Source organism: Trichosurus vulpecula, chromosome 1, assembly GCF_011100635.1.
Source record: "Trichosurus vulpecula isolate mTriVul1 chromosome 1, mTriVul1.pri, whole genome shotgun sequence".
NCBI classification, from domain to species: Eukaryota; Metazoa; Chordata; class Mammalia; order Diprotodontia; family Phalangeridae; genus Trichosurus; species Trichosurus vulpecula.
In genome coordinates this window covers 33,556,896-33,628,267 of record NC_050573.1, presented here as the reverse complement: position 1 = coordinate 33,628,267, position 71,372 = coordinate 33,556,896, and the positions used below count along the sequence as shown (strand labels likewise).

The 71,372-nt window shown below is 43.9% G+C and overlaps 1 protein-coding gene across 5 annotated transcripts; it reads left to right on the top strand.

The window, feature by feature from the left end:
• Nucleotides 1–12,697: 12,697 nt before the first annotated feature.
• MAPKAPK5 (MAPK activated protein kinase 5) lies at nt 12,698–63,933 on the top strand. 5 transcript variants are annotated; one of them, XR_005010493.1, is made up of 16 exons: nt 12,698–12,796; nt 29,752–29,825; nt 30,550–30,625; nt 31,774–31,871; nt 33,192–33,300; nt 35,051–35,140; nt 35,918–36,013; nt 42,662–42,742; nt 47,877–48,064; nt 53,298–53,418; nt 55,413–55,543; nt 55,862–55,983; nt 57,148–57,252; nt 59,869–62,677; nt 62,935–62,992; nt 63,330–63,899. XR_005010493.1 is itself a non-coding variant. In XM_036760666.1 (14 exons), the coding sequence occupies exons 1-14, from the start codon at nt 12,761–12,763 to the stop codon at nt 59,961–59,963; spliced, it is 1,416 nt and encodes a 471-aa protein (XP_036616561.1). In that variant the 5' UTR covers nt 12,698–12,760; the 3' UTR covers nt 59,964–63,933. The 5 variants fall into 5 exon arrangements, 2 of the variants coding, with proteins under 2 accessions (XP_036616561.1, XP_036616552.1); XR_005010491.1 differs by having other exon boundaries at nt 62,935–63,933; XR_005010492.1 differs by having other exon boundaries at nt 59,869–62,992.
• Nucleotides 63,934–71,372: the final 7,439 nt, after the last annotated feature.

The window sequence follows — 71,372 nt, the reverse complement described above, 5'->3', positions numbered from 1 at the left end:
GTAAAAAGAAGATTAAAAGATCACCTTTGTCCCAGGGTGGTTGTGAGAGTCAAATGAGATAAAATTGGTAAAGCACCTAGCATGATACTTGGCACATAGTAGGCACTGAATAAATGCTTGTTCCCTCCCTCCTTCCCTTCTCCTGGAGAGCAGGAGCTGCCTCATCCTTTGTATTTATGTGCCCATGCTTAGCACAGGGCCTGGCATATAGGAAGTGCCTAACGGTTGCTTATTCATTTCATTTCATTCATTCATTCATATACCTTGGTGGTTTAGTGTTCCTTGCAACAGTACACGTCACGGCCCTTTAGATACCTGCTCAGGAGTGTAACCCAGAGGTGATCCTGGGATCCTGAAGGCTACCTCACTGGGGTACAAGGTCTGACAAATCTTTCCAAGCTAGGAAGGCTTCAAATCCCACCTAGAAACAGACCAAGTCTCCTCTCCAAGGACTAGCCAAGCCAGGGATGGAGAGGATCGTTACCAGTATGCTGGTCACTTGGTGACAGATTCCTTGGCCATGGCAAGTCATGAATCCAAGATGAATACAAAATGGCCCCCAATCAATCAAAAAGTATTTATCTTTTAAAAAAGCATATTACTTTAATATTTTATTTTTTGCCTCAATTACATGTAAAAATAATTTTTACCCTTTGTTTTTTTTAGATTTTGAATTCTAAATTCTCTCCCTCCCTCTTTCTGTATCTCCCTCATTGAGAATGCAATTTAATATAGCTTGTCCATGTGCAGTCATGCAAAACACATTTTCACATGAGTCGTGTAATCACCTGCTATGTTCTTGGCACCAGGCTAGGTACAGGAGATAACAAAATGAAGTGGACCCTGCCCAGAAAGAGCTTACATTTTATCAGAGGACACAGTATGTATGTAAGAAGGAAGATGATCATGGATGCCAGGAAAACCTGGGTTCAAGTATTAACTCTGATATATACTGGCTATCTGACTCTGGGTTAGGCAGCAGGCAACATAGAAGGTGGCCAGTATTCACTGGAGAGGGAATTTCCTCATCTGGGAGTTTTCTGTTCCAAAGAAGCCATAGGTCACCTCCAAGTTCCCCGTATTTAAAAAAAGAAAAAAAAAACAAACAGAAGGTAATTTGGTAGGGAAGCGTTAGTTAGTGCTGAGGGCATCAGAAAAAGGCTTCACATAGAAGGTGACCATCCAGAGAAGCCCTGAAAAGTAGAGATTTCCTTCAAGATAAGGGTGAGGAGGGGGTGCATTTCAGGCTTGGGGAACTGCCAATGAAAAGGCATGAAGATGGGACATAGTGTCCTATATAAGGAGCAGCAAGAAAGCCAGTTCTATTTGTATAGGGACCAACCAATCAACAAACATTTATTACAAACACCCATTATGTGCCAGTCACTGTGCTGGGCATACGAGTACAAGGAATGAAATGATCCTTACTTGTAATGACCTTGTATTCTAAATATTGTGATGGCTGGACAATTGTTGGGTGTTGAGGGAGGCAGGTAGGCAAGGCAACAAGCATTTATTAAGCATCTACTATGCGTTAGACATACTCGGTATTGGGCATGTAAATACAAGGAAAAAGAAAGATAGCCCTTGCCCTCAGGGAGCTTATATTCTAATGGAGAGACAATACTGAAAAAGGAGTTAAAAAGCCTGAGGAGGAGGGGAAAGGTAGCCATGTTGGGGTTGGAGGTGAAGAGCCAGGAGGGGAGTGAAGCATGATCAGCTTGAACCCCTACTTCAAAATGGAGGTCCCCAGGAAAGAACTTACCAATGGGAGAAGAAGGCTGGCATAGAGGAGGGATGTTCTAGGGTGAGGACAGAGGGCACAAAGAATCATGGGGACATTTTAATTTAAAAAAAAAAACCTTTCTTAGTCAGTCAGTCTGATACATACACACCCCACAAAAGTCAATGCACTGTGCAATGTGCAAATGCAGGTAATGCCAAAAATATTCCTCCCCATAAAATTTGTACCAGCCTACCCTTTCCCAAAGGACCAACATTCTTTACCTACTCTCCTGGCATAAAATCCTTGCTCACACTAAAGAATCCCAGGGATCTTAGGATCTATTTTTAAGACTCCTTTCCCCATTCCTGGTTGCCTTTGCCTTTACTTGCAGAAAAGGTCAGGGTTTATTTGATTCCAATCCCTTTTGTGAAGGGGAAAAAAAATGCATGTTTGATTTGAAGAAGGCTGTAGGGAAATTTTAAAAGCTGCTCTTTGGAACATATTTAGAGATATTGATGCAAGATACAAACCAGAGATAGATCATTTTAGAAGTGGAAGGGACTGAGAGGCCATCCGCTCCCAGCATGATACAGGTGAGGAAGTCAGTCAACAAGCTTGTATGAAGTGCTTACTATGTGCTAACCAGGAGATGCTGTGCTCCTATTGTGTGCTCTTGAGGAGCTCAAAGTCTAATGGGGGAGATGGCATGCAAACAATTATGTATAAACAGGCTATAGAGAGAAGGATAAATTGGGAATGATCCACAGAGAGAAGGGACTGAAATTAAGAGGAATTTGGAAAGGTTTCTTGGGGAATTTGAGAACTGAGCTGAGACAGGAAGGCAGGGAAGCCAAGAGGCAGAGATGAAGAGGGTAGGCTAATTTAGTTCAGTCATTTTTCAGTTCTGTGTCCCTCTCTTTGTAACCCCATTTGGGGTTTTCTTGGCAAAGATACTGGAGTGGCTTAGCCATTTCCTTTGCCATCTCCTTTTACAGATGAGGAAACTGAGGCAAACGGGGAGAAGTGACTTGCCCAGGGTCACATAACTAGTGTCTGAGGTTGGATTTGAACTCAGGTCCTTCTCACTCCAGAGCCACTGCTCTGTTCCCTGTGCTACAGCTGCTCCACAAATATAAAAACCTCTCTAGGGCTGAGTTTCTTTCTCTGTGAAATGGGGGATGATAATGATAAGCAGCTGCTCTCTACATGGGGCCCAATGATTATATGCTACAGGAATCATCTTCATTTCCTATGCTTCAGTTAGTGCCACAGCTTTCTTGTTACCGAATAATTACTGTGCTTTCCAGGTGGTCAGCTCATCATTGAGGATATTTTCTTTTTTTCCCTCCCTCTTTTAAAAAAATAAATTGGTATTGACATCTTTTGTTTTTATGTGAACTAATTATCTTTCCTTTCCTCTCTCTTATGACAAAGGAGGGAAAAGGGTAAAAGAAAGTTCAACAAAACCAACCACAATATGGAAAAAGCTTGAAACACAAAATGGGAAATATTCACTGTCCCACACCCAAGCTCTCTACCTCTTCGAAGAAGTGGGGAGGGGTGCATTCTCATCTCTCTTCTTTGGAACCAAGCTTGGTCATCATAATTTCCCATCATTCAACTTGGATTATTTTCTCTTTCTTCCCATTTACATGGCTGTACTCATTTAATTGTTTTCCTGGTTCTGTCATTAGTGATGTTTTCCTTTATTATTTGGTGGTAAAAGTGTTTTTAAGAGTGAAGGGTATGAGATTTCATTAGCACCAGGAACTTCAAGAGAGCAACTGTCTGATTTAGTACAAAGATTTTTGAACTTTTTGGTCTAAAGAACCCTTCATATTCTTAAAAATTGTAGAGGACTTCCACCACTCTCGAAGCTTGTTTATATGGATTATATCTATTGATAAGGTATTAGAAGAATACATCTTAGTATTATTATGAGACTAGTTTTGCCCTTGTGGACTCCCTGAAAGGGGGTATCCCAGGATCATAGTTGGATGAGTTGCTTGAGGCACACTGAGGTTAAGTGATTTGGTCAAGGTGATATTATAATAGCGGACAAACATATAATTAACTTGATAAACCCAGTCTTCCTGTCTCCATTTTCCATTATTGCATGCTGCTTCAGTGAAAATATTCTTAAATCCACAGATTTAATATGGGGCTCAGGTATAATGAGATGCAGTTCAGGCTCAGGCAAGTTAGGGGAATCTCTCAGGGACATGAGACTCTCTGGTGGGCTGATGAACCATTATTCAAATGTGAGGATGTGTGTGCAGTTTCATGGAAGAAATTGGCATGCCATATCCTGCCAATTCGTCCTCAGTATCAGAGGAAGGTTCTCCTGGTTAGATGAAAGCAAAAACAACACCCAGTCATCCATCCATCCATCTATTTATCTATCTATCTATCCATCTCTCTCTCTCTCTCTCTCTCTCTCTCTCTCTCCATCTATCTACCAGCATAAATGGGAGAACAGATGAAAAAAATCATACATATACAAACTGGCCCAAAAGTCTTAGTATAGTTTTAAGCTATTAAAGCTTAATTATACATGTATATATAATGTATATACACCCACAAGCACAGCAGTAGCAGAATACATGTTGAACACCTGGTTAATTTACCTAGCCAGTGCAGTGATGGAAAGAAAAAGAAAGGAAGAGGAATAGGGGAGGAGGGAAAGGGACACCACAGAGAAGAAAAGACACATACCTATAAGTGGAAGTAGATGAGAGGCTGAGGAAGAGATTCTATGATCTCTGAGGAGAGAGAATTATGGGATTCAGAAGGATCAGTGCATTTTTGTGTAAACTAGTTCTAACTAGGATTTTGAGCCACAAAGTGTTATCAGCTCTTATCACTGCCCTTTAAAATGCTAATTACCTGATTAGCCAATAGTTTACAACTCTTTAACTACTTTTTATTCCTTAAAAATCCTCCAAATGAGATAGTCCTGTATCCCATCAGGGAAAACATTTTTACGTGAGAAATAAGAACAGCTATATTATCTTGTGATAAGTCCAATAACTTGAGTTAGGTACACTGTCTTGGGGCAAGGTGGGTTCAGTTCCAACTGTAATAATATGAGAGATAAGAGAATCCCAGATGAAAGAGGAAAGTGAATAATTTGGATGTATTATTTATTAACTCGTTTGCCTTAGCCTTTGTTAGAGTTTTCAAATGGGCTGCTGGATAAAGGCTGGATAACACGTGGTAAGTGTGTTATCTCCTGGGCTGGCTGCAAGTTAACATTCACCTTAGTTCATTCACTGATCTGCCTTAGCAGTCCCTGTTCTGCCACCTCCAGCCTCTTTTCTCCAGTTCTTGAGACCCAGTGGTGGTTCGTAATGCTCGCCAAGGGTGGATTCTGGGATAGTCAGCTATAGAGACTCAGACTTTAGCTACTTCTGGGAAAGGGAACTAGGAAGCATAGGGAGGTTAGTAGTGTTGGGAAGGACAGAGCACAGGAAACAGGGGTCTTTCCTGGAAGTCCGAGGAAGAACTTGGCATCGTGGTAAACAGGGAAGATGCTTTATACAACATGGAAGAAGCAAATGACTTTGGAGACTCAAGGAGAACCAAGTACCCCGGCACCAATGGCACCAGAAGATGCAAAAAGCATATCAGTGTCTTTTGGAGCCAGAATCCTGGGTTTGAATCCTGGCTTGGTCATTTCCTACTCATGTGACTTTGGGTAAGTCACTCAACTTTTCTGGGCCTTGATTCCTCCATCTGTAAAATTAGGGGATTAGATTAAATGACCTCGAAGGTCCATTCCAGCCATGAATTTATGATCCTATGTTCATGTAGAGATAGACAGGGAGGGACAACAAGGAGAAGAAGAAAGGGGTTAGACCATCTGAAGGAGGAGTTATGCTTTGATTGCCTGATCTTGGTTCAGTTGCTTAACTTCCTTTTATAAAATTAAATTTCTTTCAACAAACAAAATATATTTTCTCTCCCTCTCACCTTCCTTCACCCCCCAATGAATAAAAACAAATATAAAACCTTTGTAATAAATACGCATGCTTAAGCAAAACAAATTCCACATTGGCCTTGTCCCCAAAAATGTATAACTCAGTCTACAACCTGAGTCCATCACATCTCTGTTGGGAGGTAAGTAGCTTGTTTTATCATGAATCTTCTGGAATGATGGTTGGCATTTTGGCATTACCAGGTTTCTCTGAAACCTTATAGCACGGTAGTATTCCATTACACTGCTACGTCATAAACCCTTCCCCAGTTGATAGGCATCCCTTTGGTTTTCAGTCCTGTGCCACAAAGGACCTTTCCCTTTATTTGATCTTTTTTGGGTGTAGAAATGGTAGTGGTATTGCAGTGTCAATGGGTGTGCGCTATTTAGTAACTTTTTGGGTTTAGTTCTGAATTGCTTTCTAGAATGGATGGACAAATTCACAGTTTTACCAACAGTATGTTAGTGTGCCTGGTTTCTCCCAGTTCCTCCAGCATTTGCCATTTTCCTTTCTTGACTTTATTTCTTTATATTTTCATTTAAAAGTAATAGAGTCAAAAGATGCTAGAAATAATATATATCTATGCATAGAGAGATATATTTATATATACATATGTACACACATATATGTATGTATAATGAGTATTGATTGATTGATATGTCTATTTTTATATTTATATATAATCTATATATTTATATATCTCTACATATTTATATATAATCTCTATATATTTATATAATCTATATGTATTTATGTATAATCTCTACATATTTATGTACGATCTCTATATATTTATGTATGATCTCTATACATTTATATATAATCTCTACATATTTATATATAATCTCTATATTTATATATAATCTATACATTTATATATAATCTATATATGTCTATTATAGTATATTGACAGCTACCAGCCACTTGTATGAATTTGGGCAAGACACATCACTTTTCTAGGCCTCAGTTTCTCAATCTGTAAGATGAATGGATTGCACTAGTGAAGCCAGTTCCCTCCTAACTCTGACATTCTCTGATCTTAGATAATGTCTATATTTATATCTATATATAGTCTAACTATGATTTCATGTTCTCTTAGAGAGGAACTCTGTTTTACAATGTAGATCAGCAGATCCGTATCTGCTCTCCATCTCACTAGCGACAGAGACAGCAGAAGTGATTTGCCATGGTTCACCTATTACACCTAAGCCAGTATTTTTGTTAGAAGGAGTACTTGAATCCAAGTCTTTCTAATATCTAGCCTAGTTCCTATCTAATGTGAAAAATATTATACTATTTTATATCATTTTCTAATTTCAACCAGACCCAGAGCCTGAATTAATGAGTAACTGGATAAAGATCCAGGACCTGGGCTTCTTTGTTCTCTCTAAAAGTTTGCTCAGGCAATACCCTTACCTCTGTCAACAAGGCCGGATCATTAAGGACATTACCCTAACCCCAAGAGAGATTACCTTGCTTCATATTCTACAGGTATATACTATGTTATGGAATGTAATGAGACACAGAGATGCTGGGCTGTAGTTTCAACTGACTTTTGTCAACATCCTTTACAACTCTATTCCATTAAGGAAAATCCTCTTCTCGTATCATGGTTAAACATATATGGGGGTCATAAAAAATGAGGTAATACAGGCTTGCTAGCTCTGCTAAAATAACGTATATAAGTTTTCTCATTGCTTTGTTCAGACAGCCAGAGTTTATGCTCTGACTCCTTGTACGTATAAGTAAGCTAGCTTAGCTATGCTTTGAGGGAAAATAATAAACAACATGGATTTTTCTATCACCTAGCTCTGTTGTTTCCTTCAACCAAATTTTCAGGTTAACACTAGTTACATAATCTTAAAATCATAGCACAAAGAACATCAGAACTGGGAGGGGCCTTAGAACCCAGAAAGTCAGAGCTGAAAGAGACTTTAGAACACGGAATGTCAGAGCTGGGAGGGTTCTTAGAACCCAGAATGTCAAAGCTAGGAGAGACCTTATAAAAAGGAATATCAAAGCCAGAAGGGGCCTGAGAACACAGGAAGTCAGAGCTGGGATGGAAGATCCTAAGATCAGAGAATGTCAGAGTTAGGAGGGAATCTGCTTCACTAGTGCAATCCATTTATTTTACAGATTGAGGAACTGAGGCCTAGAAAAGTGATGTGTCTTGCCCAGATTCACACAAGTGGCTAGTGGCTGAGCTAGGCCCAACATGGACCCAGCATGAATGTCATAGAAGGCAGGCACATTAGCCAGTCAGAGACCCTTAGAGGGCTTCCAGCTCAGGCCTCTCGTTTTTCTCTGTGACCAAAACTCATTAGTGACTCTCTCCCAGGTACTTGCCTTATCTCTAGCTCTGGGAAGAACCTCCTTGAGTAGAAGAGTTTTTATTTTTTATTTACATCTTTTTTCTTTAATTGTACCCTTGTGATGTTGTTGACTAACATCCTTGCCTAGAAAGGGGTGAAGCTGCCGTGGTTATAAAGAGATGCTTTGTTGTTATGCAAGGCATCAGGTCTCCCAGCTCTGCTCAAGGCAATTAACAGGATTTTGATTTGGGGATTGTATCCCTAAAGGCAGCATTACTGGCTGGCTCTGAAAATGTGCACCACAGGCAGACTTTTAAAGGAATTATAAATGAGCCTGGCTAAGACGTGTCTCTTTGGCTCTAGGGAGGGAAGGAACCTGCTTTTGCTTTGGAGGAGAAGTAAATCATTCCTGCCAGGCTCATCCACCCCTCATGAGCAAAACCTCAGGGTTGTTTCATTTCTCAGTATGTGTGGAAGGGGGGGAGGGGGCTTGGGAAAGACTTGATTTTTTTTTTTAATCAGTATGGGCCTGAGTTCAAATTTTGGCTCTGCCACTTAACCACTTGTGTGACCTTGGACAGTTATTTAATCTCTGGGTGTCAGGTTCCTTATCTATAAATTGAGGGGGTTGAATTAGTCCCTTTCCACTTCCGAACCTCTGATGAAATGAATTTAGTAAAAGAACTGCCCCCCCCCCCAACTCCCTTGACATTAGGAAGACAAACAGCCTCACATAATGGAAGAAAAAACAAAGTCTAAGTTTGGAAACTAAGGAATTGGGTCAAAATTGTGACTCTTACTAACCTTGTTTGGCCTTTGTCAAGTCACTTAGCTACTCTGGCCTCAATTTTCCCATCTGAAAAAGGAGAGAGCCTTCTAGCTGTCTGTACACTTTGTCAGCTGCCTTTCTTCTCTCTCTAGACATCTCAATGTGTCCAAAACAGAATTCATTATCTTCCCCCCCACCCCCAGACTCTCCCCACTTCCCACCTTCACTATTACTGTCAAGGGCATCTCCATTCAACTGGTCACCCAGGTTCACAGCCTTGGTGTCTTGCTGGACTCCTCACCTCACACAGATAATGCATTGCCAAATCTCAATATTCTTCACAATATCTCTCCAGTGTCCCCTTCTCTCCAATCGCATCAGTTTAGTTAGCCATCACTGTACCCTTAGGCTATTACCAAGGGATTTTAATTGATTTCTTAGTCTCAAGTCTCTCCCCACACCAATTCATCCTATGTCCAACTGCTAGGGTGACTTTTTCTAAGGCACAGGTCTGATCCTGTGCACTAAACCGTAATGAGTCCTCATTGACTCAAGGACTATTACTGTGGTTCCCCTTCCACAAATGCCCTCCCACCTTTACCTTCCCTGTCATTGTTGGCAGAGAGAGTACCCAGCAAGCTGGGGGTAGTGCTAAGTCAGACCCAGGTTGGCAATACCCTTTGTGTTTATTCTGCTTACTGCTGTCTTCCTAATGGGCTGGGGAGGGACCCACATTTTTTTTTCCCTGTATGAAAGGGATGGAGTAGGGAGTCGGAAAAACAGGTCTCGCTCCTCCTCCATGGGGTTGTTTCTTTCTTTGTAAAATGAGGAGACTAGAATGGATGGTCTCCAAGGCCTCTTCTTGCTCTGACATTTTGTGTTCAAAGAGTTCTTCCAGCAGGGTTCGGACTGGATGCTTGGAACAGGTCAGTAAAGACCTTGGAAATTCTACTTCTTCCCAGAGTGCAGAAAGACAGGAGGCTAACTGGAGGTCAGGACTGGAAGGGCTAGGGTGCAGGGAAGTGGATTTTTTCCTACAACAGGGACATTAAGGATCTTTTGAGAAGTTATTCAGTCTCTCTTAGCACTGATATTCTCAGTTCTTCAGTACTGTCCCTCATCCATGAACCATGTGGTTTGGCACCCAGCTTTGCCACTTAAACCTTGATATGGAGTTTGGGGGGGGTCTTCTTTTTCTACCTAATACCACCTCCACAATGAATACACATAGTGACTTGTGAAGAAACCCATTTATCCAAATCATGGCCAAACCAAAATCAGAGATGATATACAGCAGAAGCTATGTACCAGACAGTAGAGGGCAAGAGATCTCCCATTGGGAGCAAGATAACTCAGATCAACCAAGAGAGAGTGTGCCTTAATTCTCATCCAAGGGGAAATTCCCCAAAAGCTCGGAATTGGGACATAATGGAGACTGACTGCTCTTCTCATGTCCTCCCAGAATCTGTTCCTTTAGTAACCTAAAGCAGTGTTGGCTTCTTCTAACTTTTCTCTCAAAACTGGAAGCCAACTCCAATTCCACCTTCCACTCAAAGAAGACTGTGGCTCTCAGAGTCCCAAAGGACACTGGCTTAAAACTGAAGCTCCTGCCTCTGGCCAACTCCACCTCATCCCTCACACTGGGGCAGATCCTTCATCTCTACCAACAAGGAGAGTCCCATACCAATGCGCTTTGGGACAGGGTTTACACCACTAACTTGCCAAATTACCTTGAATAAATTCCTCCCATTCTCTCAGTTTCCATCTCTGTAAAAAAACAAAACAAAACAAAACAAAACAACTGAGGACAGATGACTTCTAAGCTCTTATGTCTGACAATTTTAAAATAGATGATATATATGTATGTATATGTATATATTTTATACATATATATGTATGTATGTATGTATAATAAAGTTGGTTTGGACCCCTACTTCTGCCATTTAGTAAATCATTTAACTTTTTTTTTGGAGGCAATTGGGGTGAAATGACTTGCCTAGGGTCACCCAGCTAGTAAGTGTCTGAGGTCGGATTTGAACTCAGGTCCCCCTGACTCCATGGCTGGTACTCTATCAAACATGCCACCTAACTGCCCCTTAATTTTCCTCATCTTTGTTGTCTTCATCTGCAAAATGAGGAGGTTGGTCTAGAATAATCTGATTTTTCTCTTTCTTCCCTAGAGCTACATTTTGAATCTTGTTTCTGCTGCCGTCTGACCTGAGCCAAGTCACTTAGCCCCCCTCAAATCTGAGTTACCTCTTTTGAAAAATGAGGAGGGTTGGTCTCTTACCTCTGGGATTAAATATAAAACCCTCTGTTTGGCTTGTAAAGCCCTTTATAACCTTCCTCACTCCTGCCTTTCCAGTCTTCTTTCTCCATATTCTCTATGTTGAAGGTACCCTGGACTCCCACATCCAGGCATTTTCACTTGGCTGCTTCTCATGCCTGGAACACTCTCCTTCCTTCTTTCTGGTTTCCTTCAAGTCTCAGCTAAAACCCCAACTTTTGAACAAAACCATTCCTTGTCCCTCTAAGTGCTAATGCCTTCCCTCTGTCTATTATCCACTTATCCTGTACATATCTCGTTTGTACCTAGCTGTCTATATGGTCTGTCCTCCATTAGAATGTGAATTCCTCAGGGAGGGACCAATCTTGTCTTTCTCTGTAACCCCAGGATTTAGCAAAGAGCCTAGAACACAGTAGGTGTTTAATAAATGCTTGTTGACTCTCGATATGATCTTTTGAATCTTGTCTTTGGTACTGTGTGAGCTTTGACAAATCAGAGGCCTCCCAAGGACTTCCTGTTTCCCCCTTTTCTTCTTTTCTTTCTTTTTTTTGTTTGGTAAAATGAAGGGGTTGGTCTGGATGGTTTTTGAGGTCCCTTCCATAATCCCTTAATTTCCCTTGGCTTCAATCTCCTCCTTTGTAAAATGACTGGTGATTGGGTCAGATGGTTTCTGAGGTTCCTTCTGGATCCTCTCTCTGTTATTGTGTGACCTTGGGCTGGTCACTCCTTGGGCCTCAGTTTCCTCTTCTGTAAAATGAGGGATAGCCTGTCCTTTTTAGCTCTGGTCTGTCTCCACTACCTTAGGAACAGCGGCCCACGTGGCTCACACGTGCGCATTCCAGGCTCTCAGAACATTCTCTGCCAAGTTCAGGGTTGCCCCGCCCCCTGCCCCGCCTCTCTCCCCGCCCACTCCGGGTTTCTAGTGACGTCATCATCGCGGAGACCGCAGCTGCCGAAGGACCCCAGGCAGCCCGCCGGGAGGGCGGAGGCTGAAGCGAGGCGGGGGCCTCTCGTGCCGGTGTCGCGCAGCCGGGCGGGTCCCGGGGGCGCCTGCTCGGAGTCTCCCCGGCTCGGGGCGGGCTCGCAAAATTCCGGCGCCGGGGCGGCGGGCGTCGGCGGGCTCGAGGCGTCGGCGGGCGGTCGCCCGGCGCGGGCTGGGGGCGGCGGGCCGGGGGCGGCGGTCGGGCAGGTGGCGGGGCGGCCCAGCGCGGGTGTCCCGGCGATGTCTGGCGCTGAGGCGACGGCGGCGGCGGCGGCGGGATCGGGAGCAGGAGCGGGAGCCCGAGCCGGAGCGGGATCGCGGCGGCGGCGGTGGCGGCGGCGTCCCCGGCGGCGGCGGCGGCTCCGCGGCGGGAGCTGGCGGCTGCGGCGGGTCTGAGCGGCGGCGGCGGCGGCGGCGGCGGCGGCGCGGGCGGTGGCGGCGGGGCGGGCGGCGGCGGGGCCTCGGCCCCTCTCCTCGCTCCGCCCCCGGAGCCCGGGGATGAGGCGGGGAGGCCGCGGCGCCGGCGGCAGCAGCAGCAGCAGCAGCAGCCGCAGCAGCAGCCTCGAGGGGGCCCCTCGCCCGCCGCCGGCCTAGCGCCCCCGGGACCCCCGGCTCCCCCGGCCCCGCGGCCCCCGAGCCCTCCGTCGCCTCCCGGGGGCCGGGGCCGCCCGCGCCGCGTCCGAGCTGCGGGGACCGCGCCGAGGAGCATGTCCGCGGACACGGAGATGGAGAAGAGCATCAAGGTAGGCGGGGGGAGTGCCCCCCACCCCGGGAAGGGAGGAGGGGGCGCCTCCTCACCCCCTCCAGAGCCTCCGCGCCCGCCTCGGGCTCTCGCCAACTTCCACGGGCGAGGCCGGTGCCAGCCCCCGAGGAGAAGGAGCTGGGGAGAGATGCAAGGGTCTGGCTTGGCATAGTGTAGGCGCCTAATAAGTTCTCATTTACCGACCGACGTTGTCCTTCCGACATTCGGCTAGTTTGGGGCGCCACGGTGAGTCACTAATAGTACTAGTACCTGTCTCGTTGTGAAGTTCAAATGAGATGTTGGGAACAGGTCAGTGTCCGCAGCTGCGACGATGATGATGGTGAAGAGGATGATGAAGATAGCTGTCGTTTAGATATCCCAGTGAGCCTTTACAAATATTATCCCATTGGATCCTCGCAAACCATCCTAGGGATTAGGTGTTATAATTTCCATTTTACAGATTGGGAGACTGAGGCAGGCAGACTTGGTCCATGGTCTCACGGCCAATGTCTGAGGTCGGATTTGAACTTGGGTTTTCCTGGCCCCAGGTCCGGCTGTTAGAGTCAGCTGTTAATATTAACTGGCTGTGGGGCCTCAGTTTCCTCTTTTTGTGAAATGGAGATGCAGCTGCTGCTGCTAACTGGAGTATCCTCCAGAGACTGACCAGTGGCTCAAAGGAAGTGATTGAGGAGAAGAGCTTTGATGGGATTCCTCAGGCCCAAGGCTTAAGAAGGGTTTTAATTGGCTAGGTGGGGGGGTGACCCCCAGATCACACAGCCCCTTAATCTCCCTGAGCCTCAGTTTACCCCTCTGAAATTCGAGGGGCTTGGGAGGCATGTAGGACGGGTGACAGGCTGGTGAGACACATGTGAACTGAGGGATGCATGTCACTTGTAGCAAAGAGGGAGCCAGGGTTAGCACCAGAGGACCTGGTGTCATCTTCCCCCTGACATTGACTAGCTGTGTAACCTCGAGGGAGTCGCTGTATCCTCCCTGAGACTCAGTTTCCTCCTCTGTGAAATGGGGATAATGTTAGTACCTACATCATAGGGTTGTTGTGAGGCTCCCATGAGATTGTGTTCCTTTAGGAAACTAATGTGTAAGGGCCCTCACAGCTCCATAACTCCAGAGCTGGAAAGAAAGGACCTCCCTTAGCATCATCCCCACCTCCCCCCCAAGAAACCTAGGCCCAGGGGTTATGCACATAGTAGGCACCAAGTGTTTTCAAACTTGCAAGTAAATGTCAGCTAACATTACTTTTTACCATCTCTGTGGAAGGAGAAGGAGGCCTAGAAAGATAACCTCAGTTTCTTCCAGCTTCCCTAGAAGAAGACTGTTGGTCAGGTTGACCATCCAGAAGGCTCACTAGGACTTGAGCATCAGGGCCAGGGTGCTGACCTTGGATTAGAAAGGTTTGGGTCCAGATCCCTTTTTTTTCCCCTTCCTGAGATGGTCCTGGTGTGTGTTTTATCTAACTATGTAAGGCTTTGGTGTTAGTGGGTGTAGCACTGGACTTGGTATCAGGAAGACAGCTTCTAATAACACCTGTGGGAGTTTCCTTATCTGTCAAATGGGGATAGCACTTGGAAGGCCTTCCTTATCACACGGGGTTGGGTTTAAGTGGGAATAGATTTCGGTGGCACTTAGAGATCTTCTAGTCTTCTTTTGACACCTGAGGAAATTAAGGCCCTTACCCAGGAACGAATTTATCTGAGGAAACAAAGGTAGTAAGCAAGAGAACCAAGACTTACGAGGGCTTAAGTCTTCTACTCCACATTTAGTGCCATTTCCCCTGTATCCCCTTGACTCCCATTCATCTCTCTGGCCTCCTACTCAACACCACACCTCAGCCCTTGCCTCCTTTCTCCTGCTTATGGCTGAGCATGGGCGTATAACTCTCCTGTGTAGACTGTTATATTTCTGGTTTACAAATCTGCCTTCCCCACCACCGCTCTGGGAGGTTGCAGCATCATAGAATTTAAAACTGGAAAGGGTCTTAGAGACCATCTAGTTCAAGGCTCTGATTTTGTAGATGGATAAACTGAGGCATCAAGTAGGCAAGATGTTTGCCCAAAGTTTATTTGGAGTGGAAGGGCTTAGAAGGATTCAGGCTTCAGGGGGTTAAGTAATTCCCCCAAAGTCCCAGCAGGTAGCAAGGAGCAGAGCTGAGCTTGGAATCTCAGGACTTTCCACTCCAACACACTTAGGGTAGTTGTTAGTAATCCATCTTCATCGATGTGGAAGCTGAAGGCCATCCTGGCTGTGGTCCCAGACTAATTCAGGGCAGAGATGGGATTTAGACCTAGGATTTCTGAGGCTTAGTTCAGAGGCCTCTGTCCTCTACCCACAACTTCTGCCCCTAGCAAACCTCCCCCCCATCCCTTCATCTTCCACAAGGTCCCCCTTCTTTTTCCCTCTTCACCCCAGCATCTGGTACTGTCTGGAGGGAGTAACATTCTCTAGGTCTCCTGCCTCCCGTTCCTACTTTGGCTCTTCTTTTTCCCCCTTCTGCTAGTGTAATGACAACAAACCCTTTCCTTGAAAAAGATGTGATGGATGAATCTATGAATGATGGGCTAAAATTTCAGGTTCTTACACGACTAGTGATTAGACCAGGTAGGGATGTGTCCTGAATGACTGTGGCTTATTTCTCTTGAAACCATATGCATGTGTCTGGTAGTGGGTCCCAGGGAGGGCATTTACTTTGGGGATTTTAGGGAGCATTTTGGCTGTGTTTTGATGGTTTGGGATACTTTGGAGCATTGCTCTCCAAAGGGAATCCTGCTCTGCAGAGCAGAAGCAGTGGGAGGGGTGAATTTGAGCACCCACCTTGGAGTCCAGAATCGGGACTTCAGTTCTTGCTTATGCTGATGTCCTAGCAGTGTGAGCTAGGCCATTCCCTGCACAGCTCTGAGCTTCATCTGGAAAATGAATGGCCATAGTAATAGGATTTCCCTTGTGACATAGGAAATGTGCTTCTGAAAACTGCTTCCCAAAGTTCCTGGTCTGACCTCCAAACCTCTGCCGGTTCCCCTGGTGAGCTTCAATTTGTTTAAAAAGAACTAAGAGTGCTTGCTGACTTACTGCTTCCTTTACTAGGGGAGAGACAAATAAATGGGATTTTCAAAGAGTCTATAATAAATTGAGTTTTCTAAAGCCTATTTTTTTCTTCCTGTTTTGACTTCTTTTTCCTTGACTCTTCAGTGCTTAGCATGGTGCCTGGCACTCAGGAAGTACTTAAATGCTTGGGAATGGATTTTTTTCCTTTTAAAATGAAACAAGCCAAATTGTTCTTGACATGTCTGAAAGTTACTTTGATGGACATGTGTCTAGGAAATATGAAGGCTTAATTGTGCAAAGCAGAGGCAAGCTAGAAGCTGTCGTGCCACTTTGGGTGCAAAGTCTGACGTGCAGCATTATTTCCTGACATCTTGGAAACCGAAGTTTTTGATACTTATTTCATTCCTCTTTAGGTGTTTCCCTGGCACAGGCTTCCTTTGGTAGGTTAGATTTCCTTCTGTGTGTGAACCCTGGAAGGGCAGCTTCCAGTGACCAGTTCAGTACTTGTGTCAGTTCAGTTTTAATGTATTTTATAGGTAATGACATAAGGTTCAGGCCAAGGACTTCATTGTTACAGGCAGCCCAGGGGTGAGGAGACTCCCATTACGAGTGTAGGTCAACACCTCTGCACCTTGGAGTCTTAGACTCCCAGCCTGGGGTGGGGAGAAGGTTCAGTGGTTGGCCAGGGTTACTTACATTACCAATATGGGTAAAAGGCAGAACTTGAACTCAGGTTTTCAGGCTGGCTTTTTATCTACTAGGCCATGTCACCTCTTTTAAATGATATGTACTGGAGTTTACTCAGTGTAGTAGGAGTGCCAGCTTTTCAAGGAAGCTAAGGAAGACCTATGCCTTTAAAAAACATTAAGGTTTAAAATTTATTTTCTGCTTTGTTGTATCTGACTCTCCTTCTTTGGGGATTGGAAAATTTTTTTAGATGGATGACTGAATTATATGCTATTGTGAAGATGACCCAAGGGGAAAAATTGCATGTACACTTAAAAGCCTCATAGCCTATATTTTTTAGGTATGGAAATAGGACATGTAGTTTAGAAAGTCAGTATTTTCACCTCGGGAAAATTGACCTTTTTTTTGAGCACAGCCCAAATTAATTTTCTAATCTCCATGTTTTGTAGCTTTTCTTGATTAACAACTTATTAATAGTTACATACAATTTGTTGATGCAAAATAGAGTTGTTTGTTAGGCATTGCCTTGCATGTGTTCAGCCCCTTCTCAGAGGCAGCACGGCACAAGCTAGCACAGGCCTTGAAGCCTGAAGACCCACGTTTGACCCTGACTGGCTCTGTGAAGCAGTCAGGTCACATCTTTGTGAGCCTCTGTTTTTCTCATTAGTGAAATAGGAATGAGGCTGCCTGCATTACTTAGCTCACTTTTTTGTGTAAACTTTAAAACTCTATAGAAATGTGTTAAGAGTATCTGATGGAAATCTCTTGCAATAACCATCAATTCCCAGTTTTCGGCTCTTTGGGAAAAGAGTTAGCATCATTCCTATAAAACTTTGGTTTGTGACGTCTTGGTGTATTCATTTGTTTGTGGTGTTGGCAGCATCGGTGCTGTTTAGGCTGAGGGGCCACAGTTTAGAAAGTATGGAGATGAACTGGAGACCCTCAAGAAAAGGACAAGTAGTAGCGGGAAAGGCCTTGAGATTATGCCACATGATGAGTAGGGCTGTTTGCCCTGGAGTGAAAGGACTGGAAGACCCAGCAACTGTCTTCTAGGGAAAAGGACTTGTTCTGCTTAGTGCCAGAGAGCAGAAGTAGGAGCAGTAGGTATAACAGGCCAAGGCGTACTTAGTCTTGACATCAGCTGAAATTACCCAAACAATTAGAACTGCCCAGTAGTAGCCTGGGCTGCCATGGGAGGTACTGGGTGTCCTCGAGCAGGGCTGGATGACCACTTTTTGGCTCTTTCCAAATGAGAGTTTGTGCACGGAGATGATTTGGAGTCGATCATCTTTGAGGGGCCTCTCAAAGCTGATACCATGAGACCTTAAGAGAGGTTATACAGGTAATAGATAAATGTGTAGCAGAGGTGGACTTTGAACTCAGGGCATAGGAGTCCAAATCCGGAACTTTGTTCACTGGACCATGTTGGCCTTTGCAGTGATAACATGATAGAAGGGCCTTGGGCGTGCTGTCTGAGTACTCTTGGAGGGCTGAAGGAGCTTGAAAGGACTGGGTGAGGCTAGCCTGGAGAAAAGAAGATGAGAAGGCGGTAGCACAGTACTTGGCACGTAGTAGGTACTTAATAATAAGTGCCTGTTCACTTGCACTCTGGTGGAGAGAATCTTGTATTTCTCATCTGTCTTTCCTCTGAATTCTTTTAGTTCTTCACATTATCCACGTAACCTTTGTCCTGTTCTGCCTTAATAATACTTGATTCCATACCAGTGCCTTTACTAGATGGTAAACTTTTATAGTACTCAGGTTTACACATTTATTCTTCCACATTTCCTAGCATTCTGTTTTATACCTAGTAGGTGCTCAATAAATATTTTAAAATTAGAACATTATGTGTTTGAATTGATCAGCTTTGAAATCAGCTCAGGAGGCTTGACCTAGTCTATTTGAGATCGTTGCACCTTGACCCCTCCTTAAACGACTTGGTTGTCCTCACCATTGTTGGAGCTGGAGTGTGGGGTTTTCCATATTGGTGTTGAATTTAGTGTAGAAATTGTGGTAACAGCGTACAACGGCCCAGAACTGAGCTCATGTGATTGTCCCACTGTCAGTTTATGGAGTGAATGCTGTAGGGGGAGGAGTGGAGAAGGAGGATTCCCCTGGGGAGCCTTTATAGACATAATTGAGAGCTAAATGACTTAGGCAGGTTTTGATGGGTTGGAAGAGTATTATTGTGTCAGTGAGAGCAAAGACCCATCAGAGTATTTGTTTTAAGAAGCATCTAGGTAGATCGTATGCCATAGTAAACTCAAAATTGGTATACAACAGATATGTTAATGATCATAAAGTGAGAAGAAAACCAGAGCCAGAATCATTCACAACTGTGGGCTAGGGGGAGAATTATTAACCAATAAAGGTATGAGAGAGTTGATTACAGAAGTAAAATGATAATTTCTAATACATGAAATTGAAATGAATGCAGCTGAGATAAGAAAGGAAGTGTCAGCTGGGAAACGAGCTTTATATTAAACAGTGCTGGTAAGGATCTGACATCTAAGATAGATAGGTGACTAACCAGGCTATATGGCCCAAAGCCTTTCTCTGATAGAGTAGTCATAGGATATGAAGCAATAATCCTTACCAGAAGAATTTTAAATTCTGAACAACTATATGAAATGATGCCCCAAGTCACTAACAAGAGAAATGTAATTAAAAACAACCAAGAGGTTTACTTTATACTGAGCAAGTTGGCAAAGAGGACAAAAAAAAGGGAGAGAGGTGTTGTGGAAAGGTGGACACACTACTGCATTTTTGGTGGGGTTGTGAGTTGGAACTAACCATTCTGGAAAGCAATTTGGAATTATGTGAAGAAAGTGATTTAAAATGTTCATGCCCTTTTCCCCAGAAATTCCACTGCTAGGCATATACCTTGGGGAGGTCACTGATTAAAAAGAAAGACCCCATATACACCAAAATATTTAGAGCAACTTTTTGTAATATTGAAGAATTAGAAACAAAGTAGATGTCAGTGAATGGGGGAAAGCCTAAGCAGATTGTGGGACAAATGATGAATCCAACTCTAGAGAAGCCTGGGAAGCCATATGAACTGATGCAAAGTGAAATAATTAGAATCTAGAGAATAATATACACGGTGATTGTAACAATGCAAAACTAGCTACAGCCCAGTAATTGAGATGGAGTGTGGCCAGAGTGTAATGACTAAGTGAGGTCACAGAGAAGAGATACGGTGTTCAGAGGCCAAGGATTGTGGGTGTGGAACACTGCATGTAATGTCAGGCTTTTTCAGTACGTTGGTTAGTTTGGCTAAATTGTTTTTCTTTTTAAAAAATTCTTTGTTACTATGGCCCTCTGGGAAGGGGAGGGGCAGGAGGAGAGGGAGGATATATTGGGAGATGCAGGTGATTTAAAAACAAAATATATGATAAAATTTGAGAAAAGAAGAAAAAACTGAAGTACCTGGCACATGGGAGTCGATTAAATAAATGCTTAAGAAATAGTCGCTCAGGGCCACCAAAGGCAGAGATGCTAGGAACTGTATGGTAAAGATCTCCAGGGAAATGATCTACTTCGTATTTTAGTCAGGTGCTCTCATCTTCTCCCCCCAACTTTCACTCCTTTGGAATGTTCTTATTTTTGTCTAGGGCACGGCCATCCTTCCATCACCTAAGGTGACCTGGAGCCATTCTCAGCTTCCTTGCCCTTGTGGGCGCCCCCCCCCCCCAATCCAGTAAACTGCCAAATTGTTGCCATGTGTTTTGCCATACAGAGATAGACTTTCCTTTCACTTCTGTATGGGAGGAGTGTCCCTCCCTCATGTTTGTCCCCATCTCTCTCCCCAAATGGCCATTGCTTGTATTCAGGCCCTTATCACCTCCCACCTGGATGGGTGCAGTTGCCTCCTACTTAGGGTTCTTGCTTCAAATCTCTCCCCACCCCAATCAGTCCTGCACAAAGCTGAAAAAATGACATTCCTGAAACACTTCTGATCATGTCCCTCCCTCAAGCCACGCACTCCTTCGACTGCCTGCCTATTATCTCTATGGCTAGTCAGTCAAGTAGTTATTAAATGACTGCTATGTGCTAGGCACTGTGTTAGATGCTGGGGATACAAAAGCTGGAATGAAATAGCCCCTACTCAGGGAGCTCACACATGGAGCTAGAATGTGACAGTATGCACATACCTACAAACATATATGTTGATATACCCATTGAGGTAAACTGGAGGGGAGGGACGGCATAGCATCTGAGGGGACCAGGAAAAATGTCATCCAAGAGGCAGAGGGGATAGAGTGGAGAGTCAAGAATACCCAGTTCAAATCTAGCTCAGACATCTACCAACTGGGTGACCATTAACCTGGCTGCCTTAGTCTCCCCATCTCTTAAATGAGGATGTTGACACCTGCTTTCCAGACTTGTGAGGATGTAATGAGATGATGTTTGCAAAGAGCTTTGCAGACCTTAAATTGTCGTGTTAATGCTAACTATTTTTGTTAGCTGTTATTATTGAGGGAATATGAGAGACAGAGGTGAGGAAGGACTGTGTTGCAGGTGAGAAGGACAGCCAGTGCAGAGGCATACGTATGGGAGATAGTGCGATGTGTTGGGAATGGTGACAAAGGCAGCGTGGTGGAAATGTTCAGACTTCTGCTTTAGGAAAATCCGTGTTGGCAGTGTAGGAAAGACTTGAGGCAGGGATGTCAGTCAGGAAGTATGGAGAGTCTGGATGAAAGATCGAGGCTTAAAATAGGGTATTGGCTGTGAGTGGCAAGAAGGACACAAGTGAGAGATGTCATGGAGATAGAAGTGACAAGATTTGGCAGTAGCTTGAATACAAGAAGTCAAGGACAGCCTGGAGGGGTCAAATGCAATTCCTCTGTTTGGCACTGGAATCCTCTTCCCAAGCTGACCCCAACCTTCTCAAGATTTATGTTAATGTCACTTCCCTTCACAGATCTCCAGCCCAGTCACACTGGTCATCTTGTTCCTCACACAGGATGCGCTGGCTCTCATTTTCATGCTTTGGGTACATGCTGTCCCCTGTGCCTAGAATGTAATCCCTTCAGACTTCTGCCTCTCAGTCCTTCATTTCCTTCAAAATTAAACTAGAGTGCCCCTTTTTTTCTTCATCAGAACTTTCTTGATCTCTTCAGCTCATTCTTCCCTAACAAATCAACTTATGTTCATTTTGTATGTACTGAGTTTTGCCCGTTTTCTCCCTCAGCAAAAAGTAAGCTCCTTGAGCTCAGGGAATGCCATTTCGCTTTCTATTTCACAGATACAGAAATCAAATTGAAATAAAATAGGGCCTTGTTGATTGATCAGTGTTGCTCCTGTAGGCAAGAAGATCTAGTGGCTCCATACTACCTGCTGGACCAAATGCAGATTTCTTTTTGGCGTCTAAGGACTTTCACAGCAGGTTCAACCATTTATGTTTTCCTTGGTAAACTTAGTACTACTGTTTACAGTCTTTTTTTCCACCCTAACTTTGGTCCTTGTCCCCTTGAAGAGGATTTCAACTATGTGTTCATGTTCCCTCAAAGACCCCAACATCCAAGGTCCTCAATCTACTCAGTGTCCATGACCTCCGCTACTCTACCTCAGCTACACACAGGGATGGTCATACTCTTAGTCTTGTTATCTCCCACAAGTGTTCCAAAATTCCATTTTTCATATTCTGTATAACCTCTGCCTTCTATCCCCTAAAGCTGTTCATCATCCTCCCGTGATTTCCAGTTCCTCCACCTCTCAATACTCTGCTAGCTCCGTATGGCGCTCCCTGTTCAGTCTTGACTGCCAGGGTCACCTCAGCAGTTCAGCTCTAGACTATCTTCTAATCTTGACCGCTCGTCTCATTTGGCTGCCCTGCCTTACCAAACCGCAGCCCTGCATGACCTAGACCTCCAGCACACAGAGCTGGGCTGATTGGCTCCACTACAAATCAATTATCAAATCGGGCACTCACTGCAGCGAGGTGGTTCTTCTATTCCTAATCAATCTTGTATCCCACTCACCCCACTGCCTGTGCTAAAGTTCCTCATCTTTTCTCAAGCCTCCTCCCCCCACTCTCAGCTGAGAACTTCAAGATTGAAAACAATCGAGGTCATCTATGTCATATCCTCCTACCATCATCCCCTATTATCTCCTCCTTTAATCTCTGATGAAATGGCCCTTCTCCTTACCAAGACCAGCTCTCCTACAAAGTCCTTCAGTCCCTTCCTTTCTGGGCTTTTCCAGCAGTTTCCTCTGCCAGTATTTTTGCCCTCTCTCTTATCTTCAGTCTTTCCCTGTCTACCCAGTCCTTCCCTTCTGCCTACAGACATGCCCATGTCTCTGTTATCCTTAAAAAAAAAATAAAATAAAACCTCCCTCGGTCCTACCTTCTCCATCCCTTTTGGCCTGTATATCTTCTCTCTCCAGATAAATACCACAGTAATGGTGGTGAAGACCATGATGATGATAGTAGTGATAACAGCTGGCATTTATATAGCACTGTAAGGTTTGCAAAATGCTCTGCATGTGATCCTCGCAGCAGTCCTGGGCTGAGGATAGATGAAGCTGAATTTAAGACAGAAGTTAAGGGATTTGCCCAAGGTCACAAAGCTAGTAAATGTCTGAGTTAAGATTGACCTCCAGGTCCCACCTTCTATGCCACCTAGCCTCCTCTGGAGGAGAAAACAAATCCCCTCGAAGTGTGCTGTGCCCTTTCTCACTGTCCTTCCTCTCCTAAGCCCTCTGTGAGCTGTCGGCCAGCCTCCTCGTTCAGCGCAGCTCCCCTCTGCCAACAGGACGGCCTTCTTTCAGTTCTCACCCTTCTTGCCTTCTCTGCAGCATTGACACTTGACCCCGTTCTCTTGGGTTCTTGTTCCTCTGGGTTTTTGAGACACTGCTGTCTCTTGGGTCTTGGCCTACCTGACCACCTCTCTCATTCTCCCTTGCCAGATCTTCTTGCAAAAAATCTTCTCACGGTACTGTTACCTCAGCCTTGAATACACAACTCCTTCCGACCTCCCTCAGCCTCCTCTCTCCTTGGATTGGAGGGGACAGAGCCCCAGCCTCCTCCCAGAGCTTTCCTTTCTAGAAGGCAGCATTTGGAGCTGCCAGCTCCCTCACTTTTCATCAGCCCTTCACTTGGTGCCAGCTCCCCAGACCAAGATGCCCTGTGCCAGCCACCTCCTGGGGCCCCCCACCCCTTTCCAGCTTCCCTTTTGAGTCACTTCCCCCATTAGACAGTAAGCTCCTTGAGGGCAAGGACTGACTTCTCTTTTTCTTGTTTGTATCCCCAGTGCCTAGCACTTACATTATTAAGCATGTTGTATGTGCTTAATAAATGGTTATTGAATTGGAAAACTACTGACTGACTGTGGGTATTCCCCGAAGTTCTGTCCTGGACACTCTTCTCTTCTCTTTCCATGATCTCACTTCTGTGCTCATGGTGATGAAATCTGTACATGCAGCTCTGGTTTCTTCCTTGAGATCTAGGCCTCCCTCTGCAGCTGGCTGCCTGTCTAACAGGCATTTCAGAGCCATATGTCAACCAGACTTCACCTCCGATAGTCCTTTTCTGAACTTCCCTTTCGCTGTTGAGGGCACCACCTGGCATCCAGATTGTCAACCAGCCCTGTTGCTATTCTTGCTTCTTTCTCATTCCTTATATCCTCTCATTTGCCAGATCTTATCGGTTTTGCCTTCCCAGCATCTCTCAGATAAATGCCCTTCTCTGCTCTCACGCAGCCACCTTTCTAGTTCTGGTCCCTGTCTTCTCCCACCTGAGCTACCCTTCTCATTGGCTTCTTGCCTCAGATCTCTTCCCCACCCAGATCATTGTCCAGATAACCTCCCAAGGTGATTTTCCCAAGGGCTAGGTTTCCTCTTGTAACTCACTAGTGGCTCCCTGTTCATTTCTGGCATCAAATACACGCTCCTTTGTGTGATATTTAGAGCTCTGAACAGCCTGGCCCTTTCCTACCTTTTCAGCCCTCAGACACATTGCTCCCCTTCCTGCTCACTACAGTCCAGCCATACTGGCTTACTTGCTGTTCCTCTCCCAAGATGATCCATGCCTTTGCTCTCACCAACCCCCAGACCTGGAATGCTTTCAAGCTGCCTTTAAGATGCCACTCAAAGGCCATCTTCTACAAGAGACTTTTCCTGGTCCCCACAGTGGCCAGTTCAGCAATACACATCAACATATCCAGAAGCTGCTTTTGTGATCACTGCTCTCTGGGTCTGGCATGCACTCCTTCCTCACCTCTGCCTCAGAATCTCCGTCTTCCTTCAAGACACGGCTTAAGCACACTCTTGTATGTAAGGTCTTTCTTGATCACCAGCACTGTTAGTGCCCTTCATCTCAAATTAGCTATTACTAAAGTAGCTAGCGTTTGTTTAGTGCTTTAAGGTTAGCCAGGTGCTTAATATCTGTCTGTGTGTCTATCTGTCTGTCTATCATTCATCTCTCCTTTCCCTCTCCTCTCCTTATTACAACAACCCAGGGAGCTCAGTGCTTTTATTAGCCCCATTTTACAGATGAGGAAACAGGCAGATAAGGTGAAGTGACTTTCCCAGGGTCACATAGCTAATGAATGGCAGAAACTGGCTTTGAACTCACAGTTTCATGAATTCAGATTTAGTGCTTATCTACTGAGCCAATGTAGATTTTGTCTCCCCTATTAGACTGTGATCTCCTGGGCATTTCCTGCTTAGTAAATGCCTCTTGATTGATTTACTCTGCTTCTTGTGTATATCTTTATTCATGTCTCCTTTAGTAGAATGTAAGATACTTGAGTGTAAGGCCCATTTCATGTATGTCTCTATGCCCATTACCTGGCATGTAGTAGGTGTTCGGTGATTGCTTGTCGATGGGCTTCCTTCCTAGTAAGATTCCTTTACCTCTCCCTTCCCACTTTCCCTTCTGGCTTTGGGTTTTGTGAGTAAACATGTCACTCATAATCAGTCTAATGTTAGGATGTTGATTTGGTGTGCTAGGATTCACACTTGTCTTCAGCGTGGACAGTATTCATGGAAGTATTAATAAAGCTGTACTACTTATCAGAGGAAAGGTATTTGAGAAAATGAAGGGAGGAGATTGGAGATTTGGGAAGGCCTGGAGGAGGAGCAGTTGCTTTTACCTGTACATACAAGTATAGTGTTACACTTTTCAAACGATTCTCCAAAAGGAGTCTATTTAATTCCTTTTTTGAAAATTATTAGATTTTTGGTTAGCAACAGTCTACCTTCCCCCCTTCCACTTTTGGCCCCCTTTGAAAAAGGGGGAAAAAAGCAGAACTTCTTACAAATATGCATAGTCAAAGCAAAACACATCCCTGCAGTGTGCATGCCCCCCAAAGATGTCTCAGTGTGTGTCCTGAGCCCATGACCTCTCTGTCAGGAAGTGGGGAGCTGGCTTCATCATTCATCCTCCAGACTGGTGGTTGTTTGTTGCAATGATTACAGTTCCTAAGACATTCAAAGTTGTCTTTATAATATGTCAAAGGCAGCTCCAGGTGCAGTGGGTAAGAGGGCTGGACCTGGAAGCAGAAAAACCTGAGTTCAAATCCAGTCCAGACATGAGCTATGGGACTCTGGGCAAATAGCTTTACATCTCTCAGCCTCAGTATCCTCCTCTGTAAAATGAGGATCATAATGGTGCTTACCTCCCAGGGTTGTTAATGGGAATCAAATGAGATAACATATGGACAGTGCTTTACAAGTCTGAAAGTGCTATTGTATCATTGTCATCGTCATTAGAAAGCATTATGTTATCATTATCGGTAATGTATACCGCATTTTTGCACATACGAGTCTTTTACTTTGATCTTTTGCTGGGTCAAAGCGACGCACAGGTTGGTAACTTTCTAGGCAGAGTTTCAGATTGCCTTCCACAATGGCTGGGATATTTCATAGCTCCATCATGAGTGCAGTAACGTACCTGTTTTTCCTCAGCCCCTCAGCATTTGTCATTTCCCCTTTCCGCCAACTTTGCCAACCTGAGGAGTCATGAGGTAGAACTGCAGAGTGCTCAGATTCGCATTTTCTAATCATTAGTGATTAGGAGCATTTTTTCACATGGTGATTGATAGCTTCGATTTCTTCCCCTGAAAACTTCTTGTTCATATCCTTTACCCATTTATCAGTTGGGGGAATTTGTTTAGTTTTAGCCTTATATTTGTGGGTAAAGTGCTTTCTCTCCTCACTGACCTCTTGGAATCTCTAGCTTCCTTCAAGGCTCAGCTTAGGTGCCATCTACAAAAGACCTTTCCTAATCTCTCCAGCTGCTAGTGCTGTGCTTTCACTTGCCTTAAATTATCTTTATTTACTCATCATCTTCTTAGGTGACCTGTCTCCCAGTACAATGAAAACAACTTGAAGTCAGAGACTTTCTCTGCATATCCCCTGACAGCACATAGTATGTACTTAGTAAATATTTGTTAAAAATGAATGAACAGTTTTTTGATCTCACCTTGGTTTTGACAGATATTGGGGAGTATTTCTGTATCATTCTTTGGTCGACTGCAAGGCATGATTCTGGGCCAAGAAGACTTTGATGACTGATAACAACATAAGCCTTTTAATCAGAGTAGTGCTGTCCAGGATTTAGAAGATGCTTGTTTTTAGTTAGCACTAAGACTTTTATTTGAACTTTCTTATCTGACTTATTTATTTTGGTTAGTGGCATGTTTCTCTCTTCTTCACTTTACTTTCTTTTATGTGGTATTATTTGATAGACTCTTGTTTCTTAAATTTCCAGGAACAGGTTATTCCATGGGTTCTTAACTTGTTTTTTTGTTTTGTTTTAAATCAAGGACCCATGAATTCAATGCCTCCACTTTCTCTCCTCTCACTTTCTTAACTCTGCAGTCCTGCTTCTTCGTTATTCAACAGAGACTCTCTTCAAAATTTCCAATGATCACTTCCAGATCTGCTTAACCAACTCTAATTTTCCTGTCCTCCCATCTCCTCCCTCTTCTACAACTTGGAGTGAATGCCCTATAGCCATCTTAAATTCAACACGTCCAAAGCTGAAGTCACTATCTTTTCTCCCAAGTCTTCCTTCATCACTTTTCAACTGTAGTGGACACTGTCATCCTTCTCATCATCTAGGCTTGCAAGCCGGGTGTCATCTGTTACTCCTCTCTCTCTCACCTCCCAAATCCAGTCTTTTGCCAAGTTCTGTTGATTCTACCTTTGTAATATCTCTCACTTATGCCCTCCTGTCTCTTCTGCAACTCTCTTGATCTAGGCACTTAAAGCCTCATGTTTGGCTATTGTAATAACCATCTGGTTGGTCTCCCTGCCTCAAGTGTCTCACCAATCCAGTCCATTCTTGACTGACTGTATAAAATCCCTATTCAATAAACTCTAATGGCTTCATACCTCCAGGATCCAATATAACATCCTTTAGGGTTCAAATTTCTCCATAACCTATCCCCTTCCTACCTTTCCAGGCTTCTTACACCATATGTACCCCCATGTAGTCTGGACTCTGAACATTTTCACTGGCTTTTCCCAAGGCTTGGAATTCACTCCCTCCTCATCTCCATCTCCTGACTTCCCTGGCTTCATCCAAATCCCAGCTAAAATCTCATCTTCTACAAGAAGCCTTTCTCTGATGCCTCTTAATGCTAGTGCCTTCTCTGTTGATTATCTCTGCTTGATCCTGATTCTATCTTGTTTGTACATTGTTTTTTGCTTGTTGTCTTCCATATTAGACTGTGAGCTCCTTAAGAACAGGGACTGCCTTTTGCCTTTCTTTGTATACCCAGCACTTAGCATAGTGCCCGTGGACATCTAATAAAAATTGGATGACCGACTGACTTTGGCAGTCTGGTGAAGCCCCTGGACCCCTCAGAATTTTTTAAAGTGTAAAATAAAATACATAGGATTACAAAGGAAACCAATTATTGAAATGCAGATATCAAAATATTAATAAAAGAGTTCACTAACTCCCACTTTAAGAACCCCTGTTAGCAGTTTTATAACTAAGTTGTTGAATTATTAAAAAATCCCAATTACATGTAAAAACAGCTTTGAACATTAATTTTTTAAAAATTTGAGCTCCAAATTCTCTCCCTCCTTCCCCTCCCTCCTCATTGTGAGAAGGCAGGCAATGTAATATATGTTATACTTGTAGTTATGCAAAACATATTTCCATATTAGCAAAAGAAAATGCAGATTCCCCTCCCCCCCACTAAAAAAACTTCCAAGAAAAACAAAGTAAAACAAGTATGCTTTGCTCTGCATTCAGACTCCATCAGAGTGGATAGCATTTTTCATCATAAATCCTTCGGAATTGTCTTAGATCGTTGCTTTCCTGAGAATAGCTAAGTCATTCACAGTTGGTCATCATATAACATTACTGTTACTCTAGACAATGTTCTGGTTCTGTTCACTTCACTTTGCATCAGTTTATGTGAATCTTTCCAGCTTTTTCTGAAAGCATCCTGCTCATCATTTCTCATCATACAATAGTATTCCCATCACAATCATAGACCACAATTGATTCAGCCATTACCTCAATTTCCAACTCTTTGCCACCACAAAAAGAGCTGCTATGAATGTTTTAGTATGTGTAGGTCCTTTGCCCTTTTTTTTTTCAATCTCTTTGGGATATAGACCTAGTAGTGCTATTGCTGGGTCAAAGAGTATGCACAGTTTTTTGCAATTGCTCTCCAGAATGCTTGGATCAGTTCACAACTCCACCAGCAGTGCATTAATGTCCCAGTTTTTCCACATCTCCTCCAACGTTGGTCATTTTCCTTTTTTGTTATGTTAGCCAATCTGATGGGTATAAGGTGGTCCCTCAGACTTGTTTTCAGTAGTGACTTACAGCAATTATTGAAGTTATTTTGAAAAAAATGTATCTAAACAAAAGTTATTATTTATTGTCATTATCATCATTTTGCATGCTTACATGAGCTTTGTAGAAAAGCCTTTTGTCTTAGTTCTTCTTACTTTTTTGGGTGTAAACCCTATCCCAAACAAGGTGACTAAATTTTCAGTAATTAACCTCATACATCAAGATACTGCCAGAGATGTCGTAGTTCCTTTTTAACTGAGACGTTAAGCGAAAGGGGCATCTCTGTGATCCCAGCTGAATTAATTTATTCAGCAAGCATTTGTTTGATCAAATATGTATCATGTGTAAGATTCTGTGTGAGGCCTAGGAGATTCTGAATCTTAATTGAGGGACTAATTCTTTGTTTCCTCCACCCTCTCTCCCCCTTTTTATTTTAATAGGAGACCTCCATTTTAGAGGAATACAATATTAATTGGACTCAGAAATTGGGAGCTGGAATTAGTGGTCCAGTTAGGTAAGAAACTCTATATATTTGAATGTCTGCTTTAGAAATGGATGCCAGAAGATTGATTTTAACTCAGGTATTGTCTTTCTACTCCTCCAGTTTTTTTTGGATGATACAAATCATTTTGTGACAGATTCTTTGTTGATATGTTACTTGCAGCGATTATATTAACATAGTACATAACAATTTTGCCATGCAAGAAATGTGGCAACACTGCCCTGATAAGGGATGTTGGGAATGTTTTTGGAGTCAGATGTCCCATATGAACCAGTGTACAGCTGGATTTGAAAATAACTTAGAATTACCATGTAGAATGACAGTACAACTGTTTAAAAGATTTTTTTTGGTAATTTAGAAATAAAAATAAATTCCAGTGTTTCTGTATTTCACTCAAATGTGACGTAGCTTTAGAGCGGTGGTATGAGGAGTTAAGTTTATGGAGCCACGTTTGCAGAGCTTTAGCCAAAAGAGTCGCTGGTATGCCTGCAGCTTCCACTGTGAAAGTGTTATATGGGAACTAGAACCGAACGTTGCCCTCAAACAAGCCCTGGTCACAGTGCCACTGGCTTTACGCAGACCTCCTTCTACAGGTGCTGGTCCATTCTGTGTTCACCTAGATGGGGAAGAATTGTTTGGCCAGGCCTTTTAGGGGAGGTTAATGGCTTGGGAATGTTTATATAATTTATATGCAGATCTTTGTGATCTCTTACCACACCCCTTTCCCCCATAACAGGGTCTGTGTGAAAAAATCTACCCAAGAACGATTTGCACTGAAAATTCTTCTTGATCGTCCAAAAGCTCGGAATGAGGTATGATCCATGTTTGTCTTTCTCTTTCTTTCTTTCCTTCCTTCTTTCTTTCTTCCATTTTCCTTTGTAGAAACAGTTTTCTTTCTTCCTTTATTACCTTTAAGGTGGCCAAATATTTGGCATTTTGCCTTTCTAAAATGACACAAACACACAGAAGAGAATTTTGACTCAGAGAAAGCTTGGGTTGGAATATCATGTCTGGTGTTTCACCACTGTTCTTCCTTCTTCAGCTTGTAATTTAAACTTCTCTTGGAGGTGTTGTTGACGTAATACCAACTAGCATACGACAGGCACATGTTTCCTTTTGGTCACGACTCTTGAGAACAGCCCCTCAACCTTCTTTGAATCTGTATGGTCCTTGATCTCTGAAGAGTTCATACTGGCTGCATTGTCTGCTCTCTTAGAAATGGGGTTTGGAGGCTGGGGATGGATGAACTCATAGTTCTGTGCGTGAGTGGGGGCAGGGGATTCGTGGGAGAAGCCAGAGCAGCAGTGAACAGAGGACACAGAACTCCTGAAAGTGATACTTTAGCGGGGATGACATCAACAGTGTGTATTTGGCTTCTCAGGAGGGTTGAAATCAGCTCTACACATGGTTGTGAAGCCAATTTCACGGGCCCTGAGTGTCTTTTTTTTCCCTTATTGCTTGGACTACTCCAGCATGCCAAAGATTGCATGCACAGAAATCTCTTGCATAAGAAACCTTTGACTATTGAACAAAGTAAGGCTTTGCCCAAGGCTGATCGTCACTATTCATTTCATTTTTCCATTAGCCAGTAAGGTACAAAGTCCATCAATGTGGGGACTTGGTTCATGGACGTAGCACTAAAAGAGTTACTGGGACCTTTGACCCTGCAGTTGTCAGCCTCAGCCTTGCCGTAATGACTGCCAGGGGAGATTTCTTTTGCATTCCCTTTCAACTCTAGCTTCAGATTGTATTGTTAGAGGATTTCCTTTAAGACTCAGTCTTCTCTTTTTATTCAGAAAAAACCCTTTCGTTAGTCCCAAAGGTTGGGTTGTTTTTTTTATGGGAACATACTCCCTCCTCATTTCCCTGGACTCTTTGCATGGCCCAGGACCCTGGAAGTTTGTAGGAAAGCATTCTCAAAAACCCCCTGCATGGTAACCTCTCCTCTTTTCTCTTTAAGGTACGTCTGCACATGATGTGTGCAACACACCCAAATATTGTGCAGATTATCGAAGTATACGCTAACAGTGTGCAGTTTCCTCATGAGTCCAGCCCAAGGTAAGATGCTTGGGAAAGATGGAACTCTCACTTTCCATTTCTCAGCTCAGTGGTGTTTAAGGCAAAATCTTGCAAGTTGACCTGGCCATAAAAAACCCAGGTACTAGGATGGAAGTTGGCATAAATTTCCACTTTTTGTAAAGTCAGTGTCTCGTGTTGTCCAGCACAAATCGACTTTCTCACCATGTGTAACAAGCAACACTGCTTTACTTTGAAAATAAAGAATGACATGGGCCTGCTGTATTAAATATAGATCATAAACCAGATGGTCCTATTTGATAGGGAAGCATTATTGGTGAAAGCTTTTGGAAGCCAGCAACATTTAGATATGAAGCCTTCATATTAAGAAGAGGTGGCCAAAATGGGAGTCTTCTTGGGAACTTTTGGGGAGAATGTCTGACTCTTTGCTTTAGTAGCTCCAGCGGGACAAGGCAGTTTCTGGTTGAATCTTGTTTTTCATGGGAGATGATCTCTGTGGTTGGGTAGCTCAGTGGTTTGGTACCAGTGAAGACAGGATTGCAGTAGGTCTGTTTCCCACCAGGCCTTTGTTCCATGACCACAGATCATATCTATCTGTAACCTCGTTTTGCATAAACATGTTGTGGGTTACATTGGGAACTAGGTGAAAAAGAGATGAACAGATCTTAGTGATACAGAATCAGTAATATTACCGTCATATGCCCCTAAAAGCACATTGGTGTGGGGTGGGGCGAGGAGTGGAGGACAGTGACAGTGCTTTTCATTATTATGCTGTGGTACAGAGGTTCACATCACTTCTGAATTCAGTGAATCTGGGTTCAGGTTTCCCTGATGCTTACTAGTTCTGTGACTTTGGGCAAGTCACTTAATCTGCTTATGTCAACCTTAGTTTCTTCATCAGTAAAACGAGTGTTGGATGAGGTGGCCTCTGATGTATCTCCAGGCACTAGAACTTTGGATCTTGGGATCCCACCTAAATACCATGGAATATTTATTAAGAACTATGGTTACAAGATCTTCCCCCATCTTAAATCCTAATGAAGTTAAGAGTCTGTTGAAGACATAGAAAGGTCTTCAGTGACTTAAAAACAAATAAGTTGCTTCCATTCTAGTTCCTTAGACTGTGTCTTAGCTGGCCTAACTTTGTGTGGCATCATAGGGTCTGGTTGGTAGAACCAGGGGAAGGGGAGAGAGACAGCTTGGAATTGAACCAGCAGTATTTAAAAATGGATAAAAAGGTGGCACTTTCCAAGTGTGAAATGTGCATCATTAGGTCAACAACTTGATGTTTGAGTTGTTTTTTTTTTTTCACTTTAACAAAAATCAAATGCTTTCAAACAGGGCTCGACTCCTAATTGTAATGGAGATGATGGAAGGGGGAGAGCTATTTCACAGAATCAGCCAGCACCGGCACTTTACAGAGAAGCAAGCCAGCCAAGTAACAAAGCAGGCAAGTGAACCCCTGCATAGCCACCCAACTGCAAACGTGGGGCAAGAACAATTTCATTGGGGGGGAGACAATGAAGCCCTGAGGAAAGCTTTGTTTGATCTGATGCTCTCATTGCCTGCTTTGTTATGTGATCGGAAAAGCCATCTGGACAGGAGAGAGGGGACCTTTGTGATCTGGTGCCTTTTGGGGGTCCCCTGGACTCCAGGGATTGCCACTTTGACATTGCTGTTCCCTGAAGTCTACACCGTGACTTTAGTTATTCTGCTCATGACGGAGGATGATACTGTGTATAGACACCCATGGGTGTCTTGCTCTTGAGATAGGGAATCTCTTACGTGCTGTTACTTGGCTGCTGGGTTAAAACGCTGCTGATAACGCCTAGCGCACTGTGTGCTATTGGGTTATATTCTAAGGCAGTCGTGCTTGTAAAAATACTAAGGGTGGTGGGGAGAGTGTGTATGAGCGTGAGTGTGTATGGTCTTCCTTTCTCTTTCTTCTTCGGTCTCTCAGTATTTACAAGATTTCTGTTTCTCTGAATTTCCCCTGATCCTGCCTGTCTCTATCGAAGGTGGTATTCTTCCTCTTTGTGACCTCATGTTTGGTTGTCATAGAGATGATTTACCTCATGAACTCCAGCTGGAGAATAAGCCTCTTGAGAAGGTGAAAAGCTAAGTCTCAGAGGTTGTGTTTTCAGGCCGGCTGAGGGGAGAAGAAATCATTTCCCGCAGCACAAATAGTTCTAAGTAGAAAGTGCTGCCAGATTTTCCATGATGCTGTGGAGCAGCAGCGAAGAATGTTATTTCTGGAATAACGGGGAAATGCTATCCTCAGGCTTTGAGTATCTTTTAAAAATCATCTCTCTGTTAGCATAACATATCTTACATTAAAATTTCTTTTGGAATAAAGAGTGCCCTGTGGTTATCTTGAAGACAACAGAACCCAATCTCCTGCCCCAAACCCACATATACAAACAACTTTTCAACATTTAGCATCAGCTAGGAGGAAAACCAAATGGAAAAATTCAGCTGGACGGCTTCAGATTTTTTTTTCCTTCAAAGTCAGAACCTGAAGTTGAAGATCACAGAATGTGACTGGCTTCTGAACTCAGTTCTGTTGTTTATTATTGTCTAGGTTTAGGAAAGTCAGTATGTGTAGTGGGAAGAACAGGGGACTAGGTGCGAATCCTGCCTCTGAATGTAGGCAGCCATGCTCAGGTCACTTCACCTCCCTGAGACTCAGTTTCCTCATCTGAAAACTAGTAGTAAGAGTACTTCCTTGAGCTGCCTCGCAGGGGTGTTGTGAGGAAAGTTCTTTGTAAAGCTTCCATTGCAGTGGACTCTGGGGCTGCTGATGCCCTCCCACGATAACGTCTCTGTTTGCTCTGGACCTCGACTGGGACTGAAAAGGACACGACTGAAGAAAGCAAGCCTTGCGTTTCTAAAGAAACATGCCCTGCAGGTGCTGCCTTTCCGCTTGTCCTGTCAGAGAGCCCAGGCCTGCCCGGCTTGCCGCTGTGGGCGTCCTGGGGGCTTGCCGCGCACTCTGAGTCCTTGGTTTCGTTCGGTGGGATTGCTCTTTCACGTACTCTGCTTCGGGTTTCTCCAAAAGTGTCATCTGTTTGAAAATGTCTCCACTGCATTTTGGGGAAAAGGCTAATTGTGACCATTTTCCTCCGAGGTTTAACTAAGCAAGAGGAATGCAGCCAGTTCTTGCTCCTGAATTTCAGTTGATTTATTGTGCCCTTTTCCAGATAGCTTTGGCTTTGCAGCACTGTCACTCACTAAACATTGCACACAGAGACCTCAAGCCTGAGAATCTGCTCTTCAAGGATAACTCTTTGGTGAGAAGCCCAGCTTTCTGGCAATTTTAAGTTATTCTTCCAACCCCGGCTCAGGCTGCATGGGCCAAATCCAGGGGGGAGAGGGCAGGGAGGGCTTAGGCCAGGAGTCTTCAGGGAGTACCAAAGCCAGCACCCACATATATCACTGAAGGTCTGGGCCTCAGAAACCTTGTGTGCTCAGCATTGACTCCCATAGCTATATTTGGCCTGAAAGAGAGGCCAGTTGCTGGGAGCCCAGGACCACAGTCAGGCTTGATTCCAGCCGGGGGAAGGGAAGAAGGTAGAAGTAATACGTCCTATCAGTATATGGTGTATGCTGTTGCTTGGCCTTGAATTGAAATCTTGGGTTTGTTAGCACCTCATAAAACCAATATTTTGACCCTGTTCATTGCTATATACTTGTTCTACTGGCATAGGTTTCCCTCTAAGTTTTTCTAAGTCTTATGACAAGTGTTAAGAGTAGCATTAAGCTCTTTGCCCTTAACTGTCAGTCTTTTTCTGGAATAGTCAGGGATTGAATCTTCTATTACAATTAATAGGCCACTAAGATTGGGAAACATTTGCTTTCAGGCCTACTTTTCCATTGTTTCTTTTCCTGGTTGGGACAGTTATAGTTAGTATATGGGAGTAAAGACTTTTCTCAATCTGCATTAGTAAGGCGAACTGCTCCCCCCAGACCCTGCTTACCTCAGGCATTCATTTGGGTGTCATTCACAGATCTGATATCCAACACAAGGCAGAACTTTCAAGTGATATGTCCCACTTGCCTCATTTTAGGATGCTCCAGTTAAGTTGTGTGACTTTGGATTTGCCAAAATTGACCAAGGGGACTTGATGACGCCACAATTCACCCCTTACTACGTAGCACCTCAGGTAAGGATAAGCTTTTCCTGTCCCAGAGGCATTTTTGTATGTGAAGAAATGAATGCCTTGTTTATCAGCATCCTCTTGATACCAGCACCTTCTTTCCTTCTTAGGATGCACACACATTGTCTTATAAATGAGAGCTTTTAGAAAGAACATCCAAGAGCTTGGCTAGTATTTCCTTTGGGTTGTACTCACAGGATTAGCTTGAGAAAAATGGAATAGTTTTCACTTAGACCTGAGTTAAATTTCTCATTCATATGTGAGTTTTCATCTGGACCATTGGGTCAGAGAGGAAAGCATAGCACACAAATGGTTAATGGAGGCTGAAGCACCAGATGAGTGAGGAGATTAGAAGAGAGCATCTTACTGCCCTTAGCGGATGATCTGGAGCAGCTCCATTCCAGGATCAGGAAAGAACTAGAGGAGGGGTCCCTGGGAGCATAGTTGAGAGCTGGAAGAGGCTCTATAGATCTAACAAGGTGGTGCTATGTGGCAGAGCTAAGCTTTGAACCAAGGTCTCCTGACCCTAACATCATCCAGTATTCATTCCACTTCTGAACCACTATCAGTGATCTTTGAGATAATTATGATAATAATAGCATTTATAAAACACTTGAAGGTTTACAGACCACTTTATAAATATATATAATAAATATAAAGAAATATGATCTATTAGCATCTTGTGTCAATATAATATGACATAATTATAGTATAAATATAACGCATATATAAATAATTTTGATCCTCACAACAACTCTTGGGGTTAGGTCCTATTATATCATCCCCGTTTTATAGATGAAGAAACTGAGGGGGCAGCTAGGTGGTGCAGTGAGTAGAGCATCGGCCCTGGAGTCAGGAGGACCTGAGTTCAAATCCAACCTCACACACTTGACATGCTTAATAGCTGTGTGACCTTGGGCAAGTCACTTAACCCCAATTGCCCTGCCTTCCTCCCCTCCAAAAAAAAAGTATAAAAAGTATAAACAAACAAGAAATGGAGGCAGGCAGAGGTGAAATGACTGGCTTGCTGAGATAAAGTTTACCTAGGCTTCAGCAGAGTTATTTTGACAAAAATCTCCTATGTTACCCTTGTGGACAGGACAGAGAAATATGAGCTAGTCATTGAGAGAGAGGTGGAGCTGCTGGAATGATGAGACTCAAGAGGGTGGTAATCAGGGGCTTTACGTTAGCTTGGGGAGATGTCTCCAGGGCACCTCTGCCTGGCCCAGGCCATTGAACAGTTGTACTCATGGCTTAGGTGGAAGACTAGATGGTCTGCTCTTCACATTCATCAGTGGCACAAAGCTGGCATGGACAATTGATTCAGAATCCAGAAAGATCTCCACAGGCTCAAGTTGGCCGTGGGCCAGTCTCATAAAGTGACAGTCAGTGGGGATCACTGTAAAGGCCTGCCCTTGAATTTAAAAGGTCACTGCCCAAGTAGAGGGTCAGGGAGCTGCAGCAAGGGGACAGTTCAAGCGAAGAAGGCCTGGAAGTCTTAGTGGCCATGAAGTTCCTGAAGATTCAGCTCTGGGTCATGGCAGCCCAAGAGAGGTGGGGTGCTGTCAGTCTACAGTAAGGGAATGGCCAGCTTCAGAACGAGAGAGTTTAATAATCCTGCTGTACTCTGTCTTGGTTAGATCACATGGGGAATGTTTAGGGACTGTTTGGGAAACTGCAGTAAGGAGGATAATTTAACAAGCTTCAAAAAGGACTTGGGAGGAGGGCAGCCAGGATGATGACCACATGGGTACATGCCCTCAATGTTATTTCTATGTACGGAATACTTGTGATTTCTGTAATACAGAGTTGACAAGCTTCGTTCATTTGATTGAAATAAAATATTTTGGAGATACAATTAAACTCGTACCTTACTGATTCCCCCTTCTTCATGGAGGTTTTTCTCTACAATGGGGCCCCAAATTTTCATCAATTTATTTTTAATACTCATAAAATCTCAAAGGTGGAAGGGACCTTAGATATACTATCTGATCTGAAATATATCTTTTTTAAAAATTAAATTTTTTTCAATGAATAAAAATCCATTTTTCCCCTCTCTTATCACCTTTTCCAGTAGGGGAGAAAAACAACCCTTTTAACAAATGTGTAGTTAAGCAAAACAAATTCCTGCATTGATAGTGTCAAAAAATACATGTCTCAGTCTGCGGCCTAGGTCTGTCACCTCTCTGTCAGGAGGTGGGCAGCAGGCTTGATCGTGGTCCTCTGGAATTGAGCTCTATCTGTGCATTGATCAGAGTTCTTAAAAGGCTTTTGCAATTGTTTGTTTTAACAGTGTTATTACTATAAAAATTGTTCTCCTGGTTCAGTTCACTTCCCTCTGCATTATTTCAAGTCTTCTCTGGTTTCTCTGAAGCTGTCTCCTTCATCATTTCTTATATCACAAGAATATTTTATTACAATTTGATACCATAAGCCATTTTCCAATTGATGGGCACTTCCTTAGTTTCCAGTTCTTGGCCACTACAAAAAGCTGCCATAAATATTTTTGTACATAAGGTTGCTTTTCCTCTTTCTTTGGAGTGTAGTTGCTATGGCTTTCCCGAATGGGCTAGACCAGTACATTAAAGTGTATATTTCCCTCCAACTCCTTCAGCATTTCTCATTTTCTTGTTTTGTCTCCTTTATCAATCTAAGGAGTATGAGGTAGAACCTCAGAGTTGCTCAAATTCCTCTTCTCCAGTTATTAGTGAGTAGGAGCATATTTTCAGATGACTCTTGATAGCTTATTTATTTCTCTGAAAACTGCCTGTTCATATCCTTTGACCATTTATTATTTGGGCAATGATTCTTATTTTTATAAATTTAAATTAGTTCCTTATGTATCTTGGAAATGAGACCTTTGTTGGAGAATCTGTATAAATATTTTTCCTGGTTACCGTCTTCCATTCTAATTTTAGCTGCATTGATTTTGTTTGTGCAAAAACTTTAAATTTTTATTAATTGAAATTTTTATTTTCTATGATTCTCTCTATCCCGTTTGGTCATGAATTATTCCCTTATCTGTAGATTTGAAAGGTGATTTTTTCCTTGCTCCTCTAATTTGTTTATGATGTCACCCTTTATATCTAAATCCTGTATCCATTTGGAGCTTATCTTGGTATGTGGTATGAGATTTTGATCAATGCCAAGTTTACACTAGACTATTTTCCAGTTTTCCTATTAATTTTTGTTGAATAATTCTTATGCGAGGAATTGTGGTCTCTGGGTTCATCAGACATTAGGCTACTGCATTTGTTTGCTTCTGAGTATTGTGTACCTAATCTCGATTGATCTCTCTTTTTTGACCAGTACTGAATCATTTTGATGATTACTATTTTGTAGTATAATTTGAGATCTGGTGCTTCTAAGTTCCTTTTTTTTCCCCCATTATTTTCCTTGAGATTCTTGACCTTTTATTCCTTCAGATGAATTTTGCAATTATTTCTTCCAGCTGCACAAAGTAATGCTTTTTTAATTAATTTGAGTAGTATTATCATTTTTCTTATATTTGCTAGGCCTACTCATGAGCAATTAATAATTCTCCCAAACCATGTTTTTTTAAAAACATTTTTTAAGGATACTTTTTGTCTGTTTGTTAGAGAGGCAGCTGCACAACATAGTGGTTAGAGAGCTGGACTCAAAACCAGAAGGATCAGGATTCAAGCTCTGCCCTTGACATTCTGACTGTGACCCTGGGTAATTTTCTAAGGCAAGGATTCTTAACCAATTTTGGGTCCTGTACCCCTTGGACCTTTCTTAGAATCATGTTTTTAAATGCATAAAATAAATTTTATTAGAGTTAGAGAGGAAACCAATTACAATGAAATACAGTCACCAGATATTTTAAAGGATCCCAAGTTCAGAACCCTTGCTGTAAGAACTGTAGAAGGTGCCCACCTGCATTGTTGAGGGAGTTCCTTCACCTGGGAGTTCCCTACTGGATCACAGATCCAGTTCCTATCCTTTTTTTCCTATCATTTTCATTTCTAATCATATTCCTCCTTCATTTCCTACACAGTAAGGCACCTTTTGTAACAAAGAATAAAAAAGAAGAGAAGAAAGTAGTTCTACAAAGTTAACCGAGGTATCAAAAGATATGGAAGGATATGGATATGGAATTCTTCACACCCATAGTCCCCTGCCGTGGCAAAGAATGGAGGGTTCTCTTTTCTGGTTCAATAATGGTCATTATAATTACAGAACTTTTAATTGGCTTTTTTTGTTCTTTCCATTTACATTGTCATCATCGTGTGTTTTCTTGGTTCTTCATGCGTTAGTTCATATAAATCTTCCTAAGTTTCTCTGTATTCATCATATTCATCGTTTCTTCTTCTTGTTGTTCTTCAGTCATTTTCAGTCATGTCCTACTCTTTGTGACCCCACTTGGGGTTTTCTTGACAGAGATGCTGGAGTGGTTTTGCCGTTTCCTTCTCTAGCTCATTTTAAAGATGAGGAAACTGAGGCAAACAGGGTGAAGTGACTTGCCCAGGGTCACCTAGCTAAGAAGTGTCTGAGGCCGGATTTGAACTCAGGAAGATGTGTCTTCCTGACTCCAGGCCTGGTGGTCTATCCACTTTGCTACTCAGCTGCCCTCATTTCTTGTAGAGGAGTAATAATCCTTTACACTCATAAACCAGTTTGGTTAGGCATTCATTAATTGATGGCCATCACCTGATTGCTGCTCTGCCTGTTAATTGACCTTTGTTCCTATCTTTGATCTTCTTGGGCTCTTTGCCTACTCATGGAATCCCTGGTCAGAACCTAACCTGTATGTGACCAGTAATCCTTTTTGCCACATTCTTAATAGGTGGTCGTCTTTGCTGGAGATCTATTGAACCACTTTCTCTTGAGACAACTCCTTCCACTTTGGGAGTAACTCTGATTGTTAGCAAATCTTGTTCTTTGTTTTTTTACATCAAGCATAAATCTCTAACTTCCCCACATTGCTCCAAGTTCTGCCCTCTAATTCTGAGAAGAACACATCCAATGCTTCTTTCCCGTTAAGATCGTTCAGTACTTAAAGATAGCCACGATGCCCCTACTGAGTTTTCTCCCTTCAGGTTAAACATTCTTAGTGTCTTTAACTGATGTTCTCCATATGGCCTGGTGTCCCGTCAGTTCACCATGGTCAGCTCTCCATAGTCAGCTCCCCTGGATGGGATGTAGTTTATCCCTCCCCTTGCAAGCTGCTACTTCCTGTTGTTTGAAGGACAGTTAAGGGGCACGGTGGATAGAGCACTGGGCTTGGGATCAGGAAGGCTCATCTTCCTGAATTCAAATCTGGCCTCAGACACTTACTAGTTGTGTGACCCTGGGCAAGTCACTTCACCCTGTTTGCCTCAATTTACTTATCTGTAAAATGAGCTGGAGAAGGAATTAACAAACCACTCCAGTGTTTGTCAAGAGAACCTCAAATGGGGTCACAAAGAGTCTGATGTGACTGGAATGACTCAACAACAATAACTCTTCTTTATGTCTAGTCATTCCATAAGTTCTCAGTGCATCTGATTGTCCAGCTTACATCTCTCATCCACAAGGATAATGTGAATGTCTTTCTAAATTAATTAGATATCAATCAAGTAATGAACAAATATTTATTAAATGCTTGCCAGGTGCCAGGCTCAGGTACATAATACAGTATTGCCCTGATCTTCCAGTCAAAAATAAATGAGATTAGTTTAGTATAACCTGTTTTTTATGAAGCCATTCTGCCTATTAATGATCATCACACTGTCAGAATTATCACAAACTATTCTTTTAATTATAAATTTTGGAGGTTTGCAAGGAATCCGAGTCAAACTCATCAGCCCGTAGTTTTCTGACTCTACTTGTCTTTCTCTTTTTGAAGATCCAGTATTTTCCCCTTTTTAGTTCTGGGAAACATTATTCCTTCTCCATGTTCTTTCAGCTCTGTGTAGTCACAAACTCTAAGTTTTTCAGGACCCTGGGAGGGACTTCATCTGGGGCCGGTGACTCGAATTCATTGATTCCATCCAGGTCTCTCTTCTCTTGGTTTTCAAAGACCTGATTCTGTCCATTTTGAGAGATGGGTTAGCTTTTTCACATGACTTTGGCAGAGGCTTGTTGTCCCATCACTTAGGAATGGGCTCTTAGGAGCCTGAAAAAGTGAATACCTCTCCTGGAAAAAGGCAGCAAAAACACAAGAAAGGGACTCTCCTTCTCTGGCCCTCAAGCATCCTCATCTGCAGAATGAGGCAGTTGGTCTAGGTGATTGATCTCTGGGATCCAGTTTTAAATCCAGAGAATGTTGCCTATGAAAGAAGTGCCATTATCTCCCTTCCCTTGGGCAGGGAGTTGTGATACATCTGCAAGGAAATTCATCAAGAGCTCTTTTCTCACATCCCAGCAGCCTGAGAATAGGCTCAGAGCGATTCATGCAGATTTCTCAGTAGAATAAACACTGACAATAATTTACGCAGCAGAATATGTTTAAAATTTCTTCCCAGCCCAACAAGATGTGTTTTTAGGAGAGATGAACTTTCCCGATCAGATCCTAACTTTGCAGGGAAAGAAAAGGACTTGAGAGATGTGCATGACTGAGAAGCTGACTAAAGCCATGTTGGCGCCCTAAGGTCAAGGTGAATGGCATCTGTGGTTAATGATGATTTTCCTGCTTTTGACTTGGTCCAACAGGTATTGGAGGCACAGAGAAGGCATCAAAAAGAGAAGTCTGGGATTATACCTACCTCGCCCACACCCTACACTTACAATAAGGTAAGCTTCTTAGATGCTCATTCCTTCGCCATCTCCTGGGAGGTGCTTGCAAGACAGGGTGCAGGGAGTTAGTCACTTTTGGTATCTGCCAGAAAGAGCCTGGAGCTGTGGCCTGGGGAGGGCTTTGCCATTTTTACCTGTTGCCTGATGTGTGATACAGAGCAGTGGAGTTTCTGTGGGAGGGCCCACTGGCTGTGGTTAACTTCAGGACTGTTTGTGCTTTTCTGTGGGCATGGAGTTCTCATTTGGTTCCATTTTGCCAGGTTTATGTTGTGCTGTATCTGATTCTGTTTTAGAGCTGTGCTTCTCAAGCATTTTTGAGGACTTCTCTTTTTGGGACAAAAAATCCCTTAGCTACTTTCAGTGATATTCCTCCTTTTTGTTAGTGCAAAATGAACAGGAAGAGTGAGGCAGCTTTTGATGAGACATTAATGATGGGCTGTCTGATGTTTTCTGAAAGATAACAGAGAAATTTGTGCCAGAAATAAGTGTGGCAGTTTCCATGTTGTAGACACTCAGACACTTATGCAAGTGTCACCTTTAGATTGCCCACGCCAATGAAATCACCCATCCGTGAGGTATTGAAGACGATTACATAAGAGAATCTCTTCTTGTTCAGAGGATCATCATGAGATCGTAGCTCTAGAGCTGGAAAGGGACCTTTGAGGCCATCAAGTCCAACCCCTCATTGTGCAGATGAGGAAACTGAGGCTAGGAGAGACTGAGTTGCCCAGCATCCCTCAGCTAGCAAGTGACTAAAGTAGGATTTGAACTTGGGTCTTTCCTGACTCCCAAGCTCAGTGGTCTGTCGTGCAGACCCGACTCTGGGAATAACTGCTTCAGAACAGTACGGGGATAGGGGTGTGAGCAAAGGCTGAAGGGACTAGTGTAGTAGAGCCCTTAGGGTTCCTGGGACCTTCAGTATGGAAGGAGATGGTCAGTAGGACCTAAGAGCCACACCTGGGGTTTCTGAAGAGCCAGGGTTGAGTCCTGGCTTGACCATTAACTGTGGCCTTGATCAAGTATTTAGCCTCCCAAGTTGAGTGTTTGAATGGGAATAGTCTCTAAGGTCCTTTCTAGCCTGAAGATTCTGGGGTCCTGTGTCTGCCATCCCATAGCCCCTGTGCTCGGCATTGTGAGTCAGTGATGCAGCAGCATCCCGTGTCACCCAGAACATCCAGTCACTGCAGTCATGGTTGAGTTAGGCTTGGGATGCTTTGTCAGACATCAAGGCTGGCTACTCAGTCAGTCACTGAAGTACCTAGTGTGTGCTAGTGTTCATAAAGTACCTTGTGTGTGCTAGGCACAGAGAGACAGAAAATATGGGTGGATACAGGATAAGTACAAGGGACTTAAATATCCAAATTAACCCAACTTTTGACAGATGAAACCAACTGTTAATTGTCATATAGACACAACCTAAGTTAATCAATCACCAGGCATTTATTGGTGCCTCCTGCGTACCAGGCACCGTGCTGCAGATGAGGGACTGTAGAGGTCTGACTGTCCCCCCTGGCCAAAGCAGAGCCCCCGGCGTGATTGGGAAATGTTTAACAAAGGAAAGAAAAATACATCACAACATCGATAATATTGTTTTGGAGCTTTCTAAGTCATTGTGGGGTGGATCCCCTCTTCTTATTTTAGTTTGAATCCCCCCAGTGCAAAGGACTTGAGTATCATTGGAGATCCTATGTCATGTGGCCCCTAGCCCTTCTTTTCACTCCCCTGAACTGCCTGTCTTGGCGACTGCGTATTGAGTGCTTACTGGGTTCAGAGCATGGCATTAGGGAGAGCACAGAGTGTGGTTAAGGCAGGAGCTCTGTCTGCCCTTAGGGAGCATGCAGTGTACATTAGGATCTAGCAGGTGCATCACAGGGGTACAAAACTCAAACCTTTGACCAGGCTCCTTGGACTTGCCTTCTCCAGGGAGTGTGTAACAGTGAATTTGAACCTGTTTTTCTCAGGGGCTTGTTATTCTTAATGAAATGTCAAATTGAAGGTGACCTGGGCTTAATGCAGCACTGTACTGAGGAGATTCAAGGGTTCTTCTCTCATATTCTTGATTCTTAATCTTTCTGGGACTCAGTTGGTGGGGCAGCTTAGGAGCTCAGTAGAAGTTCTCATTTGGTATGCGTTCTATGTATGTATATATGTATATGTATATCTGTCTTGGTTTTTTACATCATCAAAATATATATAATATATATAATTTTTATATATGTTAAATGCATATAAAGTTGATGATATAAAAAATGAAAAGGAGCAATAATACCTTAAAATCCATATTTATACATTTATCTTAATATATAGATGCATGTATATTTATTTATCTATATCTCTTTAAGATAAATGGCATTGCTATCTTTTGGGTTTTTACATCATTAAAATTTCCCCTGATACTCCTCTCGCTCCTCTTCCCAGAAGATTATCCCACATAAAAAATATTATTTTTAAAGAAAAAAGAAAGTTGGTAAAACTTACAGAGGTCGGCCTTATTGATGTCATCTCAATTCAGTTTACAATGAAAGTGTCTTTGGAGAACAGTGACATTTGGAAGCCATTAGCTAGGTGGAAGATCCTATCATATCCCTTCCCTAGAGGGAGACAGACCCCTTTGGGCAGACCTGGTTAGTGTGTCCAGGAGGAGTCCATGGCAGGTCAGCTTGATATAATAGTCAATCCTAAAGGGTCTGAAGAAACTAGCTTCCATTTGCTTTCTCTTTGTGTTCTCAGTGGGGTGGGTAGCCTAGTGAGTATGAGAAGAGGCAGTCCCTCCTCTCCGCTGTCAAGAGCTTCCGAAACAGTGCCTGAAACTGCTTTGAACCAGGCCATCTCTAAAGAGCCTTGAGAGACTGGGGATGGAGGAGCCTTCCCCGTTGTAGCAGACACACTGGCCTGCTTTGCCTAGAGAAGGGACCTATGTAGGCCGTGTGGAGCCCGGCGGGCCCTGAGGATGGCTGGTGTCATCCAGAAGGGGAGTTGTTCTTTTATCTTGCCAGGGCACCAAGGACAAGGCTGGTTGGTTCTAGCCCTCTATTTAGTAGCCATTTAGAACCGGTTGAGGCCAAAGCTGAGCCTCCCCTCCAGAGCCTTTAGTCCAGCATCTGCATTCTGTTGGATGAAGGAGCCAAGGCACTGCCCGGTGAGGACGTTCAGCCGTCTCCAGGTGGCTGCTGCTGCTCGCAGAGGGGAGAGCCGGGCCTCCCACACCACAGTGCCTGCCCTGGCAGGGCATTTTGCCAGCATGATGAAGTGTGAAGAATGCTGAGGACCTGTGTTCAAATCCTGGCTCTGCCCCTCACTGCCTGGGTGACTTTTACCTCTTGTGGCCTCATTTTCCTCATGAGGTAGTTGGACTAGATGACTTCTAGCTCCATGTTGAGGCTTCTGTTATTATGCATTATCTATTATTTATTAAGTGCTTGCTATTTGCAGAACGTAGTACTAGAGGAGATGCACAATTTAGATAATACATAATATATTTGCTTTCAGGAAGCTTACAATATAATAGAGAAAAGAGCTGAAGCCAGAGAACTATAATATGAACTTTTATTGGGGACCTGGGTACAGCAGAGATGGGCGGTGGGGATGGAACAAGTCTTTGTAGAGCCCCTCCTCTGTGCCAGGCGCTGTGCTGAGTGCTTTACTTGCGTGACATCTCATTTGGTCTTCATGACCACCCTGAAAGGATAGGTTCCATTATCACCCCCATTTTACACAGGAGGAAACTGAAGCAGACAGTGGTGAGGTGGCTTTCCCAAGGTCACACAGCTAGGACATGTCTGAGGCTGGATTTGAGCTCAGGTCTTCCTGACTCTAGGCCCAGCTGCCCCACCCAGTGTTGTGTGAGACCTGGGGAATCAGGAAGAGCTTTATGGAAGAGGTGGTATTTGAATTGGGCTTCTTTTTTTAAGGTAAGAATTCAAAATTGAAGAGATGTTCAGCTCAGGTGAGGAAAGGTATGGTGGGGGAGTGTTTGAGGAGTGCAGTCAAGAAGTAGTGGCCAAGGGTAGGTCTTCTTCACCATGTCTAATGGAAGAGAGAGGGACAAGAAGTGAAGTATGATCTGCCTGGGTCAAAGAGCTCCAAGGAAGGCCTTTGGATTCCTTTTTTCCCATTGGGGAAGCCTGGCACCCCCTCCCCAGGGCAGGGCTATCGGGAAGCCCCCCCCGGAGAGCGTGTAGAGCTTTGCAGCCCTTCAAGCACTGCAGTGTGACTGGTCTTCATTATTACTGTTCTAAGAGGAGGACTCCTAGTGGAGGCGGGGGCAGGTCCCAGATCGTGGGACTGGGACCTGGGAGGTGTGGTCAGGGCCAGAGAAGGGCTGAGACTGTCTGGAATGAGACAGAGTCCTCTCAGCCAGAACCCAGGACTTGTCCCATCTCCAGTGATGTACTTAGCAGAAAAGCTTTTGTCAGAATGTTTCCATCTGTGCAGGAAGGCCCAGGGAGGATGTTTGGTCACTGTCAGAGACTTAAGGCTGGAAGAGTCCTTAAAGGGCATCTGGTCCAGCTCTTTCATTTTACAGACAAAGATACTGAGCACAGACACAGGGAATGACTTGTCCAAGGTCACATGGCTAGCAAGTGGCAGAGCCAGGATTTAAACCCGGATCCTCTGCATCCTAATGCTTGCCATTTATGATACTCTGGTGACAGAACTGACTGGGGTGCTCATCCATGAGGCCTCTAAGATGTCCCTTTCAGAAGTCACTTGTGTTGATTGAGTATCAAGGTCAAGTATCTTTTTTCTTCCCCAAGCAGGACATCCACCCTTATGCACCAGGAAAGGGATTGTGTCTTCTACCCAGGTCTAGGTTGATGGTTAAACATGTGCTTTGGGGCTGGCAAAGGGGAAGACATGTGACATCATTTACATTTTGCTCTTGGAGCAGCTTGTATTAAACACTTGTTGAATTGAATGTATTTTATGTCTAGATATTGCTTTGGCTGCATAAAAATAAATCCTTTGAATAGAAAGGTTTACTGTCTTAGGAGCTGGGACTCTCCAGCAGTGATCACCTGCAGACCAGACCAGCTCAGTGTATCCCCGAGAGCTGTCTGCTGCAGATCATGTGACCTGGCTCTTCTCCATCCCCCGTTGTGCCCCAATGTGACCCTCTTCTTGCTTTCAGAGCTGTGACTTGTGGTCCTTGGGGGTGATCATTTATGTGATGCTGTGCGGCTACCCACCTTTTTACTCCAAACACCACAGCCGGACAATTCCAAAGGACATGCGGAGAAAGATCATGACGGGAAGCTTTGAGTTTCCTGAGGAAGAATGGAGCCAAATCTCCGAGATGGCCAAAGACATTGTGAGAAAGTGAGTCAGCAGAGGCTTTGTTCTGTTACCTCTGTGTTATTCATTGGAGCAGATTGAAGGGACTGGGGAGGGTGGGGGAGGCCTAGTGTTGGTGGGTTGGACTGGAGAGGAATTGCTATGGCATGACCTCCCACTGCTTTGGAGGGATGATGAGCCCAAACAACTCAAAATGTGTTTTTCCACAACCCTTGGTATTTCCTTTGTCACTTGAGGCCAGAAAACCAGAAAAAGACATGCCCGGGGTCACTTAGTCCAAGCCATACCCAAGGACAAATACCTTCTATGTTATCGCCAGTGTGATCATATCTATCAATTGTTTGGAGATTTGTAGTGATCAGGAGCTCACTGTCTGCTCATGCAGCCTAATACACTTAGAAAAAAAAAATAAAGCCTGGGTCTTCCTGTTTCCTTGAGGCTGCAAGCGCAGGCAGGGGCTGCCCTGCTCTGGTTGGCTCAGGAGCTTTGGCTTTTCTCCTCTGCCTGCCATCCCGGGAGGCTCCCCGTGTGGACCCCCTGGCAGCAGGGATCTCAGGCGTGCCTGTTCCACTTTGGAATGCCATGGTTTTGACTTAAGTCTTTTTCTTACGTTGAACTGAAAACCAGCCTCCCCAAAGATTCCCGCCTTGCTCTGAGTTCTGCCCTCAGGGCTAGGCAGAACAAGTCCCAGTCCCTTTTTTGCAGGACAAAAGAGCTGACATTTATACAGCTCTTTAAGGTTTTCAAAGGCAGCTCAGTGGTACAGTAGATAGAGCCCTGGGCCTGGAGTCAAGAAGACCTGAGTTCAAATCCAGCTTCCAGCACTTCCTAGCTGTGTGACCCTGGGTAAGTCACTTAACCTTGTTGGCCTCACTTTCTTCATCTGTAAAATGAGTTGGAGAAAGAAATGGCAAACCTCTCCAATATCTTTGCCAAGAAAACCCCAAATGGGGTCATGCAGAGTCAGAAATGATCTCCCGATTCTGCTCTCTTCACATACAGTCTCCTAGGTTTTCCTTCTAATTTCGTTTAAGAGGCGATTGAAGCAGGGCAGGTCAGAGAGGATGAACAGAGAAGTGATATGGTGTAAGAAGAATGGAATCGGTGGTGCTAATGGCCACATGGCCCAGCTTGGACAGGAATGCCGTAGGCAGCAGCAGAAGAACCAAAGCTGGATTGAAAATAGCCTGTAGTGCCTCCTCTTCCACAGGGCTTCCCAGTAACCAGTCTCACTACTGTTTGGCCTAAGAGCTGGCTGTCCTTAAGGTGGTCTAGCAACAGACAGATTGACCTGTTCAATAGAGAGCAGAACTTGGATTGAGAAGCCCTGGGTTCAAATCCTTCCTCTGAAACTTAGCAGCTCTGTGACCATGAGCAATCTACTTCACCTCTTATCTAGCTGCAGGCAAGTCTCTAAGACTTGTTGAGTTATGTCCAGTAGAATGTAAACTCTTTGAAGACAAGGAGTTGTTCTTTTCTTTGCACACCAAAGCACGTCTTAATTTATTATTTTTTGGTTAGGCCAGGCCTTTGATTTCATGCCTGTCTAGGAATCTCTTGGTTTGGAAATTCTTCCTTCATAAGTATAGCAACAGTTGATTTGTGTCTTAGAGCATTCCTGGGGGCACTGAGAGTTTAAGTGACTCCCTAGTCTTGGTCATACAAGCCAGCATGTGTCAGAGGCAGAGATTGAACCGGGTCTTTCTGACTTAGTCCAGTCCTCTGTCTATTACGCCAGAGCACGTATGGAAGAGATGCTCCCTAAATGCTTGTTGAACTGAAGCGGTCCGTGGTTTGTGTAGGGTCTTTCTAATGATGCTATCACAGATCATGCATGGACTTACTGATGGTGATGTGTTGGGGAAAGCAGATCCAAGAGGGGCCATGACCATTGCTGATGGGGGTGATGATAACAGGATCTAGAAATACTTCATTCTTGTTTCATTTCTGTTTCCTCTGCCAAGGAGAATATTCTTTGGACTGGAAAAGCCAGAAAATAGCTAAATGGCCAATCTAAACCCTAAACAAATGAGGAAATAATAAGAAAACACTTAGTAGACTTGGATGACTTTTAAGTCAGGTACCTGGCCCACATGAACTCTAAGAATGCTGAAAGAATTGATGGAAGCACTAGCTAAGAACCATCAGTGATCTTGGAGAGTCCCTGGAAATGAGAGAGGTGGTGCAGGATTGAAGAAGGTCAGCTGTTGTCCTGGGTTTTGAGAGAAGGAAAGAGGAGAGGGCAACACATCATTAGAGCTGTGCAAGAGGCAGTGGATTGCCTGAAGAGTAGGGGCTCGTCCTCTCTTGGGAGTCTTCAGACACGTGCTGCGTACCTTCTTGCCAAGTGTGTTGTCCATCGTTTGTTGGATATTCCTCTCCAGATGTAGATTGGACTAGTATACAGTATGGCTACAGAGGTCTTCCAGCTCTGTGACCCTGTGCGGAGCTGAGAGATTTTATAGAAAATCAGTCCATCAGAACTCATTTATTAAGTGCTTGGTATGTGCCAGGCACTGTGCTAAGTGCTGGGGATTCCAGAAAGCTTACATTCTAATGGGGAAGCCACATGTAAATAACTAGATAGATGCTAGGCATGTATAAAGTTAATGGGAGGTTTTTCAGAGGGGAAGGCACTAGCAGCTTGGGCAAAGGCAAAAGCCCTTGTGGAGAAGATGGGATTTGAGATTTTATATATGTGTGTGCATGTGTGTGTGTGCACACACACACATACACATGCACACATACATTTTTTTTTCTTTTTCACCCCCTCTGCATGCGGTAGTGTAGCTTAAGGTCTTGGGTACCATGCTGTGCTTTTACTGCTTTGCGTTAAGCAAAGTTGAGTCTGTGTTTCTTCATCTATAAAATGGAAATTCTCTTTGCCACCTCTCTTAATGCCTGTATATGTTCCATGATGCTTTTGGAATGTATCTCCATGCTTTATGTCTGGTATTCTCAAACCAATTCTGTTCTGTTCAATTCAATATGCAATTTATTAGGCTCCTACTATGTCATAGTCATTACAGCTGGGTGGTGAGAATGTAAAGACCGCAATAAATCAGTCTTTGTCCCTAAGGAGCTTATGTACTGCCCTGAGCTTGCTAGGTCAGATTCTTGCTATTGTGGAGATGCAAGTGTAGCTGTTTCAAGTAGACCTTATCTTTACAGTCTCACCTGATTTAGGAAGACTGACCCTTAGCCATCAGAGAGGGCCTGAGCCTAGTCATAGCACACTAGATGCTCTAGGGATGGAGAAGCAGACACATGCACACACACACAGAACAGAAGAACACATGCTGCATGTGCAAACACATACACAAACACACACAGCTCTCTTGGAGCCTCTCCAGGAAAATCTTGTGATACGCCGTGCTGCTAATGTCTCCTGGGGATCTAAAACGGGGTAGAGAAGGCCTGGAATTTCATCTGGGTCTGAATCATCATCATTTAGTCAACAGACATTTCTTAAATGCCTGTTATATGTCTGGCCCTCTTTGCAAAGGTGAGAATGCAGTGACAAAAAGGAAACAGTCCCTGCCCTCAAGGAACTTATCCTCCATCAGGAAAGACAATAGGTACATAGGAAGTATATAACATCCAGATAAATATAAAGTAGTTTGAGGGGGAAGGAGGATCAGGAAAAGCTTCTTGTAGAAGACAGTGCTTGAATGGAGTCTTGGAGTAGGGGAGGGATTTTGTGAGATTGGGGCAAGGAGGGAGGACATTGCGGGTTTGGGGGGATGGTTAATGCAAAACCACAGAGATGGGAGAGAGGGCTTGTAGAATGGAACAGCAAGGCCAGTTTGGCTGGACTGCCAAGTGCATGCAGGGGATTAATGTAGAATGAGGCTGGAAAGACAGGGTGGGAGCCAGGAGATAAAGGTTTTTAAAGGCCATACAGAAGAGGAGTTTATATTTTATATGAATATGTTACAGAGTTTCACTCTTGTGGTTATTTCAGTCCTTGTTGCCAAGCAGCTCTTCTTCTGAAGTCCACTCTGTGCTCCCATGTGCCCCTTCCCATGCATCTCACTTGTTGATGTAGCTTCAGTCTATACTAGACAACATTACTGTGACTTACGCATGGAGAAACGGGCTATCCTAAATTAGAACAATTGCATCCACTTACTGTTGCTTCTGTGCAGTGTCCTTCATACCTACTTGAATGCCATTAACCTCTTGGCAAGCAAAGCTTAATGGTGAAAAGGACCCTGGATCTGAAGACAGAAAGCCTGGGTTCCTGTCCTCAGTTTACCACTGATTTCCTGGGTGACCTTAGCAAATCACTTCATTTCTCTGGGCCTTAGTTTCCCTGTCTCTAAAATGAGGTTATTGGACTCGATGACACTTAGCATCTCTTCCAAATCTAAATTGTGATCATATGATTCTAATGGGAATCTTTACTCTGTAGGTGGCTTTTTGGTAGTTTCTCTGCAGTCTCTAGCTTTCTAGAAAGTGTCATATATGATCTCTGTAATATGTAATTAATGTAATAATGAAGTGTACAGACCCATTCCAGATAATTTTTTAGAAACTTGAACTGAGTAGCCCAAAGAGTCACCAACTTTGAAAGATCAGCTGAGTAAGAGAGACTTGGATGGAAGAATTCTGTAGTTGGGAGGGAATGCAGTAGAGGCCAACTAGGTTTGCTAAGGATAACCAGAAATGTGTCATCTAACCATCCATAGGTTATGTAGCAGTATTCCAAGTCTGAGTACCAATGCCCAGCCCTCGGGAATACTTACAGCTCCATTCCTCCGTAGCCTCATTCACACTCACCATTGGCCAGAATAGCCATTCAGCCAGTCATCCTTTGTGTAAAATAATTAATATTCAGAAATAATTAATATTCAGAAATTTAGACCTTGAATCTCAGGTTACCATGTCTAAATATACCTGAACTAATTCTTTTCTCTGTGGGCTGCTTTTGCCAAGGCATCCATCTGTAACCTGAAGCCAGCTGGCTCTGATCCTAATGACAGGTTAGCAATTTGGTCCCAGTGTGAATTGACTAGGGATTCTTGAAGGGACAGGAGTATTGACACTGAAATTCCCTATGGTAGAGTAGGAGAAACTTCTTGATTTCTCAGCCATGGGTGTTTTTATATACTTTAAGCTTCAGTGATCTTGACTGGCACATTGGGGAAGGTGAGGAGAAGCTGGGAAGGATGAAAACCAGCTCTAGGCCATGTGTTTCCATTCGAATTTACACCAGCAGCTGGATGTGTCAGATGTGTTTGTCTTCCTCCCACAGGTTGCTGAAGGTCAAGCCGGAGGAGCGGCTTACCATTGAGGGGGTGTTGGACCACCCCTGGCTAAACTCAAACGAAGCTCTGGACAACGTGTTGCCATCTGCCCAGCTGATGATGGACAAGGTTTTTTGCTGACACCTCTTTTGTTTCTGGGAAGGTTGTTCTGGCAGGAACGTAGGGACAAAGTATCATCGTCAACTGTCCTTTTAGGAGATTTCTGTGGTACTCAGAAAGGTGGCATCAAAGAGAGAACATTTGTATAAAAGGATGTATTTGTTTTCATAAAAGACTAGACCAAGACCTGGAAGGATCTGCCCCAAGAAACTACCCACCTCTGCCTGGAGTGGTTGAAATATCGGTCTCTATTCCCAGTTACTTTTTTTTTTTTCAGTGTGTATTGAGCACCTGTATTCAGCATTGTGGGTTATAGAGTTGACCTCGAGCCGCTTAAAGCCTTGTTTCTAATGTAGAAAACAATTGGAGAATAGTGTCAGATAGATAATTGTTTCATTATGTGGAACTAAGTAGGCTTTTAGAACGCAGAGAAGAAGGTGATTAACATGGGCCTAGAGACAAGAGTCCAAGAGATATTAGGACTTGAGCTGGACCTTGAATAAGCCAAAGATATTCCCAGGAGCTAGTGAAGCACCAGGAACAAAAGCCTAGAATCTGCACACAGAGAAAACCGAGCTTGACTCAGGTCATAGGCTAAAGGCAGATAAAGTTGGCTAGGAAGAGGGAGCCAGATTATGAAAGGCCTTGAAAGCCAGCAGAAGACTTTGGACTTAATGCCATAGGAACCATTACAGCTTTCTGATGGTGTAGGGCTATAGAGAAGGTGGTGTTTTAGGAAGGTTAGTCACAATTGGTATGTGACGTTAATTGGAAGGAGAAATGGCAGGTAGAGAAGTCATCCAGGAACCTGTGGCAGTAATCTAGGTATGAAGTGTTCAGGGCTTTGGAGGAGTCTGTTGACATTTGGAAGAAAGAGGAAGGAACGGATGGCTAAATGGAATGTGAAGGACATTTGGAAGGAAAAATCCATCAGAAGAATTTGGTTCCTGGCTAGATGTGGAGGACAAAGGAAAAGGGGGATTCAGAGAAGATTTAGTGGTTTTGAGCCTAGAAAGCAATGGTATGGTTGACAGAAACTGGGAAGTGGGAGAAGTAAGATAGTTTGGGAGGGAAGTTGGGGAAAATTGGGTTTGAGTTTGGTTTTAGATGTATTGAGAAGCTAGTATGACATCCGGGTAGAAGCATTCATTAGGCAGTTGGAAATGTGGGGCTGGAGCTTGAGCAGGAGGTCAGGACCAGTGGTCCAGATTTGGTAGTCATCACCATAGAGATGGTCTGGTTGAAGCCGTGGGAAGGGACAAGCTGTTCAAAGGAGTGAATGTTGAGATGAAAGAGTGAGAGGGCCAACGACTGGTTCACATTTAGGGGGCAGATGGAGGAGGAGGAAGAACCATGGTTTGGGACATTCTTTACCGAATACTAGCTATAGCTAGTCTTTTTGTAGGGCTGCATAATAGTGCCGGAAGTTAGCTCTCAGATCTGATGGAAAGAACCCTGGGCTTAGGGGTCAGAAACTCTAGGTGTAGATGTTATGCAGTATGAAAGTGTGCTTTACTGTGTGAGCTTACCAGCTGCTCGGTGACGTTGAGCAAGTCTCTTGGGTCTGGGACACTCATTTCCGTAGCCATTGAGTGGCGATGGGAATGGAGATATTTGCATGTCCTGTCTCATAGGGTTCTGGTGGGGCTCCCATGAGATAGTGTATGTAAGACTGCTTTGGTATCAGCAGAGGTACACGAGGGAATATTACTACTACCACTGCTACTAGTATTACCACTATCGCTGTTGTTACTACTAGTGCTGCTGCCCCTTTAGTTCTAACCCAGATGCCCTTGGTAATCCACTTGCCATGATGGAATCCTTACTTGGTTTGGTAGAACCATCCCTGTGATACTTGGTGAAATTGGATTTTAATAATTTTGAGTTTTCCTCCAACGTGGCCAAATACCTTTTTCAGTCAGTCAGCAAGCATCTTATTAATTGCCTGCTATGTGCCAGGCACTGTGTCAAATGCTAAACTAACTCGGCTGCTTTCTATTCAGGCAGTAGTTGCTGGAATCCAACAGGCTCATGCAGAACAGCTGGCCAACATGAGAATCCAGGACCTCAAAGTCAGCCTCAAACCCCTGCACTCTGTAAATAATCCCATTCTCAGAAAGAGGAAATTGCTTGGGTAATTTGGTTTTGTTTCTGGATTGCTTTATTCCCCTTCCAAACAACAAGCCTAATGTAGTTTTTGGTTCTGTCTACCCAAACCCAGCTGTGCAAGGAATCTTCAGTTTTCTTCCTTCCTTGCACATGCCCTGGGAGGATCCAACTCAGCATGCTCCAGGCATTGCCACAATTTGGGAGATGTTACCATGATGTTGTTTGAGCAATTTTCTGTTCAAAGTCTTTTTCCTTGGGTGCATGTGGGGTTAACATCTTTTCAGGGATTTGGATTGGAAAATCTGACTTTTTAAAAAATTACTTTTCCTCCAACGTTTCAAAGCACAAAGCCGAAGGATGGTGTCTATATTCATGACCCTGAGAATGGAGCAGAGGACTCCAATGTGGCGCTGGAGAAGCTACGAGATGTCATCGCTCAGTGTATTCTGCCCCAGGCTGGTAAAGGTCACACTCCTTAAGAATGCTTTCTTTGTTTGTCCGTCCGAGTGTGTGCATGTATGTGTGCTTGGGTTTCAAAGGTACTAGGTATAGCAGCCTCTATCTTGGTGTTTTATAAAGACTTCGGGGTAATCCTGTGTCCACTGAGCAAAATCCTATGTGGAGCCTCAGAGGTATATTGTCAGCACTCTGTCTTTGGGTTTCCTTGCCCTTTGTACGTTTGCAGGGAGGAACATGGTTAAGTCTCTGAGGATATAGATGAAGTTGGGAGATTTTTTAAAAGCCCAACAGCAATGGGAGAAATCTAAGCTGAGATGGAAGTTTAGGTGAATCAGTCTAGACGGCATCAAAGGGTATAGATTGCTCACACCTCTTCCAGCTCCTTGGTTTAGGAGTCTGTGGTCAAGACTTTGCTCAGCATCTTGGTAGCAAGAAAAACAACACATTTAGTAGTTTAAAACTGACCATTTAAAACTGACATACAAGGTATACCGAGCTTGCGGCCCTTGGTGTTTGTGGGTGATAATCATAGTATTCTCCTTTACTTCTTGTTAGACACTAATGGGTCTTTGCAGCAGTCAGAGGGCTAACTGAAAGGCCTCACTCTTCTCACTGACTTTCTTCACTGACTATTCAGATTTTAGGGAAATTCCCACAATTTCCCTGAAATAAGCCCTTTCCAGACAATTCTTTAATGATCCAGCTGTTTGGAGATTGGAAATGAGCTCACAGTGATCAAGCTGCCCACTGAGCTTTGTCCTGCGTGGCTTGGGGTTTCAGAGTCTGGTCATGGTTGGCCGGGCCTCGCTGCTCAGGCCTAATCAAGCCTAAGGACTAGATTCATGTTATATCCCCCAGCGTTAAGGGTTTAGGGCTAAACTCTAGGGGAAATGGATGAGACTGTGAGGAACCAAGGGTGTCTAATGACCTGGGACTGTCTTGAGTCCAAGTAGGGAAGGATAGTAAGGCTGAGAGTTTACATATTTGATCTTTGGTAATCAACTGATCAAAAATCCTGTCTCCTGGTCCTCTCCTTCCCTCCTGCTTCCTTTCTCCTTCCCCTCCCCCAGTCCCTCCAAGCCTCACCTAAGGAAAGGGACTTCTCTGATGCTTCTTCTACCCTGTGCTGCTTCTGAGAAAACACAACTTCCTGTTCATCCCTTTCAATAGGAGAGAACGAAGACGAGAAGCTGAATGAGGTGATGCAGGAGGCGTGGAAGTACAACCGGGAATGCAAGCTCCTTCGGGACACCCTGCAGAGTTTCAGCTGGAACGGTACGGGAGAGATCGCTTTCTCTCATGGGTCTGCCTGAGGCCAGGCCTGAGATGGCAGGTGGAGGCGGGCGTGTTGGGGTGGTGGCTGCTGCTATTGTCTTCAGAACCCTGTGTTCATCCTGGAGGAGAGCAGCCCCAAAGCATTCACACCAAGAAGGAGGAGCGTGGAAGGTCCGATGACTCACAGGATGCAGAACTTTGGGAGAAACCATCCAACTGAAGCCGCCCTCGGGGCCAGTGATCCCAGAGGAGAGTGATGATGATAGCTTGCATTTGTAGAGCACTTTAAGGTTTGCAGCTGCTGTAGAAGTGTTGTCTCATTGGGTCTGCACAGTAATCCTGAGAAGTAGCTGTGGTTATTATCCCCTTTTTACAGATGACGAATTTGAGGCAGAGGTTGATCAACTTGCCCAGGACCAGGCCCAGCTCCATCCACTGTGCCACTAAGGTGCCCAGTGTAGAGGGAAGGGAGATGGGGCTAAGCTCCGTGGAGCCTGCCTCCTCTTACATCGACCTATAGTTAGGAGAGAAGAGGTAGCGAGGGAACGAGGAGCTCATTAAATCTGGATGTGGCTGAGAGGGAGGGCATCTTGTTTTCAAGTTTATTCTCCGTGATGTATTCAAACAAAGACCAACTGCTCTCAGTGGTGGAGGACCTGATGAGCAGACATCAGCTCCTTAGAGATACCAGGCCCAGACCAGCTGTCCCAGGGCACTGAGAGAATTATTGATGGGATTGTTGAGGCCCTCTTGGTGATCCTTGAAAAACTGGAGGTTGGAATGGTTGCTGGAGATCTCAAGGAGGGCAGGTGTTTTCCTGATCTTTTCCAAAAAATGGAAAGAGAGCAGAATGTACAGATTGTAGGTTTAATTTTGCTTTCTGGCAAAATTCTTAAGTATACTTTCAAAGGAATGGCCAGTGAACCTCTAGACAAGGAGGTAGGTGGTCATGTTCTACTACCCTTGTTTCCTTTTTGAGCTCGGTTAGTTACTGGCCTGGTAGGTTGGAGGAATGCCAGAGTTTTAATGTCCTGAGCTTTTAGCAAAATTCTTGATAGACTGTTTTATGGTTTCCTTGTGGATAAGATGGATCAGAGGGACGTAGAAGAGTGTGTGGTCAGGTGCATTTGAAATTGGACCCAGAAAGAGCCCTGGATGGCATAATGTTGCCTTGGAAGGAGGTCTCTCATGGAGTATCACCAGGATCTTTGAACATTTTTATCAGTGGATCCTGGAGAAAGGTCATACGGCGTGCTTCTGAGTTGTAGATGTCACACATCTAGGAAGAGTGACTAACATGTTGGATGACTGTAAGAATTCAAGAAGATTTGGACAGGTTATAGAACTGAGCCACTGAAAAGCTGAACGTTAATAGGGACAAATATAAAGTCTTACATTTGAGCTTAAAAAGTCACCTTCACAAATACAAGAAGGGAGAAGTGTGGCTGGGTAGAGATTCATCTTTAGAGATCTGGGTTTGGTAGTAGATAGTCAGGAGGACCTGAGTCAACTCTGTCCTCAGACACTTATCTGCTTTGTGACCCTGGGCAAGTCACTCTACCTCTGCTTGGCTGTTTCCTCAGCTATAAAATGGGGGTCATAGAAGGACCTACTTCCCAGGGGTGTATGAGGATTAATGAGAGAACATTTGTAAAATCATTGACACATTCCCTTGCACATGTAGGTGCTTGTTCCCCCTTATGAGTCAGCTGGGTGATGAGCCCACCCTAAAAACTAACACAATCTTAGGCTCCCTGGAAAGAGGACGTGTCCAGAATGAGGGCTGGCAGTCCCGATACACTGGTCCTGGAATTGTGTGTTCCGGGCTCAGTGCCACCTTTTAGAAAGAGCATCAATAAGCTGGTGACTTAAGATCATGCATACTGAGATCAGTGAGAGGAATTGGAGATTTTTAGCCTGAAAATGAAGATTGGGGGAGCCAAGGTGAGGAGGTTCGAAGCTCTTTTCAAATATTTGAAGGGCTGGAATGCAGATTAGATTTGTCCTGCTGGTCTCCAAAGGACAGAACTTGGAGAAAGGTCAGTGCAAGTTCCCACAAGGTCTTCATTCAGACTTGGATGATTACTTTTTAGGGATGATTTGGAGTCAGATATGGATTTTCCAGTTCTGCGAGTACTAGAATGCTGGGAGAAGGGGCAGACTCCTCTGTTGCCTGGGCACAGTGTGGCTGTCACCTAGCTTATAGAAACTCCTAACCTTGGCAGAGAGGAGCTCCATTGAGGTTTTGTGCGTGTGTGTGTGTGTGTGTGTGTGTGTGTGTGTGTGTGTGTGTGTGTGTGAGAGAGAGAGAGAAGTAAACTATGATTTTTTTTGACAGAAGGCTCAGGGTACCTCTTTAACCTCTTTTTCCCACCCTGAATGATGGGTCTGGCCAGGCATTGATGGTTAAAGGCCAAATGAAAGTATGCACTGCTGATCACACTTGGACACTTGGGGATTCCATCCTGAGTCTCCCTGCGGTGGAGCTGGGTTATAGGGTGAGCCAGGCTCAGGGCCGGGAAACTTGTCCACTGCTGGATCCTTTCCCCCAGGGTATTCTTTTGCCAGAACAAACCTGTTGATACTGACTCAGTCCTTTCTTTTTTTGGTTTTCAGGCCGTGGATTCACAGATAAAGTTGATCGACTGAAACTGGCAGAAATTGTGAAACAAGTGATTGAAGAACAGACTGCCTCTCATGAGTCCCAATAGCCACAGCCTCAGAGCATTAGTTTGTTTTTGTTTTATTTTTTACATTTTGAAAATTTATTCCTTAACTGTACAAAGTAATTTTTATGTAAATTAATAAATCATAATTTCATTAAATTTCCATACTGCTGAAAGATGCTGTATAGGTGTAGATACAAGAATCATTGGTACTGTAATATTTTTTTAAGACAAGCTTAGTTTTTAGAGATAGATTATGATTCCTGTATTGTTTGTTTGTATGTCTCTCAGACAGGACAGGTGATGTCACCAAGATCCTTTGACTTGTAATAGGTGCAGAAACACCTTACCAGCGATGAGCAGCCAAGCAGCTCAGTAGAAAGCTGGAACAGGCACTGTGGAGTATAATCCCATCAGCACCCTGTGTCTTCCCCCCAAACCATCAGGGCTGGGACAGCTGGAGCACCTGGGGAGGGAGGGCAGCTTGGTTGGCTTTGGCTCCAGGTAGCCATCCGGGAAAACCCAGCAAGCAGCTCTTCAGCCCGCCTGGCCTCTGAGGCCGGTGTCACTGTGCTTGCCTCTGCCTGAGGGATTCTTTGGTGCAGAACTTGTCTCATTTCCTTTCCTGTTTTTCTCCTGGTCTTTCTAGGGTGGAATAGTAAGGTCTCCTAAGGTTTAATGGTTTAATGTGTGATGGTTAGGAATGAAAAGGATTCAAATAGTTTAGTAAAGGCAGGTTCTAGTCCATTTATTCTTTTTCTGCTTGTAGGTCCCTTAGATGGTAGCCTTATTTTTCCAGACCAGAATTTAAGTTTATCTCTCCCTGTTGGTTTTTTCTCTGTTTTGTTGTTCTTCCTCCTTGCTTGTACCTCTGTTGATTTTAAACCTTGGTCAAAGGCTTGGAAGGCTGTGTATTGTATATATCTGTTGACTCCGAGACTAGAGACTTCTGGATTATTTGGGTTTCTCCCCAAATCTGTGCTCTTCTCTCAGCCATTTTGGCTGTATCTCTCCTTCTTGCTTGCATATGTTCATTCAACTGTCATAGTTACTCATTAGACTGAATATAATTCAGAGTGTGGCCCTCAAAATGTAGAACAAATCTGTTGTGATGTTGTCCTTTAATAAATGGAGGCTTTTAGAGAGACTTTGGTACCTATGTAGGTAAAGCAGACCAGGTGATGTAAACTGAGATGCCATTCAGGAAGAGAAGCAGTAGGTTTATTCACTTTTGTAGCGTGCCAAGTCAGTCAGGGAGTACTAATAAAGGCACTGGACTAGGCCTTGGGGATGCAGAGGCAAAAGCAAACAGTCAGTGCCTTGAAGGAGCTTCCATTGTGTCAGGGCAAAGCAGTCTTCAACCAGCAGGCACTGATGAAGCCCCTACTGCTATGGATCAACCACTCCTAGTGCCAGGCTCTGGGGTTAGAGACCAAAGCAAGATAATCCCTGCTTTGGGGGAGTACCTTAGAGTTCTGCATTTCCAGCTGAAAATCTGGATCCCTTAGGCGCTGCTCCGTGGCTGCTTACCTTTCCAAAGCTCTTTTCTAAATGGATCTTCAGATTGATTAGAACCACAGGGAGCCAACTCCGACAATTTATAACAATGCCAGTGGCCGTTTAGAGAGGCTCTTTGTCTCCAGGGGCCCCCTCATGTTGTTGTCCAGCTCACCCAGCATGGCTAGACGTCAGTCCCCTTTGTCCATGCTTTCTACCATTAGAGGAGCCATTACATGGTCATGGTTACAAATAATTGTGTTCCCTCTTGGCTGAGAGCAGCAAAGCCCAAGCCTGAGGGAGCTAAGGAACAAAGTCTAATGGATACTTTTCTCTTTACTAATCCAAAAACCTAGTTTGGAGATAATCCAGGCTGTCTAGATCACAGGTAGTTACAAAGACCCTGACATCTGTCAGGAAACCTTCCAGCTGGATTGTTTCTGGCAGCCAAACGTGTGAAGTTTCCCATCTAACTTCCTGATGATAGAGGGGCGGTCCAAGGAGGAAGTGGAGGGTGAGGCATCTAGGTTAGAGCTAAGGGAGGCACGAGGCTGTGTTGAAAGCAGACACTTGTGTCTGAGGAGCACTATTGTCATCCTGATCTTCCTATTGCTCAATTCTTCCTTCTGTGGTAGCTTCTGGGACATCATCTCCACCTCAGAGTTCTGATGGGCTGGACATTTTTGAAAACCATCACCTTGAACTCTCCTCTTTTTTGTTAGGGCTGAAAGTGGTGAACCAGGGGGCATCTGAGGCAGCGATCAATAGGTTACCTGTACTTCGCCTTAGGCTACATTGAATGTCAGTCCATAGAATCAAGTGGAAGTGTCTTGATGCCCACAGGAGGATTGAGCCGACACTATATAGGCCATCTGTAGTGTCTGATCTATCACTCAGTCATGGCTGTCCTTCTGGGCTAGTAAAAGAGCAGAGTGATTGGTGTGGATGGTAGGGCTCAGTGTGCTTGGAGCCCTTGGAGCCAGGGATCCCTATCCAGTGAATGTTGCCCTGGCCTCATGAACCCCCAGGTCTTGTGCTTACTTTGAAGTAGCAGACTCTCCTGCTTTGTTTGTGAAGCGTAAAGCAGATAGAATCCAAACCTGAACAAGACTTTCATGTGTTTCTTTTTTGTGTAAATATTAGGGAACATCCCACTCTTGAAAGGCTTTGACACGTTATTGGTAATCTGTAGGCCTTGTGAATTGGAGAGTTGATAAGAAGACTGCTCCTGCCTAGAGTGGTGAATCCCATGAAGTCACCAGGTATAGACTGTCTTGACTTTTCCCCATTGTACCTCTGACCCTCCATTGATTTATTTAGGAAACCCTTGTTCTTTAGTGAAATGCCTTTGGGTCAGCCATAGTTAGGTGTCTGGTAGGTGGCAGAGCCAATCCTACGTGTGTCCTTTTGTGTCTTTATAAACTAACATGTATGGGCAGGGAGAGGGTTGTCAGACGTTGGTGTTTGAAGTGTGTGGATATAAGGAATTACCCTTTTTTTCTTTTTTCTTTTTTTTTAGAGAGTTCATGTTGAGTGTATTATCCATTTGAGAAAGGACCAATTTGAAGGATTAGTAGGTAAGAGCAGGGTAACATAAGGTCGAAGGTCAAATGATTGATTTCAGGCATGTTATGTCTAAGACAGCTTTGTTTTAGAACAAAGATGGGATGTAATTTAATTTCTAATTACGCTTTAATCCTTTAAGTGAAAAAAATCAATAACTGAATTATCAAGAGAGGTAATGGGTGTGAAGTAAGTTCTCAGCTCATTAATGTCAGCTGTTACTGTGGAACATGGTATACATGACTAGGGGCTGGCCTTGCAGTCAGGAGAACTGTTCTCTCTCTTGACACACTGGCTGGATGACCGTGGCCAAAGTACCTGACCTCTCAGGGCTGCTGTCATTCACTCTAGGTGCGGATGAGTTTGAGATCTGCCTCAAGTGCAGGGATTTTCCAAACTAGGAGTTCCCAATGCCAGCGGACTAAAAGGTTCAAATGGTCCCTTCCCTCCAAATGATTACTTTTATGCCACCCCACTCTTTGATTTTAAGATAATCACCCAAGTATGCAATTCTAATGGTTTTTGTGAAGTCCTGGAGGAATCTCTCCCCAGATTCTTCAAATTGAAATGTTCACATTGGACAATTTTAAAGCAATGTTCTTTTGTATGAAATGCAAAGACAAAGACACGTCTAGAAATCATTTGGTCCTTAGGGATATTCTTCAGAACTAGTGACCCAGCTGTCTGACAATGTCTTATCTTGTCAGATGATGAAGAGAAACTTTGTCATCTATTCAAGGAGAGAAATGTCGTAAATTGATAATGACACCATCACCCCAGATAGTTTGGTCTACAACAGTGATGACGTGTGAGATATCACATAGTACCTACCCTTCATTTCTGTGTCAGGTCAAGAGTGTTCTTTTTCAGTGTTACCTGTATGCTTATTTTTATTTTGGAATCAGTATTATATTGTAAATATTCTACATTGTTGTATATAAAATGATTTTACTAAAGCTAAGAGATGCTGAGTCTTATTTTTAGAATAAAAGGGAATCCAAAGGAAGATATTTGACTATTCATACCAAAGGGGTAGCAACCTTCTTATGAGTTTAAATTCAGGTCTGCTACTTGAATATCTTGGGGATATTGGGTGGACACTCAGTTGTTGGGGCTGGTCCCTTTCTTTCTCTGGGCCTCACTTTCTCCCTCTGTAAAATGAAGGGATGGGACTAGATAATTTTTAAAGACCCTTCTATTCCAGTTCTGAGTCTGTGATCCTATGTTTTAGTCACATGCCTTATAGCCCATCCATACTTGTTTTTTGCAAATGGTAGCAGGTGAAGGAAAAAAAAGAAAGGAAAAAAACCACTGATACTGTCTTTGTTAAATATTGTGTACTTCCCTATGTGAATATGTGATAGAGCAGAAAATATTTTAAATTATATTTATTTGCAGTTGTGAAATGTGTACACCAGAAATTATTTTTTAAAAAGGGTGAGGGGGAGGAACTCGTGCACCATTGTGCTCCTGAGAAATTTTCCCATGAGAGAAAAGCTCCTCTTAGGTTGGGGGACGTCTATGTGTGTGTAAGGTCTGTATACATGGAGAAGTGTTGGTTTCTAAAGATAAATGCCCAACATTAATGGCCAACCCTAAAAGACTTTGGGAGCCCAGCGATTGCCGCCTGTAGGAGCTAAGCAGAGAATGGTACTAGTTTTGGGAAAAGGAGTGAGCAGAGCCCTCAGCCTTGGCTACAGATATGTATCTGTCCCATTACAATCCTTTTCATTTTAGCAACTCTACCAAGTAAGAGGAGATGCCTGCTCTGGGGGAGGGGTGGTCACAGTGCCTGGGGCTGTAGAAGAAAGGAAAGAATTCTTTTTTCTCTGAGCCTTGTCCTTAAAGCTGGGGTACTGGCAGAACCCGCTGAGTGGGCAGAGGGAATTCCTACAGGGAACCTACTTACCCAAGAATCACTAAAGCTGCTCTGGTTCTGGGCAGGTCACAGAGTCAGACACTGTGAGAAACAAAAGGGAGATCAGCTTGGGGAAGAGATAGCCAGAGGGTTTATCTGACCTCCTGGGATTCCCAGCGTCTGAAACCAACAACACTGCAGGCATCACCTGAAGATTTGTGAAGATGGACCATGTCTAGATGAGGTAAGATACAGAGAAACACACCCAGAATTGTCAGCTGCTCCATGAAATGTGATGTCTCTCCTGGGAAGCAGTGGCCATGCATAAGGCTGAAATAAAGACTGGATTTATTCTTGTTTTCAGGGGAGGTTCTCCCCAGCAAGTGCTGTGCCCTGGAATCAGTATGTTGCTTTAAAAATTTTTTTTTTAAATTTCTGAATTGAAACACTCCAAAAACAAGCATTTCCACATACACAGTAGAATAGAAAAAGAGGGTTGTATATGAAACTCTGAATCTCCATCTCTCATCTTTTGCTTTTAAAAAGGAAGTGTATATAATATTATAAATTCCACACATTACTTTCAAAACTGGTCTGTTTGTCTTTTCTTCCTTCTGAACTTCCTGCTGTTCTTCTCTGCTGGTTAAAAAAAAGTTTCAGTGGCCTCTCTTTAGCTAACCCCACTTGCCTCCCCACTAACTGCATCTCACTCGGAGCCAAGAGGAAAAAGAACTGTTAAGTATAGTTAAGCAAGACTTGACCCCACACTGGAGCCATGTCCAAAAATGTACCTTCAGTCCTTCGCTTTTGTCAGGAGGTAAGGAGCAGAACCCACCATGAGTCATCAGGATCATCGATTAGTCATTGTGCTGATGGGAGTCCTTAAGAATTATTTGTCCTTACCATATTATTGTCCTTACATAAACTCTTCTTTTTTTTATAAATGAAGATTTTTTATTTTTAGTTTACAACACTCAGTTCTGCATGTTTTTGAGTTCCAGATTTTCTTCCCCTTCCCCTCCCCCTAAGACAGCATGGAATCCGATATGTCTTCTACATCTACCTTCCCATTAAACGTATTTGCACAATAGTCAAGTTGTAAAGAAGAATTATGACCAGTGGAAGGAATCATGAGAAAGAAGAAACAACCAAAAAAAAAAAAGAGCAAACAGTTTGCCTCAATCTGCATTCAGACTCCTTGGTTCTTTCTCTGGATGTCAATAGCTCTTTCCATCATAAATCCTTTGGAGTACATAAACTGTTCTCTGAAATAGAGAAGGATTGAACACGTTCATAGAGTTCGGTGTGCTAAATAGGAACTGTATGTTTTCTCGAGCTGTCTCTCAGGCTTGAAATATTCTCTCTCCTCATGCCTGCCTCCTGGCTCCCCTAGTTTTAAGCCTCAGTTGAGCCCTCTGCAGGAAGCCTTTCCCAGTCCACCATAATGCAAGTGCTTTCATTCTGACATTATCTTCAATTCATCCTGTATATATCTTGTTTGTAAATAGTATTTTGTATGTTGTCTCCCATTTGATTATGAGTTCCTCAAGGACAGGGACTGTTTTTACCTTTCTTTTTGGCCCATTAGTGCAGTGTCTGGCGCTGAATAAACAAATTTTATTTGACTTGAAATACACCAAACTTTCCTCACTACTTCCTTCCATATTTATATATTCTTGGCAAATTCCACCCCTTTCTTCCTCCTTTCTACGTTAGTGTATTTCTTTACCTCCCCTTCTCCTCTTAAAATTCTTAGAACAGAGCCATTTCACCCCCTTCCTCTATTTTTCTTATTTAATTTCACCAATATATTTTCCCAAGAGATTTCCTTGTACTTTTTAATTTTTCTTTTAAATTTTTATATATCTTCTGTTACCTTAGTTGACCCCACTTCCTGGGGTTAGCCTGCCCCCTTCCCCTCATCTTTTAGATTCAAAGCATTTAATCTCTGTGACATCTCAAGACTGTTCTAGGGACCTCAGAACACCTGTATGCCTGGACTGTCCCAGGCTGAGTGCCACCTTGTTGTACTGGTTGCTGATGTTCCTTTGGGTTTACGAGGTCAATACTGTGAATTTCTGATGCCCCTGAAGGTTTCTTATCCCTCTGGGGCTTTCTGAGCTTCCCTTTGCCTGGGGTTTTCTTGAAGGATCTCTCTGCTCTTGCTTTGTCCAGATGCAGAGGCTTGCAGGCTCCCTCCAGTGGCTCCCTATCACTTCCAGGACCAAATACAAAATCTTTTGTTTGTTGTTCAAAGCCCTTCATAATCTAGCCTTCCTCCCTGTCCTTCACCTTTCCAGTTACACCTTACTCCCTACCACATAGTCTTCAATCCTGGCCCTCCTCTGCACCTGGAATAGTCTCCCAATGAAAATTTCATCTACAAGAAGCCCTTCCCCACCCCTCTTAATTTTAGTGCCTTCCCTTTTAATTGTGTCCCACTTATCCTATATATGGCTTGTTTGTATATATTTGTTTGCTGCTTATGTCTCCCATTAGATTGTAAGCTTGAGGGCAGGGACTGTTTTGCCTAGACCTACACAGTGGCATTTTAGTGACTGACTAGGATAGATCTATAGAAGGTGAGCTAGGTCCCTCCTGTCTGTCAGCATCTGCTTCGGTCTCAAAGGCAATAAATAGTCCATTGTCACCTCAAGGGAGTCTGGACATGTCATATACTGCATGGATGAATGAATGCCCACTTAGCTTCTGCAGGGTCACTGCAGAAGAGAACAAAAACTTAGAACCAGAGTGCAGAATCTAAAAACAAGATGTGGCCCTCAATGCCATCTGGTCATACCTCAAGTATGTGGAGCTGTTTGTTATTGAAAATTGATAGTTCCGGATGTGAATTAGCAACATGGTCAAAATAGTGCAGATAGTGACGGCTGTCCTTGCACATATTAATGCCTACAGCCAGGGTATCATGGTAATGGTGGTCAAGATGGCTTTGGAGATCTGAACCAGAAGATTCCATGCACTTTGAGGGAGTCCTTTACAATTTTCACCACTTGTGAGACCAGGGATATAATACGATATTGTCCATCTTATTTTGGAGCATGATCCTGGAACATTTGTAAACCTTGGTGATGCCTCCATTACGAAGCTTGGAGTAAGGGTCAAATGCTTCTGTCATGATGATGTCCTTCAGTTTGCAATACCCACAGTTGAGCATGATCTGGGCTATACTCTGGGCATGAAGCAGGGCCAGCTGACTCACCTGAGTCTAGACCAGACCTGCACTGTGATTAGATCTGTTACCTTAGAGGGTAGTTTTAGTGACCAGTTCACACTCTCTCTGTGAACTTTTGCCTCCTCACAAAAGACCTTGCCCTTAACATAAACCATACCCCAGGGGAATGGAGGCTTAGGAAACCCTGTTCTGGAGACAATGGAATAAATAAAAGAGAAGAAGGCAAGGATGAGGCATTCAACAGGATTGTGGGAAGGACCGCTGCTGCCTAGGCAGCAGCCATGCCCTGTCACTCTCAGGGGGATGAGTATGACCTTGAGTACTCTAATGGCACTTCTGTGTGGTACCAAGCAGACACCTACAAGCAAGATGGTGGTTGCTACCAAGGGTGATGCAGGAGTCTAGAGAGCCAGTGTTGAGGTGTGCCTTTTGGCAACAAAGTGATACGCCTCATTTTGGGGTGAGGTGCAAACTAATACACGACTCAGGAGACATAGACTGGAACCAGAGAAAGTCCATAGGGGTAACTAAATTGGTCACATCAATGGAGCTTTTGCCTTATGAGGACAGACTGAAAGATATCACTTTGGAAAGGTGAAGCCTGAGAAAGAAAGGACTCAACCAGGTATGAAATAGTAAATGTAAGCAGATTCCAAAATTCCAGAATGAGAGAAGCCACTTCCTTTTCTGTGTTATCTTTTCCCATTAGAATATAAGTTCCTTGAAGGCCGAGATTCTCTTCCTTTTTGCTTATATTTGTATCCCCAGTGCTTAGCACACAGTAAGTGCTTAATAAATGCTCTTGCTTTGGCTTGATATGCATTACATTCTAGCCAGGCTGGCCTATGTACTATTCTCCCATAATGCTTTGTATTGACTCTCCCTTATACCTGGAATAATCTCCTTCCTTCTCTTGGAATCCCCAGCTGCCTTCGCAACACGTCCCAGATACCTTCCAGTTGTTTGTGTTTTCCCTGGCCCAACAATTTACCTTGTATTTACTTTGAATATATTTTGTATTTATTTATACACATATTGTTTCCTTCCAAGAGAACATAAACTCCTTGAGGGCAGGGGCTCTTCCGTTTCTGTCTTTGTAGCGGTGGTTTCTGGCCAGTGCCAGAAGGCACTGTTAGTAAATTACTGATGAATTGAATCGGGAGTGCACTGAATAACCTGATGAATTTACCAGGAGATGGAGTCAAAGGGGCCTTTGATTACCACTCCCTGTGAAGGGTGTGTACATGCCCATTTGACCCACTCTCATCTCCTTGTGGACTGGTGAGTGCTGAATTAGTTGGCTTGGAGTGTTGTGGGAAGAACTGCTCCCTAGCGTTAGGACTATAAATGGGAGTTAGTTGCACCATTAACCTTTCTTTTTTTCCCCGGTGACCTCCTCAGAGAGTCAAAGAGCTAAGAAGAGAGCTGGGTTCTGGGCACAAGGATGAGGTTTTTCTTCTTCACATAGGAGCTACTAGTGGCTGGCTTGTGCTAGAGGTGTCTATGTTCTCCATCGCATGGCCCAAGGGTGGTGGACCCAACCTTGAAGAAACAGTCATGTAATCTTTCAACCCAAGAGACAGCGATCATGGATAGAGGAACTGTGTCTGAATGGTGGAAGTTCCTGAACCCCAGCCTTCTGGAGGAACAGTTTTAAATCCCAGCCTTCTGGGTGGGGGAGGGAAGATTTCCCGGTTGTGTCAATCCTGGATTTCAGCGTTTTAGCAAGAGAAGGTCCTGGGCAGCTCCAGTTTCTTGGGGCGCATGAGACCTCACATCTGGAGGAGGAATTGGGAGATAAGGACATACCATCGGGAATCCAAACCTCAACTTTGTCCTTTACTGTTACCGTGAGGTTTTTGGATACTGAAAATCCAGGAGGAAGGGAATTGATTCTCTAGCAGTCCCAAAGCTGTTTTGTTTCCAGGAGAGCTGACTAATCTCAGAGTAGTGCCATAAGGCTGGAAGCCTACGTGAGTTTCTGCAGGTAAAAGTGGAGACATTGCATGTAGGGAGGAAGTACATTTCTTTTCTGGAGCAGTCATAATCCTCAGTGTGGTACCATAAGACTTGATACCTTTATGAATTTCGGGAGTGAAAGTGGGATATAGCAGGTTGTGTTGGAGCAACACCAGGGGAGTCTAAGCCCTCAGGGTAGTACCATAAGTCTCATGATCTTTAGGGGTCTTCTGGGGCTGACAGAAGGATTCACTGGAATGTTGTGGGGTTGCCTCCCAGGCTTTCTCTACTGCCATGGACTCAAGCCATCACAGACTATGTTCCTCTCACCCCCATTTGTTAGAGGTTGGTGATGAGCACCTCAGTTCCATTTAAGCACTTGACACTGAGTACTTTTTACAGAGGGGTATTTATTTCCAGCTGTAGCAAGAACAAAAGCATAAACATTTCCACCAGTAGCGTGAGGGCTAGCTGAGGAGACAGTGTTCTCTCCTACACCTCAGTCTCTGGGGGAGTACTCAAAACTTGGCTCAGTTCCTACAAAGCATTGGTCTTTCCAAATTCCCTTCTAAAGGCAGCATTGCTGGCAGGTGAATCTTTCAGCAAGGTTAGGGTCTCAAAAAGGCACCCTCCAAAGTTACTTCTTGTTCCTTGGGACGTCAATGCTGGGCTGACCGGTCTGGATTCTGACTCCTGAATTCCCATGGCTGCCTCTCTTTTGGCCAGATAACTCACTTCCTGCAGCATCTGAACCCCAAATGGAAAAGAATGAATGCAAAAGCCAGGGGGTATTGGGGCCACATGGCGTCCTTAGCTGCAGAGGCAGATCACCAGTCTGGAAGATCTAAGTTCAAATCCAGCCTCAGACACTTACTCGCCATGTGATCTTGGGCAAGTCACTTTAACCTCTGTCTCAGTTTCCTCAGCTGTAAAGTGGGGATAGCAACGGCGCTTACCTCTCAGGGGTATCTCGATGCATGAATGAGATCATATCTGTAAAGCACTCAGCACACAGAAGTAAGGGCTTAATAAATGTTTGCTTTCCCTGCAAATCTCCTCTTAATTGATTCAGCCTCTGTAGGCTGCTGCTCCACACTCTTAATATTTTCATCATCAGAATGGTACTGGAGGATTAAAAGCACAAGAAGCATGATAACCCACATATTTCTACGGCCTGTTAGGGTTGGCCAAGCCTTCAGGTTTCATGCCAAGAACCCAAGATAGGTAGAACAAATATTGGACGAACCCCAGTCTTTTGACTCCAAGCCCTGTCTTCCTTCTACTACATCATGTGTTTCTATCTAGGCTTCTGGCCTAAATTGATCCGTATTCCAAAACATTTTGGGGGGTCCTTGCCTTGTCTTCATTGGCATAGGAAATTCCT

Bases quoted from the DNA above. Each gene is read 5' to 3' on its own strand.
- MAPKAPK5 (XM_036760657.1), top strand. From the start codon at position 12,761: ATGTCCGCGGACACGGAGATGGAGAAGAGCATCAAG. The intron at 30,626-31,773 runs GTATGATCCATG...TTTCTCTTTAAG, and splicing joins GTCCAAAAGCTCGGAATGAG to GTACGTCTGCACATGATGTG. The intron at 55,544-55,861 runs GTAATTTGGTTT...AACGTTTCAAAG, and splicing joins AGAAAGAGGAAATTGCTTGG to CACAAAGCCGAAGGATGGTG.